At 37.2% G+C, this 72,089-nt stretch overlaps 2 protein-coding genes across 2 annotated transcripts; one reads left to right on the top strand and one right to left on the bottom strand.

Moving 5' to 3' along the window:
- Nucleotides 1-49,469: 49,469 nt before the first annotated feature.
- Nucleotides 49,470-50,977, top strand: LOC113314030 (E3 ubiquitin-protein ligase PUB23-like). Its single transcript, XM_026562807.1, has one exon. It carries the CDS (start codon nt 49,503-49,505, stop codon nt 50,748-50,750), a length of 1,248 nt encoding a protein of 415 aa, XP_026418592.1. The 5' UTR covers nt 49,470-49,502; the 3' UTR covers nt 50,751-50,977.
- Nucleotides 50,978-52,579: 1,602 nt separating this feature from the next.
- LOC113313930 (nuclear pore complex protein NUP1-like) lies at nt 52,580-59,922 on the bottom strand. The gene is made up of 9 exons (XM_026562700.1): nt 59,470-59,922; nt 58,792-58,838; nt 57,955-58,088; nt 57,373-57,580; nt 56,928-57,233; nt 56,739-56,816; nt 55,930-56,655; nt 55,250-55,683; nt 52,580-54,592 (listed from the first exon to the last, which is right to left on the bottom strand). The coding sequence occupies exons 1-9, from the start codon at nt 59,732-59,734 to the stop codon at nt 53,074-53,076; spliced, it is 3,717 nt and encodes a 1,238-aa protein (XP_026418485.1). The 5' UTR covers nt 59,735-59,922; the 3' UTR covers nt 52,580-53,073.
- Between the last annotated feature and the right edge of the window lie 12,167 nt (nt 59,923-72,089).

The following is a 72,089-nucleotide window of genomic DNA, read 5'->3' as shown; positions in this document are numbered from 1 at the left end:
CGAGCACTTGCCTGCTCCACCACTTTTACCAAACAAAAAAACCCTGCAAACAGCACCTACAAATCAAACTTTCACATTATCTCCTATCATCTCCTAATAACCAATGAATAAGTTTTTATCAATGACATATAAAAAGAAGAACCTGTCTGGCAAAGAGTGTTAGAAACCTAAGAAACTAATACCTAACCATAGTATAGGTAGGTTTCAGTTACCACCAACGCCATCGTGTGTTGGGGGGTGGGTGTAGGGGCATGTGTTCTTGTAGGATTTGTTTGAAGGAAAGAAGAGTTGAGACTGGATATGAGAGTTGGAGGTACTCACTGTTCACATGAAGAAGGTTGGTCGGTACCAATAAAATCAGACAATATTCCATTTTAAGTTTTTGTTATGGAATTCGAAGTTTCTTACTAAGATCATGGTTTCAATTTGAATATTTCTTAAGATTGTGGTTTCAATTCGAATCTTATTTGTTTTTTATTAGATCTGGATATGTTCGAATCTGAATTTACTATATGTTTTTGAGTAATATTTCCCTAAATCCAAGGATGTTTGTGATGAGGAAAAAAAACTCTAAGAATTGATCATTATTCTGAAAAATTGCACTTGCAAAAGAGAATTCTCTTATAATTTGGGAAAATAAACATCACAGATATAACTAACCAATATTAGCAAAGATCTAAACTGAAAAGTAACAAATAATTTACAAATGGTAAGTTCTAGATTACAAGTAAACGTGTACAGAATATCTGACACCTATATATAGGGTTAAATCCCTTTGGTTGATATTTATTAAATCTTATGTATAAACCGACTTACCTATGATATATTCTGAAAAGACGAGGGTACCCAAATACACCAGAATCTTTTACATATCAACCTATAAGTTCGGTATCTTAAGTGATCGCCTATGGACAAAGTCGAGATAATACAACTTAAATCTTATACCTTGTGTGATTGTCTACGAACGAGGTCGAGACAATACGACAACAAGATATGTACTTGAAAATAGTTATGGTAAAAAGCGGTTGACTATTATGATAAATGTCAAGTAATTCGGATTAGTCAAGTAATTCGGATTAACATACAAGTGTAATTTACTTTAAATTATAATAAACAAATTATAATTGCAAAATAATAAAGTAAATGACATAGCAAGATTTTGTTAACGAGGAAACCGCAAATGCAGAAAAAACCCGGGACCTAGTCCAGTTTTGAATACTCTCAGATTTAAGCCGATATACAAAATCTAATGCCAACTTCGTATAGTTGAGACCAAGTATACTACCCTTAGATACTTAGTTTCCTCAGTATCCCTGCGCCTTCGACTTCTAGAGTCATGCACGTGAAATAACTACTCCTTTGGATCGTATTCCAAACAACAAAGGAATTGATTTGTTTAGTAACCAATCTGATCAATCTTTGGTAAAAGATATTTTGAGTTGTTAACAAAGGCTCTTCGGTATAAACTAATAAACTCTTTTGTCTGGTTAGATCCATCCAAAACTTGATTACCGAAATAACCAATTTCCAGATTCGCAATCAATCAATATAGAACTAAAAGAGTAACTATAAAGTGATGTCTATCTTACACAACTAGACAATCAAGTCTATCAAAGATAAACATGATTCTAGTTGGATCCCAGCCGATCAAGGTTTGTGTACAAAATTCACAAGATATGAAAACTAATAAGAAAATCTTTTTCATCTTTAAATCATCAATTACCTTCTGAATAACCTGCACAACACAAACTTGAATCCTATTGTGATCAAGCACACACAGAGCGGAGTCCATTAACAATGGATTATCACACACAGAACAGAGTCTGTTAAAAATGGATTATCACAAGATGTCTTTAGATCCGAAAATGGTTCTAAAGATCATGTCGATACTTTGATCTAGTTTGAGTGACCCTTATGTCAGAAGAGATGGTTCTCAAGAATAAATTAAGTGCAAACAAAGTTTCAACAACCGTTAGTCAATCAAATCAATAATCTAAAACTAAAATAACAATGAAATTATCTAGTTTTCCATCAATGATACTCGTAAACCTTCTTGATCCCACAGAAGTCTTTAAAATAGCGGTCGTAAGGGATTTTTCCTAATTAGGGTACTTTGCTTTCTGGATAGACGACTCCACCAGAAACAACATGAATGAAGTTTGCATGGCTCTTAAGATAGTTTGCAAGTGCAAACTCAAGTATTTATAGACCAAGGTTGTTTGGACAACAAGGAAATTCCAAAACCGAAAATATTCTCAAGATATTCATTAAAGTACCTAATTTTGGTTTTCTTATTTCCAATTAAATGCCAAACCATTTTTCCGAAATCTCTCTTAGAAAACTTCTATTATTAACTAATAACCTTTTCCATAGGATATGCTTTAATTGGTAATTAAAACATATATATTTGAGAATCATAATTAAATGCTTTTCAATATTTAGGTTTGAGATCACCTTGAGCATCGAGGAATACCTTTGAACAATTAATGATAAGAGTTATGTACATGTTCAAATAATGTCAACATTTAGAAGTTCTCTCAGTAAACCCTAATTCCAAAATCACAGAAAACATAAAGAGATATGTGAATATTGGAAACTCTGTTTTGGTCCTTGGGATCTATTATACAATGACTCACAATTGAAGTTGTGACCGGTTATACCATGCTGCCCAAAATAGGTTGTGTTTGGTTACACCATGCTTCTCAAAGTAGTTTGTGATCGGTTACACCTTACTTCCCAAATTAGCTTGTGATTGGTTACATCTTGCTTCCCAAAGTAGCTTGTGACTGATTACAACTAACTTCCCAATGTAGCTTGTGACTGGTTACACCTTGTGACTGATTACAACATGCTACACATTATAGGTTATGACCATACGTCAATTCTCAACATAAGTTAAGATATAGTATCTACCTTCTCATCTTGTATTGGTCATCCAAAAGATATTCAATAAAGAACCATACCAATCATGATTTCCCTTTCGATTATGAATCAAGTTCATACATCTTCTTCCTTAAACCAATGTAATAATACATAGTTTTCTAAAATGAAATCACACCTATATCTTACACACTATCAAGTATTAAATACATAGATTATGTTGATATCATATTTACGAAGTTCAAAAGATAAGCGTTATACTTCGTAATTCAACAAATTCCTTGACACTTTGATCATAATGATATGACTAAGTCTAATCACTAGAGTATTATACATATACAGCTTCGCATGTTATATTTTCAATATAATGCGACTTGAAAGATACGTTAGGAATGGAAACAAGTCAAGTTAGTATTACTAACCTCAAGTGGAATGACGATGTCTTCGTTGGAGTCGTTACTTCTTCTCATTCTCCAGGCTTTCAGAGTGTATGTCTCAACATTCCTAGACTTTCTAGTCTAACCCAAACGAATTTGACTCTAGTATTTAATCAAGCGACTTTAGATGATTTTTGATACTAAAATATGACAACCAAACTTTACATGCAAATGCTTGGTGGGGGTTCAACCGATCTATGCTCTAACATATTCTTTCAAAAAAATTGGATATTTTATCCTGTCCGGATATGCTTTACAGAATTACCCACATGTATTCAAAATATTATTTTTTTTATTTTCAGACACGAGATAAACAGTGAAAAAAGTAGTTAGTAGTTTTTTATCTGAAAACTTTGATAACTTAGCTATGGGGGATTTAGTTTCTCAAACAGATAACTCACAAAGAAACTTCTCTTTTCATGATCTCTTACTGAAGTAAATAACCTAACATGTAAAGCAAAGAAATCTACTGGAAGCAAATGAAAGAAAAGATCGAAATGCTGAATGAAAAAGAAATGAAGACTTTCAATACTTAAGACGAAAGATGAAGAGCTTAAAGGCAACAAAAAAACAACAACTTAAAAACGATTAACAAATAACTTTTTCCGGATTGCATAAGATTGAGTCGACTTTCCCCTTAGTCGACCCAAAATATCGTTCCCAAAAGTCTAACAACCGCACCAAATAGACATAAACTACTACTAAGATAAAATATAAGTAAAGAGACACGTGACAATGAATTTGCACTTCATTGATAAAATATTCAAGTTGGGGTCCGGACCTAGGGGTCCGATTAGAAACACTTGGACTCGATCTTGGATTTGAGCCAAAATTATATATTTACAGACTTGAGGAGGCACCTCCCCAGTTATCCATCATTCTTCTATTCTTAAGTTACATACATTATACAGTACTCGTAGACTTGGACTTGGGCTTGACAAATACCTAATTATTAGTCTTTTGGTTTGGAGAAAACATATTGAATTGATATCCATAATGATTCTTCCACAAGTTTATGATGTCACAGACCCCTTAAAGTTCCTTTGGAACTATTTTTAATTATATGATCTAGCAAAGAAATTATTGAAAAGACGAGGGTACCCAAATACACCACAATATTTTTGTTTTCAACCTATAAGTCCTCTTACCAAGTGTGATCGTCTATGGACAAAGTCGAGACAAAACAATGACTTCGGTATTCACACTTTGTGTTATTGTCTATGGATACGAGATCGGGACAATACGACAAACAAAGTATGATTACTTGATAATAGGTTCGGGCTTAACCAAACTCTATAGGATCACTATCAAGTAATGCAGAGTTAATGTTAAGTGAAATTTAATTTAATTTAATTTAATTATAATAAAACAATTATAATGCGAAAAGATAAAGTAAATGGCACAACAAGATTTTGTTTACGAGGAAACTGCAAATGCAGAAAAACCCCGGGACCTAGTCCAGAATTGAATACTCTCAGAATTAAGCCGCTATACAAAATCTACACCAATTTCGTATAGTTGAGACCAAGCAACTACCCCTAGTTCACTTAGTTTCCTCAGTATTCATGCGCTTCGGACTTCGAAGGTCACGTACTAGTACAATTCCTTTGGAACGTATTAGCAACGAATCTGTTTGGTAACAACTCTATTGATTCTTTTCAAGATAAAGATATCTCAAGTCATACGCAAAGGCTCTTCCGTTTAATCTAATAAACTCCTTTTCCTGGTTATATCAATCTATCCAATAACTACAAAAGTAGTTAAGTTTAAATTCACAATCAATCATTATAGATCTCAAAGAGAAACTATAAAGCGATGTCGATCTCACGCAATTAATCAATCGAATAAATCTGATTCTAGTTGGATCTCAGCCGATCAAGGTTTGTGCCCACAATAAGATACGAAAACCAATAAGAAATCTTATTCGTATTCAAATCTTATTTAATCTTCAAATAACCTGCACAACACCACTTGAATCTCTTGTGAAAAATCACACACACAACGAAATTTGTTAACAATATATTATCGCAAGATGTCTTTAGATCTACAAACATTTCTAAAGATCCCGTCGATACTTCGATCTAGTTTGAGTGAATCTTATATCAGAAGAGAATATTTTCAAGAATAAACAAACTAGGTGCAATCAAAGTTTCAAAAACCATTAGTCAATCAAATCAATCGAAAACTAATAACACTGCAATTATCTAGTTTCCCACCAACGGTATTCGTAGAGCTTCTTGATCCCACAGAAGTATTTAAACGAGCGGTCGTAAGATATTTCACCTAATTATGATACTTTTCTCTCCGAATAGACGGCTCCACCAGAAACAACAAGAATTGAAGTTTTCTTGGCTCTTAGGATAGTTTGCTAGAAATTCAAACTTAGGTATTTGTAGACCAAGGATGTTTGGACATCAAGGAATTTCCAAAACCGAAAATATTCTCAAGATTTGCAATGAATGGAAAAATTCAGTTATCCTAATTCCAATAAATGCTTGTCAAATATTTTCGAAATCTCTTAATAGAAAATCTCCAATTAAAATGCACATTACTAATTTTTATTCTCTAGAGATGTGCATTTAATTGGTGGTAATTAAAGCATATAAAACCAAAAACCTTAATTAAAAGATTCTCAATTTATTTCGGCACAGGATCTCCTTGAGTACTAAGGAATATCTTTGAACAATAAATGATAAGAGTTATTGTATGTGTTCAAAGTATATTGACATCTTTTCACTGTAAATCCTTATTTCATATTTACATGGATTTACATTCTTGGAATCGGTCATACCACACTTCCAAGCAAGTTTAGAATTGGTTTCCCTGTATTCCAAAACAACTATGTGATTGATCAAATACCAAATCACATACATAGGTTCAATCGGTTCTACCAATCACTAGGATCGGTTATACCTCAATATGGAAATACTTGTGATCGGTCACACAAGTTACCAGAACCGATTACACCAGTTACCAGGATCTATTCCATCTACACATGGTAATTCTTGTGATCGGTCGTACCAGTTACCAGGACCGGTGTTTGTGGGTGAAAACTGCTTCTGCCGATTTTGGTAATCTTGTGTGTGTGGGGGAGACACAAATCTAAACCCAAAATAATGTACTGCACGGGAGTACTTTTGATTCGAGAGATCAATCTGTACAATCCTGGCCTAAACCAAGAAATGGTCGTTCCAGGCTTGCTTCGGTCACAAAGTGAAGGATAAAGGTTGATCTTAGGGAGGGAAGCGAAGAACGTGTTGAGACCAAAATAGTTGATTCTGGAAGTGTGGGTGTTTCGTGACTTGTATCAGAAAGTTGAACTTGCTAGCTGGATGAAAAGTTGTCAGATGATTTTTGGATGTTGTATTGTTCTCCTGACTAAAACTTGTTGTTTGGTGGAAATAGGTGAGACCTATATATACAAGTCGTAACAAAACGTACCTTGGTCTCGTAGGAAGTGGAAACATTTGAGTGGTGGAAGAAAAGAGTAACGTGTAACCGTAAGGCGTTATGCTTCCATGATGAGGGAAGTGAATTCGTGTAACCGTCAGTCATTATGCTTCCATGATGAAGGAAATGAATTGGTTACACCGTTAGTTTTACCACAACTATTTCCCTACTTCATGACACTTTCTTGTAACGGGCGCATTGCATGCCGCATGCTGTAAACCGCCATACCAATACCCTGATGAGTATCCCCCAGTTTGTGAGATGTTTTGATGCTCGAGTGTTTTTGTGGAAAACGTGTAGCAGGTTGCTATGTGTGGCATGGTGGCATGCCAGTGGCTGTTGCATAGTGACGTGCTAGTAGTTGTGGCATGGTGGCATGCCAGTAGCCATGGCATAGCGACGTGCTAGTGGCTGTGGCATGGTGGCATTCCAGTAGACGTGGCATAGCGACGTGCTAGTAGTTATGGTATGGTGGCATGCCAGTAGCCGTGGCATAGCGACGTGCTAGTAGCTGTGGCGTGCCAGTATCCGTGGCATGCGCGTCTGCCATGCGCGTGCAGCATGCGCGTGTGGCATGTGCGTGCAGCATGCGCGTGTGGCATGCGCGTGTGGCATGCGCGTGTGGCATGCGCGTGCGGCATGTTGGCGCGTTTTGGGAAGTTGGCGCTTTTTGGGAAGTTGGCGCTTTTGGGAAGCCGACTTAGTATGGCGACCTCTTTTGAGGCTGCGGCAGGTTTGGAGCAACCTAATTGGTCAATGAAAGTAGGGGGACGACAAGCTAGGGCGCGGCCACTCTTCTAGTGCGCTGTGGCGGATTTAAAGTGACCTGATTGGTCGAGAGAAATAGGGTCGGGGTGTGGCCAATGGCGCTAGCTGGCCTAAGGCATGGCCACACCTATATTTGCTGCTGCAGATCCCTATTTTTCTTATTCTGGGCGAGGTTTTTGCACCTGCTAATCCATGGCGGATTAATTACCTAGTTTGCCTAGGCTTAATTTTGACATGCAAGGTCTGGTATATTGCGCGAGGCGCGAAACCCTAACTTCTGCAGGTTAGTAAGGCCTGGTATAATGCGCGAGGCGCGAAACCCTAACTTCTACAAGTTAGTTAGGACAATTGATTGAATTCTATGTGTTGACACATGATTCTTTTAAGTTCATTGCCAGAGAGCAGCATGCTTTTATGATTTGAATACCTCATGCAAAGACCTTATCCTTGATACTTGGAGATTCGTGCTACTCTACTGCGAGTGAACATAAATCGTCATGCCATATCAACATTAAGAGTTCAGCCAGAGAACATAGCATAGAAGGCATTCAAAGGAACTTATATTAAGTGAATATACGCGAGGCACCGAAATTTACAGAACATCTGGGATGGTTGCTACATTCGCCAGTCTGGATAAATTTCATGTAAATACATTGAATGGCTCAATAAATATGTCGGTGGAGAGGTTATCACTCACGGTACTGTTTCCTTGCAGAGTGACGTCACATCAGATGCAAGGTTTTACGATTTTAACCCTAAACTAAAAACCACCATCAACATTAAGTCCCCTGCTTAGCACGTAACAAAGGCGTTGTTGCGGGGTAAGCATGAGATGGTGACAGACAAGAGTAAAATCGAAATGGCAGGACATGAAGAGATCGCTAGTGAGATTCAACTAACCTTTGTCAGGAGGCATGAAGAATCTGGGACCCTTGCATTGGCGGCTTTGCATAAATCCGGCTTGGCCATAGGGTGTCAGCATCAGCGCTGCAACTTTGGCTACTGATCGGCAGAGGTGGCACTGCAACTTAGTTCGCGGAACGGGCGTTGGCTGGCTGCGGAAAGGTGGATGACGCTGCTTTGGCTGGCTGTGGAGTGGAGAAGATGGCGCTTCTTGGGCTAGCTAGGTCAATGGCGTTGGAAGGGTGGATGTCGCTGCTTTGGGCTAGCTATTGAGCGGGAAGACGGCGCTGCTTTGGAAAGATGAATGGCGTTGGTTTGGCCGCGGACTGATGACTGGCTTGGGACGCAGACTGTTGGCGCCGGCTTGGCCGCAGACTGATTTCTGGCTTGGGAAGCAGACTGTTGGCGCCGGCTTGGGCACTGACTGTTGGCTGACACACGGACTGTTGGCGCTGGTTGGGATTCAGACTGTTGGCGCTGGCTTGGGACGCAGACTGTTGGCGCTGGCCATGGAGCAAAGAAGATGGCGCTGCTTTGGCTAGCTGTAGAGCGGAGAAGATGGCGCTGCTTTGGATAGCTGTGGAGCGGAGAAGATGGCGCTGCTTTGCTGGCTAGGTTAATGGCGTTGGAAAGATGGATGACGCTGCTTGGCTGCGGAATGATGGCGCTAGCTTGGCCACGACCTGTTGGCGCCATAGAGCTTTGCCAGCGCGAGTATGGTTTCCTCTTTCCGTGTATAGTCCAAAATAAGAAACCTTCATCCATTCGAACTCCAAAAGGTGTTATGCCTATTAAATGCGTCACATATCCTCTTTGTCTCGTATTATTGGCTTTGTTTCCAAGTCTTGGTGCCAGCGGCAGAGTGGTAGCAATAAAGCAGGCGAGCATATTCAGGTATGTATCCCAGTGTTTCTTCTTTTGCTTGCTCTTCTGTGTTGGTGTAAACTAGCTTCAGTCCGCGGAATGGTGGAAACTGGCTTCAGTACGTGGAATGGTGGAAACTGGCTTCAGTCCGTGGAATGGTGGAAACTGGCTTCAGTCAGCGGAGTGATGGAAATATGGCTCTGGAACTTTGGCTACCAAACGGTGATGATGGTGCTGGAACTTTGACTACCAAACAGTGATGATGGCTCTACTTACTTGACCACGGAGTGGGCGGAGATGGCGCTGCTATCAAATCTTCAAGGTCTTCGTTCCAAGCGACATCCTTTGAACCATCTTATGAATCTTGAACTGTTGTATGGAATGGGATGCGGTGAGCAGTCCCCAGTTATACTTCTGTTAGATCCAATGGCGTGGCCGGATATGTGAATGTATCTCTGCGGCCTGTTTTTGGAGTCTTTGATGCACGTGTACGGCTTTATGTTGAGGAATTCCTGCGGCTCGTAAAACTTCGACAATGATGATGTTGAAATCAAAAATAACCTGGTTGAGGAGAGTGAAAGCATCCCATGCTGGTAGTCCCCATGTGTAATTATCCTGAGCCTATTTTCTCGTGGAAGATGTGCTTCTACTGCATTCACTGGTAAGGTGGTGACTGCGTTCAAACTTCTAAACTTAAAGAAGGTTTCAGCCCCCAAGTGTAGCCCACTTTAATTGCATCGCCTTGAACTCACGCCCATGGGATTTGATACAAGCTTATTGTACTCTCCTGGATGCGATGCTGGGATGTTTGGAATATCACATGGACGAGATATTCTGGATAACAAAGAGGTAGAAATGAGAGAGTTAAGTTGTTAAGCGTGGATCCCTCTGTATCTTCAAGAAAACTTTTCTGTCGCGTCTTTGGAGTTATCTCATGAATCTTTGATGGTTGTCGGAATGGACTGCAATGAGCAGTGCCCAGTCGCACTTCTCTTTAGTTTCTGAAGTTGTTTTCTCTGAGCAGGCTTGGGATCCCTGCGGCCTCGTAAAGTGTTGCAGGCGCCTTCTAGATAGAGAGGTGGTGATATTCTTACGCTACACCTTTGAAGGGTGGATGACCTTGTCGTGGCTATGACTTTTGGTTGACCGTGTCTTCTGAGCTTTGACAGTGAAGGGATCCCGTGTAGAGCCTCAGTCCCCAAGTGTGGTTTACATGTTTATATCCGGTATGGTCGGTGAGTTGACCATGATAAGGATATCACCATCTTGCATCCGTACTGGCGACTCTATTACTTCTTCCATGTGAAACTAAAACATGGAGAAGTACGGATTACTCTTGTAGCGGTTGTTGCTATGGTGAATCTCTGGCTGGTATCGACAAACGAGCAGCAATAGTTCTTGGCAGAAGATGTGATCAGAAGAGAATACATCGCGTGGGAATCAAAATAGGTTGGCTGGAATTGCATGGGCGTCCATGGAAGTAAAGGGATCGGCTGGATGCGTAAGCGAGTAAACTTGGAAGGAAGGAGTGTGGCGGCTACGACACGATCTTTGGCAGGAAGAAGTGGCATTGAAGCGGCTTCGGCTCTTGGAGAGGACGTTGAAGATTATGGAGCAAAACGCTGAAGCTTAGGCTTCGGATCCAGGAGCAGATTATGGAGAGAAAGCTGAAGCGTAGCGGCTGCTGGAGAGAACGTTGAAGCGGAGCGACTTCTGGAGAGAACGTTGAAGCGGGGTCGTTGCTGGAGAACGCTGAAGTGGAGCCGCTGCTGGAGAACATTGAAGTGACTCCTGGAGAAAACTCCAGTGAGGACGCTATTAACCCTTCACTTCGAAAAACGACTTGATACGATATGGTATATGGGAAGACGTCACAAATAGTGTTGGTCGGCAAGTAGTGTTTTTCTCCTCATGGGAAAGAATACGCTTCTTCTGTTTGATTTTTCCTTACAATTCTCAGAGCCTTTACGGTTACAATGTTGAAGTCGGAGGCCGCGTCAATCAGTGTGCTGTCAAACTCGACATCCTTCAAGTGAACAGTGGTTAGGAGTCCCCAGTTTCATCTATCAATCGTGCTTTCCAGGAGAGGTTGGGGTTTGGGAACGGCTTCCCTGGCTGGAAATAGCTTCTTTCCTGATGCAGTGTGATTGAGGGCTGCAAATATGTCTTGACGCTGCGCCTTGGAGAAATACAGAATCTCACACAAATGTTTCATCATAGACTGCACGATTTTGTGGGCGAAGTCCCCAAAAATCATGCAGCTCCTGACGGGAAGAGGATCTCTGTGAACTCATGAGGGTTGCTGATTTTCTTTGCCCCGATTTTGGAGAATTCGTTCCTGATCTTCACGTGTGATGAAATTGGATTGCTGATTCCTTTCTATTGGTTGTTCAAGAGCAACGCGATCCTCTTCATCTATAAACGCGCATCCTGCTGAAGTGCCTGCGCCGGATGTTAAAAGTATTCCCTGTCAGCTCCATCTGGGGTTGACGTGACTCTTGTGGTAGCCGCTCCGTTAGTTTCTTAAGGAAAATAGGTATTTATTTCTGAGTTGTAGCCATGTATGTCTGAGACTTACGAGAACCTTTTGTCTTTCCATCAAATCAACAGTGGTAAGAGGAGATCGGCCTCATTCGGATCGTCCAGTCTTTCGTCCTGATGGTGGAGTAGTAGCGGCTCTGGTGACGGTTGGAGCTGTCACATTTGAAGAAACGTTGGGAGTGGCGGCAGCGGCTCTGGCTCTGGTGATTGGCGGTGTAACACCTGAAGGAATGTTTTCTGCGCCGCTGGTGTTAGCAGGTGGCGTATTAATGCCACTGGAAAGAGCGTTAGTAACGAGGATGATTTCAACGCTGGTGTTCTCAGGGCTTGTTGTTGATCCGGACCTGAGTTCTACCATCTCGAGATCGGGGTTGAAGAATGAAATCGGGAATTGGAAATTGATATTGTAACCGAGAGATTAATCTCCCACTATGGTCGCCAATTGTTTGTGGGTGAAAACGGCTTCTGCCGATTTTGGTAATCTTGTGTGTGGGCGAGAAACAAATCTAAACCCAAAACAATGTACTGCACGGGAATACTTTTGATTCGAGAGATCAATTTGTACAATCCTGGCCTAAACCAAGATGGTTGTTCCAGGCTTGCTTCGGTCACAAAGTGAAGGAGAAGGGTTGGTCTTAGGGAGGGAAGCGAAGAAAGTGTTGAGACCAGAATAGTTGATTCTGGAAGTGTGGGTGTTTCCTGACTTGTATCAGAAAGTTGAACTGGCTAGCTGGACAAAAATCTATCAGATGATTTCTGGATGTTGTATTTTTCTCCTGACCAAAACTTGTTGTTTGGTGGAAATAGGTGAGACCTATTTATACAAGTCGTAACAAAACGTACCCTAGTCTCGTATGAAGTGGAAACATTTGAGTGGTGGAAGAAAAGAGTAACGTGTAACCGTAAGGCGTTATGCTTCTATGATGAGGTAAGTGAATTCGTGTAACCGTCAGTCATTATGCTTCCATGATGAAGGAAATGAATTGGTTACACCGTTACTTTTACCACCACTAATTTCCCTACTTCATGACACTTTCTTGTAATAGACGCATTGCACGCCGCATTGCTGTAAACCGCCAGACCAATACCCTGATGAGTATCCACCAGTTTGTGACATGTTTTGATATCTCGAGTGTTTTTGTGGAAAACATGTAGAAGGTTGCTATGTGTGGCATGGTGTAGCCGTGGCATGGTGGCATGCCAGTAGACGTGGCATAGCGACGTGCTAGTGGTTGTGGCATGGTGGCATGCCAGTAGCCATGGAATTGCGACGTGCTAGTAGTTGTGGCATGATGGCATGCTAGTAGTCGTGGCACAGCGACGTCCTAGTAGCTGTGGCATGGTGGCGTTCCAGTAGCCGTAGAATAGCGAGTTTTAGTAGTTGTGTCATGGTGGTGTGCCAGTAGTCGTGGCGTAGCGACGTGCTAGTGGTTGTGGCATGGTGGCATACCAGTATCCGTGGCATAGCGACGTGCTAGTAGCTGTGGCATGGTGGCATGCCAGTAGCCGTGGCATAGTGACGTGCTAGTTTAGGGTTTGACGTCATGGTCGCTCAAAAGTTGCCACAAGCCATGTTAGTTTGGTAGCGAACTTGGATGGCTGAGATTGCATCTCAGGAGGAAAGGTAGTCATCGATCATGGCTATCTTTAATTGGCAGTGGCGCGTTTGGCATGCGCGTCTGGCGTGCGCGTCTGGCATGCGCGTGTGGCATGCGTGTGTGGCATGCGTGTGTAGCATGCGCGTGTGGCATGCGTGTGTGGCATGTGCGGCATGTTGGCGCGTTTTCGGAAGTTGGCGCGTTTTCGGAAGTTGGCTCTTTTGGGAAGCCGACTTAGTATGGCGACCTCTTTTGAGGCTGCGGCAGGTTTGGAGCAACTTAATTGGTCAATGAAAGTAGGGGGCCGGCAAGCTAGGGCGCGGCTACTCTTCTAGTGCGCTGTGGAGGATTTTAAGCGACCTAATTGGTCGAGGTAAATAGGGTCGGGGTGTGGCCAATGGCGCTAGATGGCCTAAGGCATGGCCACGCCTCTCTTTGCTGCTGCAGATCCCTATTTTTCTTATTCTGGGTGAGGTTTTCGCACCTGCTAATCCATGGTGGATTAATTACCTAGTTTGCGTAGGCTTAATTTTGAAAAGAAAGGTCTGGTATATTGCGCGAGGCGCGAAACCCTAACTTCTGCAAGTTAGTAAGGCCTGGTATAATGCGCGAGGCGCGAAACCCTAACTTGTGCAAGTTAGTTAGGACAATTGATTGAATTCTATGTGTTGACACAGGATTCTTTTAAGTTCATTGCCAGAGAGCAGCATGCTTTTCTGATTTGAATACCTTATGCAAAGACCTTATCCTTGATACTTGGAGATTCTTGCTACTCTGCTGCGAGTGAACACAAATCGTCATGCCATATCAACATTAAGAGTTCCGCCAGAGAACATAGCATAGAAGGCATTCAGAGGAACTTATATTAAGTGAATATACGCGAGGCGCCGAAATTTACATAACATCTGGGATGGTTGCTACATTCGCCAGTCTGGACAAAATTCATGTAAATACATTGAATGGCTCAATAAATATGTCGGTGGAGAGGTTAGCACTCACTGCATCGTTTTCTTGCAGAGTGACATCACATCAGATGCAAGGTTTTACGATTTTAATCCTAAGCTAAAAACCACCATCAACAACCGGTTACACCAATTACAAGGATCGATTACACAATACTCGTGATAGGTCACACCAATTACTAGGATCAGTCACACCAATTACAAGGATCGATCATACCAGACATGATGATTACTTAGGATCGGTTACATGATGATCATACCAAATCATAGGTTAGGCATTGTGATTAGTTATACCAAGATACATAATATAGTTATGATCGGTTCTACCATCTCACACATATTGTTCATCCAAAGATTTGCAATGAATAGACGGACCAATAAGCCTAATGATTTCCCTTTAGATTAATAAAACAAGTTAATAATTGTACTTCCTTTAAACGAATGTACAACATTGTTTCCTAGGATGAAATCTTCACCATAACCCGTACACATAATCATAACAATATGTACAAGATTATGTCAATGCCATATCTACAAAGTTCAAAAGATAAGCGTTATACTTCCTAGTATAATTCCCTAATACTATGATCATACTATTATGATCACGTCACATCACTAGAGTATTATACAATATGTACAGTATATACAGCTTCGCAGTTATGTTTTTCAATATAGCACGACTTGAAAGATACGTTATGAATGAAACATTTCAATTCAATATTACTAACCTCAAGTGGAAGGATGATGTCGTCGCTGTAGTTCGCTACTTCTTCACATTCTTAAGGTCTTTGGAGTAATACTTGTATGTCTCAACATTCCTAGACTTTCTAGTCTAACCTAAACGAACTTGATTCTAGTATTTAATCAAGCGAATTTAGATGAGTTTTGACACACTAAAATATGACGACCAAATTTGACATACCAACGCTTGGTGAGTTCAACCGAGATATTCTCTAACAATCTCCCCCCTTTTCAATTTTAGTGACAAAACTCTTATTACATATGGATAAACAAATTACAAAAGAATTCATTTTACATACGCTTGATTCTAAGTTTCAACAACACAATAACCTGCATATATTCAATCAATAAATGTTGTTGTTGACATTTGAATAACAAAATCTTTTACTCCCCCTAAAGGTAAGCTAGGTAAATATTCAATCTGAACATCTTTGTTATTCCCCTTTTTGTAGTCAGAATACTACAACAACAACAATATGATATGTCCCCCCCCAGTCAATGCTTTACTCTTTCTTTAGATATAAAATTTAAGCACAAATTTCCTTTCCGTAGTGATTGCAAATCACTTGTTTACTCCATATATTTCTCCCCCTTTTTGTCACAAAATGACAAGGTTCGAGCAAATAAAGGACAAACCGAAAGAATCTTACAAATATAAAGACTTGTAAACAACCTATAAGAGTTAAGCACGAAGGTTTCACATACCACTTTAGATAACCAATATTAAAACCGGAACTACAAGTAATTTAGTTTTAATATGTTATCAAGGAAACAATTGCCTGAAGCAATTTTCCCTAATAGTTTAATAAATCGGCTAAGAATTCCCTTGTTAAACTGATTGCATATGTGCAATCATTTATTTCGATAAGACCAAAACAAAGATCAGAATTAACTTTATTTCTCTCACCAGGCTCTAATTATTCAGACAATAACTTAGACCTTTACCTTTAGACAAGGCAAACACTAGGTTAGTGAAAAAGCAGGGGTCTAACAACCACACCCAATAATTCGTTCGGCAATTTGTATGGACTAAACTCAAATATAATTTCAAGAGAATCAACTAGATAGTCAGACTCAATCAAGAAAATATATCCAAGAGTTATATCTCTTTCTCAAATCAATCAACAACTCAACAGGATAAAATCCGTGAACTGATTAATTATGAGAATAACTTGAAAGGTACCAAATACCAAAGTTCAAGTGCCATTTAATTTCTATCCAACAAACAAGGTCGGATTTCTCAATTTATTGAACTATGCACAACCTATGATATTTCAATTATATAAACAAATATAATGCGGGAAAGAAATAACACAGACACCAGAAATTTTGTTAACGAGGAAACCGCAAATGCAGAAAAACCCCGGGACCTAGTCCAGAATAAACACACACTGATTATAAGTTGTTACACCAATTTCCTACTACCAATTCAGACTAGATGTAATACCTGCTTCAGTTGTATTACTAGTGAGTTTTGACACACTAAAATATGACAACCAAACTTGACATACCAACGCTTGGTGAGTTCAACCGAGTTATGCTCTAACAATTTTAACAATATCTCCATCATTCATCACAATTATAAATTTTGATTTAAGTGATTTTCTCGCATGTTGTGCTCACTCATCCTTAAATTATTTCATTGTGTCTCCAAAATTTACAATTCTTCCCTTAGTTGTAAGTACTTTACCATCTTCCTTTAACTAAAAATAAAAACAATCCTCTTAGTTATTATATAGGCAACATCAACTAAACATATTATTATTAATTTTTGAAAGTCGACCATATTCACTTTGATTTAATTAGTTCTTTCATTCTTTTATTAGGATGTTTTGAATTAATCTGTTTTCCTTGTGTAAATTGGCGATCTTGAACCATTATAAGTATGTTGTTTTTGTTAAATTTGATTCTTAATTTACTTTATATCTATGGATTTTTCAGTTTTCTATAAGTAAAATTAGAGGTTTATATCTATAAATAAATTCTTATAATAATTTTTGACAGATTAGTTAAAGGGTGTTGGCGCTCAGCTTGTTGCTAGGCTGCCCACCTTCCTTGTAATCTTGATCTTATTCCTTAACAAAATACCCTTGGGGTGCCTTTGTTAAAAATAATTATAGTTATTAAAGTGAAAAAAAAATGTAAGATCAAGGGATATGAGAGAGTTTTTAACATACAATTCCTTTCAAAGTGGAGCATAGAGAAGGTCAACGAGCTTAATACCCACTACACTACGGGAAATAGAGAGTAATAGAGCGTAATTGGGTTTTTCTAAAAAAAAATTGAAAAAAATCGGGGGTAAGGGACACTTAAAGTTCCACACAAGTGGACATTTTTATTTAAATAACCCAAAAATAATAATTTAAATTTTTTACGGTTGAATGCCAAAAAAGAAAATAAAAAGACACTCCACCCCAAGCATCACTTTTTGTGACGCTTAAATAGGGTTAGAGGACTATCAGGTATGTGATTGAGTTTTGAGGAAAGCCGGAAAGGGATAAGTCAACTCGCATAACATGAGCAAATTTGGTCGTTTTGGCTACGCTACTCCATTTTGAAATAGTGTTTTATTTCCCATAGCAGTTGCTCTTAATGGTTTGTTTGGTTGGTGAGAATGAAATCACTTTTCTAGAAATACAACTTTATTCTCGTATTTGGTGAATAGGAATAAAGGGGGATAAGAATATGATTTCCCAAAAGCAAGGGAATTCGAAACCCATTCGGGTGGTGGTTAATTTGATTTCTGGAAATGAAATTCCCTTATCATCATCCAAACAATCGTAAAAGACACTCAACCAAAAACGAAAAACAAATCTTCAGGAAAAAAAAGTAACCACAAAGAATTACGTAGAAAAAATCTCAGTTCAATAAGTTTTTCTGTCCTTAATTTCAAAGACGAACTTCAAGTCTTCGACAAACAGTGGAGAATCCAAAAAAGTAGTTTAGTGGTGGAATAGCAGGAGAAGAATTCATACCTCGATATAAAACTAAGATAAAATATAACAGCGTTAAAGGAATAAGATAAACTACTACTCCTCAATTTAAGTTGAGGTGATTAGTTTTAGGGTCATAGGTTTTGGTACCATGTAATGTTTGGGTCTTAAATTTGTCCATCTATGGTCTTGGGTCGTCGATTAGTTAGTTGAACTGGTCAAATCGTCAAACTGTTAGTTAAAGCTAATGTTAGAGCATCGCTCGGTCGAACTCGCAAGTTTTGTTATCTTAATATTATTGTCAATATTAGGTGTACAAAACTATATATTGATCTATAGTCTACTAAAGTGAAGTATCGAATTAGGATTAACGTATGGTAGTTCGGTATCAGACATCACTGAATAACCATCGAAGATTGAAGACTGAAGAAAAAATAGAAACATCTGCAAGAACTTCATCAACAAAGAGGTATGTGAAGACAGGCCTATCCTATTTACTCATATCATTGACCATTATCTGTTATGAGACTATGTCGTTTATTTTTAGAAGATTTAATATTGTAAAGAAGAAATTTCGAGTTCAAGATTGTCTTGGTTAAACTCTCGAAATATGATTCAAGCAACGGATGCTCATAGATCCTTAGCAATCTTACTTAGAGCAACTTATTGTTCACAAATTATTTTTGTTTCAATTTGATCATTTGGAAATTGCCCAAGAAACAGTGCATATTGTCTATGGCTTTTGGGAATGTTTCAAATTTATTATGAGAGACTTTGAACTACTTGTTGCAGGGTACACGTACTTGTCTGTAAAACCAATGTCAGTCTGAATCCATAGAACGTAGAGGTTTGTAAACCCGGTTTGCGAACCCTTTACATCTGAGTTAAATAATTTGTGGTAGGTTGTCCAAGCAAGTTTGTAAATCCCTTAAATATGACTTTGCTAACTGCCAAGGTTAGCAAGCCCGGTTTGCAAACCCCTTGGGCCTGACTTCGCGAACTTCCAGTGGTTTGCAAACTTATATTTTTCCAGTATTATCAAAAGTACACGAACTATTCTATATGACTATATTCACTTTTGCTAAAACTCTCATAGACACTTATAAGACAACTTTATTCAAAATCATTTTGGGCTTGTGGATTATTGTTTAGTCTTGAGTATTACTGAACACCTTTAGCGCTTATAAGTTCAAGGGCTACTTAGCCGCTATGAACTATCATTATGCACGGTTTCAGAACCACGGACCATAATGCATATTCTTCTATGTAATTTTAAGGCGAAATTTTCACATGCTTACATGAATTCCTTGTAAGAATTTCATCTAAACTGGGAAATTGTTTGTTCTGATCTCAAACTATCTTAGAGCTTCTCCAATGATTTTTTTACGTGTTTCCTAGGTGGCAACACAAACAATACATAGACATCCTCATTCCAAATTTTCCTAAATTTTAGGAAAAAAAATAATTCATCTCCAATGGTGTTGTTTGTGATTCTTTTTTGATTAAATATAAATTTAATTTAGTAATTTTAAGATTTTAGTAGAGCTAAAAATGGTCATATAATATATTGGAATTAGTTTTAGTTAACAAAAAGCTTATTGGGACAATTTGACATCCTCAAGGTGAATGTCTAAAACTAGATATTCACCTTGAGGACGTATGACAAAAATTGTGATATATCATCTTCACATTGATTTATGAAGTTGTGGTTGCAGAAGAATTTTAGGGAAAATGAATGTCTATCCTATGTGGATTTAGACATTTATCTTCACATACATTCAATTGGAGAAGCTCTTAGTTTGAACTCATAGATGCACAGAACCTTGAAAATTTGTAAATAGCGAGACTCTTGCAACAAGATTTTTTAATTTCCCTAACACTCTTGTGTGCTAGTAGCAAAGCTAGAGTCATCCTCTATAACCTAGGATCTTCATAGAACTGTATTCTAAGTTACGACTTTGAAGACTTTACTTAGCGATTCGTGAAGCCCGCTCAGGGTATCTTTTCCTGATAATTCTTGAATCCGGATTTTGTTTTTATTGATCTTTGAGGTTTTCATAATCTTGGATCAGGAATGATATAAATAGAAATCACAAAGTTCTCTTCATCTCAGACTTTGGGATTCCTCAAGATAGATATCTAAACTCTTCTTATATTTGTTTGATTGTTCTTGAGAGGTGGTTAGTAATCCAGGCTTCTCAGCTAACTGAGTGTAAGTTTTTCAAAGTCATGAGGTTTTCTGGACTTTGTCTGCTGCAAACATATTTCTAAACCTATGTTGAAACATATCACAATGGAAATAAAATAGGCTTATTTATTAGAGACAGATAGGTACCAAAAGTCTTCACTGAGGTTGAAACAACTCTTAGGCTGTAAAGAACGTTAGCTAAGGAAATCAAATGTGTAAAATCTAGCGAGGTTCAAGAGACATAAGGAACACGGATGCAGCTGAATTGCTTGAAGGATTAATTCGGTCTCAACTATATTCCATTTTGAAGTCTTGATAGTAGGCTAGTGTTTGTAGCAGTTTAATACAGTATAATGTTCATGGTGGACGAGATCCTGTGGTTTTTCTACAGGTGTAGTTTTCCTTGTTAACAAACTTTTTGGTGTCTTTTGTTTTTCCTTTTCCACATTATATTGTTTATCTTTATAATAAGAATAACACAAATCATAAATGAATCAATCTAGATAGTTTAAGTCTTATAGTTAGATTTTTTTTATGGTTAAGAAGCAAATTATAGGTAGTTTGATTAAACATGATTAGTTTAATTTTAATCAAGTGTGTGTTTAAGGTTTAAATCATGGACTAAAGGCATGACTTTTCTGTTTTGTGGGTATTTTGTACATAAGGCCAAGTACATAAAAGTTAATGCACTAAGTGGTATACTAGTTTATTTATAAAATTAAAGGATGTGTCCACCTCATGATGGTTGAGTGGGTGACACATGTTTATGCAGTCGAAGGTGGACTCCCTTCTAGTCTTATTTAAAATATTTTTGTCGCTAGAAAAATAAGGATGATAGAAGTGGATGAAATTTCAGCTAAAGATCTTAAACTAGAATTTTTGTTGTAAGTGATTGTCTACATTAAAAAAAAAAAAAAAAAAAAAAAAAAAAAAAAAAAAAAAAAAAAAAAAAAAAAAACATGAATAAGACCTAGACTAAGGTATCAACATGCTATACTTTTAAATGAAGCGCCACACCAATAAATCCATGAGAAACTATTTGCAAAATGGTATCGTTGAGTCCTATGTCAGTTGTGGGGGATATTCCTATAATCTACTATTTCTAAAGGAACTCAAGGTATCTAGTATTGACTCTTGTATGGTTTTCAATAAGCTGAAGACAGGTACACGTAGACTATATTGTTCCTTGTTTATCATGTTTTGTTTGTATGAAACCTGATCTTAAATATGTTGCATGTATAAACATGTATTAGTTGTAGTGAAACATAATGATATTAGTGTAAAGCATGTTTTTTCTGTCTAATGATCATGTTGTTGCTTCTAGATGTAGAACATGTAATCCTAAATTCAAAATAAGTTATATATCAACATATTTTATAACTTGTAACTAATGTTATATAAAGCATGCTTAATAGCCAATAAGTGTATATCTTAAGCATGATTAAAAGATGATAAGCTAATTCTTATTATCTAAGACTAAAAAAAAAATAACAAGACTTGTTCTTGTTGAATTCATACTTGTTAGAAATCAGATACGACTATAATGATCTTGGATATTGACTTTTGAGAGCTTCCAAGAGCTATTCTACACAATCATGTAAATGGACATTTGATCTACACATATTGATTATGGAAGAAAGGGGGAAAAATTCTACATACAATCTTTCTCAAGGGTCTTTACTTTGACCTACTTGTGATTGTATTAGGTTTTTTCCATACATGTTGCCGAACGAAAAAGTTGGTGGTGTACTTGGTACAATCTCCTTTTCAATTAGTATCAGAGAAGGTAAACACGGTTAGACCTAATAAATATGTGTTTATAACGATCTAAACCAATCCTCATTGAGTAAATGCATGGTTTTTAATTTACTAAGGAAAAACTCATTGTACGTACTACCCATAATTAATAACACCTCTGGAAAAGAGATTTCTTTCTATGAAAACTCAACCTTTTTGGGAGTCCGATAGAGCATATCTCCAGGAAATCCCAGAAATCAGTCACACAACAAGTTCATTAACTTTTATGATAAAATTGTTTCAAAAGATATAAGTGCAATTGCTGATTCGTTCTATGAAAAATGATCTTCTACCTCTTCTGCTCTTCTGGAAAGAATCGGTTTTCTAGATGAATTGCTTCAATCGAAAGAACGAACTAATAATATTCTCAACAAAGGGATGAAGGAGATAATGATAATCAATGACAAGGGAGAAGATCTTATTCAATCACTTTCAAATATTGAAGAGATTAAGAAAAAGATATATATACTGAAACCATTTTGTGGTCGAGTGAAAGATACTTGTTCTTTCTATCACGTGTCTTGTGAGGAACACGAATCTTTATAATACTCAATCCACTGATAAGAAGAAAGATCCAATACCTTTTAGTAAAGCAGTCTCCGCATCACTCAACAAGTTTAAAACTGATCTTGTTACCTCCCAGTGTGGTAAGAAAGGTCATACTCTGAAACCGTGCATTAAACAATCGAAAAAGAACTATCCACATAGGAAAACTTCTTTCTATATTTACAACAATGGTAAAGGGTCCAGTCATTATTGTAGGATGAAATGACATTGTTTTAAGGATTATTTCTCACAACTTGGAAACAAGAGAATCATTAATTTACAAAGATCCTTGCATCAGATTCTCAGAGGTGTTGCAATTACCAAGTGTAGTGAGACAAATATGGATACTATTAAAAAAAAACTTGTTCTTCGAAAAACACCTCCTCAATGATTCATCAACACAATTGAACTATCTCACCCTTCACCGAAAACTCTAATAATATTATTAAAGAAATAGACAAAAAAAAATTGAATATAAATTTCTCATCAAAAGGTTGAGATGTAGCATCAAAAGGGCAAAAAGGGTGGCTATCTCAGGTAAGTATACTCTTTCTCTTAGTTGTAGTTCTTCCACAGAGTCAAACAAAATTAAGGTTGGTATAGTTAAACTTAAAAAAGAATTTAAGGCAAACGATATCATGATATATGATGATCTAAAACATGCTCATCACAACACAACTTGATTGTGTTATTTTGTGCATCCTCCTTCTCAACATCCTTGAGGAATGCACAAAATATACATGGAATATTTATCTTCCTTGTTGTGATATGATGAGATCTTATCTGTGCTCAGGTGATACTTTCGTTGGAAGGATGTTCAAATCCATGGCAAAAAGGATACATCAATTGTCGTCCTAACTGTTGATTATGCTTCACAGAGAGTGTCTACTATACAATCAGTTATTTGCGTGTTGGTGTAATAATTAAATCTTCTAACAATAATTATTGTCTTCCTTGCACCTTAAACTGTAACTCATTATTCCTTATCTTGGTGCTATCACATCACTAATAGTGAGTCCAAAAAGTAATGACTTCATGTGGATATCAACCCATTTTATGCTATTATGTGGAGTTTTACCTGCTTATCTGACTCTTAAGTAAAAGATGTGAACAAGACCCATGGGAATTTTCACCTAACAAGCTAATATGGAATTTTTGCTCTTAGAAATAACTATCTAACCACAATATTGATACTTAAATTTAATATGTTAGAACGAAAAATATCTTCTGACTACTTCTAAAATATTGTACCTGACCGAAGCCCCTCAAGTATTTATTTTTCTCTTTTTTTTTTTCAGTTCACCTACCTTCTTCTAATTACAGATTGTCCCTTAACCCAATGGGCCTTTTTGCATCTTAAAAAAGTCTTTGACATTGAGGGCAAGATTGACCTTCTTGGAAAGTTTCAGAACCAACATAGGAATCGTTTGGACTCCTATTTATGTTAAGTTCTTTCCTTTAGAAAGAACTCTATTTCATGTTTCTCCAACTTAAGAAACTAAAAAAATACATTTGGAGTATTCTTTTATGCAAGTGTGTGTGCAAGATTGTCTCCTGAAGCCTCATAAGACATGGATACTCTCTGTATCACCAATTGCACAAATGAAAGAAGAAAAAAAATAGAATAAGTTGTTGCTACTGATGACGTTATTGAGTTTTGTCAATATCCTATTATAAAATCTTGTTATTTTGCTTATGAACATGAAAAAGAAAATCATGTTGAGATGTCTTCTGAGTTGGTTGGAAACCTTATGAGAGATTTAAGTAGTGTTTGATCAATTGGTTGTTGCTAAGAAAGATCAAGAACTTATGTAATCGGAACTGAAAAGGGGCTTTTGAGGATGTCGCGTCTCTGAAATCTCTGATAGGTATCTATATTAATTAATATGTAGATTCTGGTTTGTTTCTAGTTAACTTATTTCCGAATTTATTCTTATTGTTTTAAGGAGGAAAAGTTATCTTTTGAAGTAGTCTATCAATGTGTTCGACATTAGCTACTTCAAATATTATCTCATATGTCCTCATGGGTTAATCTTTTAACTCTTTTTGTTATGAACTGGCTAAAAAAGGAGTAAACGATTTTGAGAATACATGATCTTCCGACGATTAAACTTTGAGAATATATTGCAAGCATTCCATAAAATGGTTTTTGAGTTGGCCAATGTGGAAAATGAACTTGGAGTTGTGCTCAAAAACATTAAGCAGGAAGATATATGATAGGTATATCAACTTCCTCATTGCCTCTCCAATTAGGTGGTAGGATAAAAGAACCTGATATCCCTATTGCTAATACCATCACTACTACATTGATCGACCTCTATGGAACATTTCCACCAGACCAATTCAAATATGGCACCACCATCTGAGAATCTACATTGAGATATCTTTTCGAATTTTTGTTTAGTAGCTAATAGTAATTTGCTTCACGTGGTAATGATGGGTATTGGGTAGATTTGGTGATAATAGTTTTATGGTATTCACGGTGTTTACTTCAGATGCTCTTCGATGTTAGAAATTGTAGTACTACTCGTGGTGGGAGTAGGGCTAGTGCTTTGGTAAACGGAAGCTTAATGCTGAATTAAGGCTCCATCGGGTTTTTTTTTTTTTTTTTGACTTTTGGATGTGGAATTGATTTCTTTGGTTTTTAGCTTCTTTCAGTTTTCTGATTTTTATTTAATTTATTTATGTATTTGTTAGTTTCAAAAAATAAATAAATCATATATCATCTTCCCCCTTCTCATGTAACCTCTCTCTTTTCTCGCCCCTTCTCAAAAGCGTAGAGAAAACTCATCATCTTCTTCCTCTTTTGCTCAGATCTAGTCCTTTTGGGGCTAGATCTGAGCAAAGATTGTTTGTTTTTAGGAGCCATTTAGTTATTTTTAATAAATTTCTTCGCTATTAGAGTGATTCTTTTCTTCGCTATTAGAGCGATTCTTTTCTTTGCTATTAGGGTGATTTTATATGCACTTTTGATAGCGTTTCATTCTATAGATTTGTTCGTGATTTGGTTTGTTGGATACAAGGACATCGGCGATTTGACGGAGGTAAGATCAAATTCTTCTTCAACAGAATAATAAATCTAGGGTTTATGGGCTTCTCGCTATACATGAGTTTTTGGGCAAATCACTCCTCTTTTATAGGAGTATCTCTTTTCAAGAAGAAAGTCAATCAAAATGGTCGAATTATGATTTCGGATACCATTCCTTCTCCAATCTCTACATACAAGATTTGGGTGCTACCGTTGTGGATCGCTCTTTCTCTTTGCAAATTATTTACGTTTTTTCTTAGAAACCATCATGTAAATGTTTCTTATTTGAAATAAAATACTAATGGTTTGATTATCAAAAAAAAAAATTGTATTTGTCAGGTATTTCCTGCAAATTCTTTGTGATCGAATAAAATCTATCCATGTTTTTAATTAAGGAAAAAATGAAAAGTAAATTAATTGGATCCCTGAATTTCACAAACAACACTAATAATAGGCCATTATCCAATCTAATCATAACCCCGTAACCACCAGTAACACTGTTAAAGGCTCTCTCCGGCAATGATTGCGTTTTGTAAATATCCGTACCCCAAACGTGTTTGACGAACAAAATAAAATGGTAACGACAAGACTCGCATCCAAGCAAAAGGAAGGGGCACCGTGCACATAATGCCATAGTGGGAGACAAAACGACATAAGAATTCCAAAAAGAACGACCAAGTATTTACACACAATGTTCCAAACTTCCAACCACAAAATCACCATTTTAACCCATCACTTCTCTTTTAACGACACAAAGTTTATTAATTGTCCTCATCCCGACCCAAAAGAAAAAAACAAAAAACAAAGAGACAAAGTAATGCTTGATGAGATGGTTGCACTCATTTGGCAAATGGGTCTATTTGCACAAGCGTAACATTGTGCCATGTGGCATCAAATATTTCGTAAGAAAAAGTGGCGGTAATTGATAATAATTACACTAACTAAAGAAACCCATAAGCACCTAAAACTAGGGCTATTTATTCTTGTGATCCTAAAAAATGTGGGTCTTACTCTTTTGGCTCCAGGATCATAGAAATAATCATATAATTTATTCTCACGATCCAGAAATAATTATTATTATGGGAAGACCAAAATAACCTTTTAATTGTGGATATTTCCCTAGAGATTCTAGGTGTGCATATTTCCTGCACATATTTTAATTGTGTATAATTTTTACACAACTTCATATTAATGTGTTTGTTCATCTTTAAAAACGATTTTCAAAACTCATTTTCTAGTTTTGACTGATTGTGCATATGTTTTTGCATATATATTTTTTAACTCCTATAGTAATATACATACTATAGTATAAACAATTATATGGATAATATATGCGCACTAAAAAACATTATAAATAATAGTTGTACACTAAAAAATTATGTGGATAATATCTGCATACTAAAAATTAAGAGAAAAAACTTAAACAAATTTTAAAGAGCAAAAAATTTTAAAAAACGAATATTTGATACTTGTATTTACGCTCATTGCGTAGGTATTTCAAAATCCTTTCCAAATATATAAAATTTGTCAAATTCATATGTATGATTTTTGAGATATGTAATATTTAAGTTAGTTTGACAATTACGCCCTTAAAGAATAGAGTTTATGTCAATTTAGTATGTTTTACACATTAGGTTATTCTTGTCGTTAATTTTTTAGTGACATCTTTATGCATATGACCCTCCTTTTTTAGGGATCATTTTTAAATGAATTTCAAGCCCAAAGCTATTAGAGTAAGAAAGAGTGAGGAGAGGGCCAAACACTCAATTCCCACCTAAAACTATTGCTTCAAAAGAAAGAAAAAAAATCAAAAACTTTTACCGAATCCTCACAAAACTCTCTAAAGCTAAGAACATTTGCAGTGGTTGTGGTGTATTTCCTATGCGAATAATTTGTTATGGCATCCTCCGGAAACTTAGACTTCCATATTATCGTACTTTTAGGATTATGAAAAAGACAAACTCCAACTACTAATGTTTTAATAACAAAATACCTCTAAGTTGCATTTGTCAAAATGATTGGAGTTTTACTTTTATGTTTTTCTTTTTCTTTTTTTCGGTTTGTTTTTACAGTAAAATGATCGAATCCTTATACATTTTCTAACGAAACCTCTGATAGAACTAGAGGATGGGTTAGAGAATGTGAGAATATCTAAATGGCCAACTCATCCAACGGGCAGTGGACATTATTGGACTATTCACAACAGTAAAGTATCTACATTATAGCTCACTCCTAAATGATTAAACATATCGACTTACTACTCAGAGCTTCCCATAACACAATGCTGAAATGAGTAGCAATTGGGAATCTCTGATCTTAAAAACACCTGAATGTTACAGGCTTCAGGTGGCAGAAGATTTTTGATAGTCGCCACAGACTACTTTTGAAAGTGGGTTGGAGCAAAAGTTGTAGTCATAATCACAGAAAAAGATGTTCAGAGATTTATCTGCTAGGAACATATAATCTGCAGGTTTGGAATGCCAATGGAACTAGTAGTAGACAGCGGTCCACAATTCAAATCAGTCGATCTGGAATCGTTCTGCGGAAGAGAGAACATCTAGCAAAAAGTAAAATCCAAATCTCAAAATCTTTCCCTTTTTATTTTATTTTTTTTTGAAAAAAAAAAGGGAGAAGAGGTTACAACTCCATGGACCTCGAATTCTCATCTTATAACTAACAGCTCATACCTCCTATCTCTAAGCATTATCTGATAACTACATATTTATATCCAAAAGTCTCTGGACTAAAATCTGAAAGACTTATATCTAGATGTCTCCGACTATGATCGAAAAGATTTATATTTAAAGTTCTCCGAACTGTGATTTGAGATGCAAGTTCAGTACACCATATTATCCCCAGGGTAATGGTCGAGCAGATATCTCCAACGAAACTCTGTTGGCAAATATAAAGAAGAAGTTGGGTGCTGCAAAAGGCATGTAGGCTGATATTGTCCATGAAGTGTTATCGGATCACAGATCGACAAATAGAATCTCTACATTTGAATCGCCCTTTTCGTTAGCATTCAGAATGGAGGCAATAATTATCCATCGAGCTGAAAATTCCCACTGCAAGGATGTTAGCAGTCAATTCTGAAGTAAACAATGAGTTCATCTTCAGAAGCCTAGAAGAGGTCGATATGAAAAGAGAAAAAACTTTGATTCAGCTAGAAAGCATCAGAGAACCATGAGTAAAAAATAGAAAGTTGTAAAACTCATACAGTTTCATACTGGAGATCTAGTGCTCAGAGAAGTACTGCTTTTTAGAGCATTACTCGGTCGAACTCGCATGCATGGCTATCTCAAGCATGTTTGTCAATGTTAGTGATCAAAACTATAAGTCTTGATTTGTAGTCTATTATAGCTAAGTCTCGGACTAGGATAGAAAGTGTAGTTGAGCTCAAGGACTTCATGACGATTCATCATACAAGTAGAAGAACTACTCAAGGAACCGTGAAACTTCTCGACAAAAAGGTATGCGAAGACTTGAACTTATCTGTTACTCAAAAGTCTATCTACTTTATCTCCTACTTCTTGAGACAAAAAGTCGTATGCTATATATATAGACTTAGATTATACACATTTGGTATTTCGAGCCGAGTATACCTCGCCTATCTATATCTCGAAATATGTGTTGGTAAGCTTTTCGCTTTGACCAAGTTTATCTTTACCTAGTGACGAAAGTCATGATATGTTTCAATCATCTTGAAATTTGCTTTGACGAGAAATGGTGTAACAACTGTATAACGTCCTCTAAGAATGTTTCAATGATTGAAATGAGAGTTTAGATTACATAACCAATGATGGACATAAGCATTGTAGTGGAAACACATTTATGTATAAGTCATATTACTTGAACCAAATTTTGCGAACTTTGTTGATCAAGAGAAACCGGAAGAATGGCTTGTTGCCAAGTACGCGAACTCAGTACGCGAACCGGCAGAAGGTCTCTTGTCGAGATTTTCTACTGGAGTTTGTAAACTTTGCCGGTTGCTTAAGTCCGCGAACCTAGTGTGCGAACTTGAGAAGGTTATACATCTGAAGATGATTTATGAACTTAAACTTTAAAAAGTCTAAGGAATGCAGTTTGAAAACCGTGGCTATAAAAGTACATGAACCGATTCAAGTGAATCAAATCATCTTTGCTTCAATTGTATCTTGTGTAGTTACATAAGATTTCCTTGCAGTTGAACAACTCTCTAACTAGTTATGGTGAAGAAGAACATGGTTGATATGGAATGCTCATATGGCTAACCTTTTGGTTAACTATTGTTGAACCAACAATATACACATTTGGATACGGTTAACAAACCTAGAAGCGTGCAGTTCATTTGAGTATAACAAGCTAAGTTTTCGATCTAACGGTTGAGAAATATTAGCTTGAATCTAAATCAGGTTTTCATCTAACGGTGAATATTGATTTCTTTGTTACCAAGACAAAACCCTGATTTGAAAGACTATTTAAAGGAGACATCTAGTATTGTGCAAAACTAACCCCACACCTTACATGTGATACTAGTTTGCGTACTAGAGTCGGTTCTCCTCTAACCTTTGGTTTTCTTCTTCTAAAACCGGGTTAACGACTTAAATACTTCATTGGAATTGTGAAGCCAGACCGATACTACTTTTATCATAGTTGTGTGATCTGATCTTGCATCTTCTGTCGTACGAGTACAATCAGATTGATTGGCTTGAGATTTGATATCTCCGATAGGCAAGATATAAAAAGTAGTCACAAACATCTTCGTCTCATTGTTTGTGATTCCACAACATCTTGCTTCGCTACCGTACGATTAAGATTGTTGTGAGGTGATTGATTAATCTAGGTTGTTCTTCGGGAATAAAAGACCGGATTATCAATTGGTTCCTGTTCACCTTGATTATTATTAAAAGACGGAACAAAAACTTTAGGGTTTTTTTGTGGGAGACAGATTGATCCTTTGATAGACTTATCTGTGTAAGACAGATTTGTTTATTGTCAAAGCCTGCAATTTTGGGTCGTAGCAACTCTTAGTTGTGGGTGAGATCAGCTAAGGGAATCAAGTGCGCAGTATCCTGCTGGGATCAGAGGCGTAGGGAGTACAACTGTACCTTGGATCAGTAGGAGACTGATTGGGGTTCAACTACAGTCCAGTCTGAAGTTAGCTTGGAGTAGGCTAGTGTCTGTAGCGGCTTAATACAGTGTGTGTTCAATCTGGACTAGGTCCCGGGGTTTTTCTGCATTTTCAGTTTCCTCGTTAGCAAAATTGTTGGTATCTGTGTTATTTCAATTTCCGCATTATATTGTTTTATCTTTATAATTGAAATAATACAGGTTGTGCGTTAGATCAATCAATTAGAGAATCCGACCTAACAGTTGTTGATTGATATTGATTGACACTTGGATATTGGTCTTTGGTACCATCCAAGTTATTCTTTGTATTTGATTAGTACTCGCAGTTTCTGTTTGAGGAAATCAAATCAAGAGAGAAATATAAACTCGTTGATATACTTTTAATTGATTGAGTCTTGTTGATTCTCTTAAAAGTATATTCGAGTTTGTCCATACAAATTTCTAAGCGAAATATTGAGTGGTGTTGTTAGTCCCCCGCTTTTTCAATTGGTATCAGAGAAGGCAAACATGTTAAAGACCTTATAAGTATGTGTTTGTAGCGATCTAATTATGGACGAGTCTATCTCTAATAACGTACCAGTTCAGAAATTACCAGATGATTCAAAAAGCTTGGATTCATCTGAGAGAACTGCCACATCTAAGTCAATATCTAAACATTCTCTTGATGTAAAAATTGTTGATTGGGAAACTCTCCTAGAAGAACAGTTGGATGAACTTTCTGATGAAGGTGATTCAGATATTGATAGAGATGTTGATGAGGAAGTCTCAGAGTATGTTAAGTTTTTGGATTCGTGGAATATGAAGAAGATTACAACTTCTCATGCCATACCTCTTCTGACTCCTCTCTGTCGAGAAAACAAGAAATTGAGAAGATGTTACGCATGTGTTTATTTTTCGAATCGTTGTACCGAATCGATCCTCAAGGATTCTGAGGAAAACCTACGTATTAAGTCACTTGAATGTGATAATTTTTATCAAAAGTACTTTTTGTGGGAAGAGAAACTTGCAGAATCTGAAGCAAGGTTTAACTCTCAACAAATTAGTTTTGATGACAGAGAAAGTGCTTGTCTCGTTCGAGAAAAACGCCTTGAGGCTGATTTAGCTGCTGCTCTTGATAAAGTCAAGATGTTGGAAGATGACTTGAAAAAGTTCAATACTAGTTCAAGCAAATTAACCACTATGCTAGGAGCAAGTAAAAATCATCGTGATACACGAGGATTGAGCTATAAGGGAATAGATGCTCCAAGTATTATCAAAGAGGTAAAATTTGTCAAGGCTAGTGATACTTCTCAATAAAAGGTTCTCACTGATGGAAAAACTGAAATACCTTCACTGACAGTTAAGGTTCGAAAGAGCAAAGTATATCAACCTCCAAAGTCAACACATACAGATCGAGGTAAGAACATTCCTTATGTTTGCCACTATTGCGGAAATAAAGGTCACCTGGAAATGAGATATCGTCTCTGTATAAGGAATGAGAAACTTCATGATGTTCTTGTTTGGGCATCACAAGAAGTTGTGAAACCTAGATCATACGTTAAGACTAATCCTCTTAACGTAATAGGTTGTAACTGTCCAACCCTTAGGCAAAGGAATCAGTGATGTGATAAACCTAGATTTACCTATAAACATTATACGAAGCCTTTTCACAATCGTAATGGTTATCAAAAGGATAACTTCGTAAAGACGAATACAAGATCTGATGCTCCCAATTGGAGAAAGACTAACTTGCAAAAGAATAGTCAATCCAATTCTCTTCCGAGAAATCTTGAAGAGAGTAATGGGAAGAAGGTTCCGGTTGTTCCTAAACGCACTCAGAAGTGGGTACCAAAGAAAATTAATGATGCTTTGAGTGTGAAAAGGAATGATCTTCCAGAAAATTCCATGACTATGGAGAAGGCAGTATCCATGATGTTGGAACTTAACAAGTTTTTTGGAAAAATGGAATTGGATGTGAAAGGCTCTAAAAGTGATCCCTTTCATGATAATCCAAAGGTCAATTATGGTGAACAAGACATTTTTCACCCCAACACAACTTGATTGTGTTGTAAGTGCATCCACACCAATAAATGCCATGCTATGTATACGGTGAGGGAAGTACGAAAATTGGGGCGCGCTGATTATGTCCGGTAAGGCTGTATAATTCAATTGGATTCATCTAAAAAGGTATTTCTATAAACTTAAGCAAGATTTGTGCTTTTATTTGTTTAGAGAACTTATAATGATTCACGTACCTTTCTTATCGTTCTTTTCTACCTAACTTGATCTGTGTTTAAGGTTCTTAAACGTTTAGGTTTGAAAATAGTAGTTAGGGATGTTTGGACTTCATGGTACACCTACCAGGTATCCATAACATCTTTTAAAATCAAAATCCAGGGGTTAAGTTCGCGGACATGAAAATTCGTTTGCAAACCCGTATGCATACTTGACGTCGATATTCGGTAAACTTTTTTTGGCCGTAACTTCTTCGTCCGAACTCGGAATGACCTCATTCTTTTTACATTCTCTTCTTATTTGAATTCTCTTCAAAATGGATATGAGAATTACTGTATTTGGATGAGTTAAGATTGGTATTTGTCCTGTCTCTTGTTTTTGAGTGTTTGCTCAGTTTTGTTGCACTTGTTCCACTTCTCTTGGACTTGGCACTTGTATTCTTGGAGTACTATTCTTCTAAGATCATTGTATATTTTACAAGAATGTTGTTGGTGAATCACAAAGAAGGAAGTTCAAGAACAGGCAGTAGTATGCATTGCTATGGAATTCTTGAATGTTCACAATCATCCTATGTGAACTATGGTGCACGGTCGTTATTGACTTTGTATGTTCTTCTTTGTTAAGAAAATCTTTTTATACGCCTTTGGTAGCTATTCTTGGAATTAATCCGGGCGAAAAAGATTGATTCTACCCTCTAAGGACAAATCATCTTGTATGTGCATTACGAGTTTGTCTTGATGCCTAGGAAACTTCTTATGAGAATTTATTCTTATTTTTGAGAAGGATTTCTAGAGTTTGGAATAGCAATTATTGTGATTACACATAGCTATGTCCAACGTTTTCGTCTTCATGTTTTTAGATTTATTGGTTTAAACTCTAAACTTTTTTTGAAGATAATTTTTGCAGTATTAATCTTTATGGTTTTATATATTGCAATTGTTTATGGGACATGTGTGTTTGCGTCCGTGAACTATGATTATCCCATATCTTGTCAAAAGTAAAGTCTTTCGTATGTCGATATGCATGTATTGATAAAAGGAATGAATGGACTTTTGGCAAATACAAAAGTTAAGCCTATATTGTCAATTATTGATGGAAAATAGGTTAAAATCTTTTGTTTTCAAGGATTATGTCTATTAAATGTTTTTATGTGAATAGTGATGGAAAATAGAATGAATCCTTTTGTATTCTACAATATTGATCTTCCCTAATCCATTTTTTATGTATTATTGTGAGGCTCCATAAAGTGTCTAATGTTGAGCATTAAACGACCAAGTTGATTATTCTTATGATTATCTATGTTGTTGTTCCGTGAGGTACTTTATGTCGAGCATATTCAACTAAATTAATTATCTTGTTTGGTTATTTAGTTGTTGCTCCGTAAGTTTTCTTATGTCGAGCATGACCAATTAAATTTATTACTTTTGTGATTAGTTTGGTTGTGTATTTCGATTAGATTAATTATGGGCTCTCTTGTGATTAATCTAATTGTATGTTTTTTTAGTCTCCATAAGTTCACTTATGTTGAGCATTTTCGATTAAATTAATCATGGGTTCTCTTGTGGTTAATTTAATTGAGTATTTAGGATTCAAATTCATACTTGTATGTGATTTGTTATGTCCAAAGAAATCCTTCTTTTTCAAAATTAAGGTCGCTCTTGTTGTTCTTTCGGGAATGACATATAATGGGGAAGAGTTCTTTTGAACTTGTGCTTAATGGTCATATCTTGAGGGGTGTGCGTCTGTGGAATTTTAGAGGGGTTATCTTGTATCTTTAAACTCCTTGATGATGCATTTAGCTTCGGCTTTATGATTGCATCTAAATTAGTTGGTATGTATTTTTTCTTTTAGTCATGAAATGTCTCTTACGGAAATTTCATTATGATCCCGTTCTTGTACCTTTGCCAATTTTATTGACAAAAAGGGGGAGAATTAATATGTAGTTCACACTACAAATACATATGGTTTTCGGATCATTGTGTAAGGGGGAGTGGTTTCCATGTGAGATGGAGTATTGACTAAGGGGGAGTGATACGTATCACCATAGTATTATTGTTGAAGTTGTGATACAATTGAACTTTTACACTGTGTAATAATACTATGACTTAACAATGATCGAGAATTATGTTTTCTCATTGTTATAGCTACGGATCTTCAACAACGGTGATGCTAAACTTACAACCTTTGGGATCATTGGAGTACTTGGAAGTGACGAATATTTCGAGGAATGTTGAAGATTAGACATGTGGAATAGGAGCTACTTAAGTTTCTTTATCTTTTTTGTATTACATATGTATTGATAGTTTTGTCACTAAAATTGACAAAGGGGGAGATTGTTAGAGCATTGCTCGGTCGAACTCGCATGTGTTTCTATCTCAAGCATGTTTTTCAATGTTAGTGATCAAATCTATAAGTCTTGATTTCTATTCTATTATAGCTAAGTCTCGGATTAGGATAGAAAGTGTAGTTGAGCTCAAGGACTTCATGGCGATTCATCATACAAGTAGAAGAACTACTCAAGGAACCGGTGGAACTTCTCGACAAAAAGGTATGTGAAGACTTGAACTTATCTGTCACTCAAAAGTCTATCAACTTTATATCCTACTTCTTGAGACAAAAAGTCGTATGCTATATATATAGACTTAGATTATACATATTTGGTATTTCGAGCCGAGTATACCTCGCCTATCTATATCTCGAAATATGTGTTGGTAATCTTTTCGCTTCGACCAAGTTTATCTTTACCTAGTGACGAAAGTCATGATATGTTTCAATCATCTTGAAAATTGCTTTGACTAGAAATGGTGTAACAACTATATAACGTCCTCTAAGAATGTTTCAATGATTGAAATGAGAGTTTAGATTACATAACCAATGATGGACATAAGCATTGTTGTGGAAACACATTTATATATAAGTCGTATTCCTTGAACCAAAGTTTGCGAACTTTGTTGATCAAGAGAAACCGGAAGAATGGCTTGTTACCAAGTCAGCGAACTGCCGAACTTCTCATCCCGAGAAATTATGCTGGAGTTGACAAACTAGTTGCGTGAGTACCAGTCCGCGAACCAAGTCCGCGAACCGGCAGAAGGTCTCTTGCCGAGATTTTCTACTGGAGTTTGTAAACTCTGTCGGTTGCTTAAGTCCGCGAACCTAGTGTGCGAACTTGAGAAGGTTATATATCTGAAGATGATTTCTGAACTTAAACTTTAAAAACACTAAGGAATACAGTTTGCAAACTGTGGCTATAAAAGTTCATGAACCGATTCAAGTGAATCAAATCATCTTTGCTTCAATTTTGTCTTGTGTAGTTACATAAGATTTCCTTGCAATTGAACAACTCTCTAACTAGTTCGTTTGAGTCATTTGAACTAGTTATGGTGAAGAAGAACATGGTTGATATGGAATGCTCATATGGCTAACCTTTTGGTTAACTATTTTTGAACCAACAATATACACGTTTGGATACGGTTAACAAACCTAGAAGCGTGCAGTTCATTTGTGTATAACAAGATAAGTTTTCGATCTGACGGTTGAGAAATATTAGCTTGAATCTAAATCAGGTTTTCATCTAACGGTGAATATTGATTTCTTTGTTACCAAGACAAAACCCTGATTTGAAAGACTATTTAAAGGAGACATCTAGTATTGTGCAAAACTAATCCCCACACCTTACATGTGATACTAGTTTGCGTACTAGAGTCGGTTCTCCTCTAACCTTTGGTTTTCTTCTTCTAAAACCGGGTTAACGACTTAAATACTTCATTGGGATTGTGAAGCCAGACCGATACTACTTTTATCGTAGTTGTGTGATCTGATCTTGCATCTTCTGTCGTACGAGTACAATCAGATTGATTGGCTTGAGATTTGATATCTCCGATAGGCAAGATATAAAAAGTAGTCACAAACATCTTCGTCTCATTGTTTGTGATTCCACAACATCTTGCTTCGCTACCGTACGATTAAGATTGTTGTGAGGTGATTGATTAATCTAGGCTGTTCTTCGGGAATATAAGACCGGATTATCAATTGGTTCCTGTTCACCTTGATTATTATCAAAAGACAGAACAAAAACTTTAGGGTTTTTCTATGGGAGACAGATTGACCCTTTGATAGGCTTATCTGTGTGAGACAGATTTGTTTATTGTCAAAGCCTGCGATTTTGGGTCGTAGCAACTCTTAGTTGTGGGTGAGATCAGCTAAGGAAATCAAGTGCGCAATATCCTGCTGGGATCAGAGGCGTAGGGAGTACAACTGTACCTTGGATCAGTGGGATACTGATTGGGCTTCAACTACAGTCCAGTCCGAAGTTAGCTTGGAGTAGGCTAGTGTCTGTAGCGGCTTAATACAATGTGTGTTCAATCTGTATTAGGTCCCGAGGTTTTTCTGCATTTGCGGTTTCCTCGTTAACAAAATTTCTGGTGTTTGTGTTATTTCAATTTCCGCATTATATTGTTTTATCTTTATAATTGAAATAATACAGGTTGTGTGTTAGATCAATCAATTGGAGAATCCGACCTAATAGTTGTTGATTGATATTGATTGACACTTGGATATTGGTCTTTGGTACCATCCAAGTTATTCCTTGTATTTGATTAGTACTCGCAGTTTCTATTTGAGGAAATCAAATCAAGAGAGAAATATAAACTCGTTGATATACTTTTAATTGATTGAGTCTTGTTGATTCTCTTAAAAGTATATTCGAGTTTGTCCATACAGATTGCTAAGCGAAATATTGGGTGTTTTTGTTAGACCCCCGCTTTTTCACTTCCAAGAAGCCCAGAGTACAAGCTTGGAAAACTTCCAGTGATCTGGGAAGGCCCGTATGTCATATCTAAAAAAAAAAGATAGGTCGGGGCGCCAACAGGTTGAACAATTTTTTATAGGAAGAGCTAAGTTACCCATACAATATCTATCACTTAAAGAAATATTACTAATAGTTGTAACTACCAGCACCAGGATTTTTTTTAACTAAAGATCTAAAACAGGTCGATTTCACTACCGGAAAAAAATGGTTGTAGCCCAACGGGCGGATGCTAGATTGAAATATATTATCTACCACTTTTACAGAAAAACGTATTATTTTGCATTACAATTTTATTTTTAAATTTATAGATAGGTAATTTACTACCTGGAGTTCTTGAGCTGAACAGGTGCTCTGAAACTCACACAGAGAAACAGAGAAGTGCATGAGTACTTGTAGAGAAACCGCTGAAGCACAAGATGCTCACAGAAATAAAATCCAAGATAGAGTGAAGAATAGTCATACTCGCTGAGTCGTAGGAAAAAAAATGAAATACTGGATACCTATTTAAAAGAATTGAAGCACTTGATACTCGTTTAGCTCAAAGTGAAGGCAGAAGATGCCCACTCTATCATCAAAATGAAGTAGGAAAATACTCATTAAAAGCGAAGTGAAGTATTAAAATACTCACCAAAGAACTGGTGAAACACAAGATGTTACCAGAAAAATTATAAGTGAAAAATTAATTAAATTTTTTGAAAAGGTTAGTTGAATAACTTCAAAAGGAAATATCTGGTCCGCATAGTCGTATGAGTTCAACTAAATCAAAGATACGCTATAAAGAGATAAAGAGAAAAAGGACCCATCCTGGTGAGAGAGCAGTAGAAAATAAGACTAATTGCCCTAAGCTCCGAATCAGCAGCTGACAACACAGAACAGACATTGGACAGGTACCCCGAAGTAATAATCGTCCATCATACGTTATAGTTCGATGTTGCTTCCACCACTAGCTTCGCGGGAAAAATCGCCCACAAAGATAAAAATAGCTTGAATAACAACCAAATAGATAAAATATAAGATAAGAAATCAACTGAATTGTGCATGCGAGGAAAATTCAGATATAAATGTGACACACGTGGTCTATAAACCTTACTAGACCAAGACGAAGGAATAAATTTGAGAAGGCCATAGGCATAAAACGATATGAGAAACGGAACCCATATCATCAGAGGTCCACGATAGAAAGAAGGGACTACAAAACAAAAGTTGGTTTAAACGACCTACTAACATATCGGTTACTCCAGAAAATAATCAAGGATTAAAAGAATTGAAGGCACATATCGAAAATCAGAAATGACCTACCGACAGGTCGATCACTCTAAAAGATGGCCAAAGGTCGATCCATACCCCGAATGATTATAAGACCAAAGTCAGGTCGGTGACACAATAGATGAGACGCAAATCGAAGAAATGATAACAAGTCAAACTTCGACATAAAGAGTAAATTCTGGTCAATCCATATTTATACATTGTGGTTAAGGGTAATACATCAAATCCTGGACACACCCACAAAAGATCACATGAAAAATACAGTTCGGTCTGAGGACATAACTCAGGTCGATAAGAATCCTAAAGCCCCATAAACAAAAGGGGTATAGACAAAAAGAACATATCACCTAGCCACAAAGGTCAACATAAGCTTAATTTACAGATCGACATGTAAAAAACCAGATCGATACAACATGAACTTGGAATCAAAATAAAGAATAATTCCTCAGAAGACTACAGTATAAAGTCCATAAACCATGACAGGTCGAGAAACTCGAAGAGTCAATAAGAAAATATTGGTCAAAAGATTAACTCAATCCCACTATCTAACTCTAATCAAAAATAAGATCTTAGAATCTAAAAGGAAGGGTCAAAACTCTTGAAGTCTGATTGATCAAAGCTTGGATGATCTAAAAATCTTTAAAAACATATCAATCAGAACAATTGAATTTTCAAAAGACAATGGTCAACAAGGATCACTGATAAATAAATTCAGAATCCAGATGAAAATTTTATCCCAAAAAGGGGGGAGTAGCCAAAAGAGCGCAAATGTAAACAAAATAATCACATTAACTAATCCAAAATCCAGAGATAATATGTTTCACAAAATTTATAATGTCATTAAGAAACTGATGATATAGGAAAAAGGATGACCTTGGTCATCAAGGATAAAATCCCTAAGTGCGAGAAGTTACAGAAATTGAGCTCTCTAACAAGCTAAAGGCTTCACGATCTAAATCAAAAGAAATATGAAGAGACAATTTCAAATCGCAGGAGGGATCATTAAACTTTCTCATACTCCTTAGTTCACAACCAACAGTGGGCTGAAGCCACCCAGCTTCCAATCCAACGATCTGTTTTTGGCCTTCATAAATCCAGCCTGAAGATGTCTCATAATGAGAACCCTGTTCATAAATTCACACAATAGCTGAAAGTGAAAAATAAAAACGAGGAATCTCAAAGGGGTGAAAGAGGCAAGTCAATAAATAAAAAGATAAAAATAAAACTCACTTAGCCTAACCGCAAACCGTACTTATCCTCAGCTCCTGAAGATTGTTCATAGACAACAAGCTCGAGAAGAACAGTTCGAAGTACGTAAGTAGAGATAAACAGAGAAAAGACTCTTTCTCTTCCCATAGATAAACCTTGGAAACAATGACTAACCCAATAGCGGTAGTCAAGAACACGAATACGAATAAGGGTAGATAAGGACAAGATACAAATAGTTGAGTCCCCCGATCTTTCAATTGATCGAGAAGAGGAATCAATATTTGAAATCTCTCGTCTACCTGAAGTATCTTTTCCCCGACCTGAAAAGGAGAGGAAAGAACAAAGATGCGATCAGATTTTATATAAAAATGATGATAATGGAAATAAATGAATAATCTTTCAAAAAGAGGTGAGCTTTTCAAATTGCCAAAACTCTCAAAAATCTCACAACTATAAAAACTAGGAAAATTTAGTGAACATCTTCCAAAAAATGCACAACCGATAACACAGAACATAACAAAGATGTTATGAGATGGATCAACAAGAGCTAAATCGCTCGATACAAAAAAGAAACATACATCAACATCAATAAAAGGTGTAAAGTTACGCCAAAGGGATGACCTAGGAGTGGGTAGGTCATGTTTCATATGATGCTTAATAAGAAAATCATTGTTACTAGGAAAATCACACCAGCATATTTCAATCTCAAAACGATGTGGAACAATAAAGAGATCCAGAATAACCTCAATAGAAGCATAAACTGGGTCTATCATTGAAAAACGAAGTATTTCTTCGAAACCCGCGAGCCTAAGAAAATCATGATTGGAAGGCTAAGGGATGAAACTATAAACAAGAGTAGACTAAAGAAAACTAAAGTTTGAAATCTCTGAAAAACTCTAAAAGATAAAGATATTGTAAAAAGAAATTTACAGATCTGATTTCCTTATAAAGGAAAAAACTAGATGAGAGAGAGGAAAAAGATAACCGCTTCAACTGGTACGCCTTCCCCTAACCGTGATTATGACACGTGGAACAAAAACCTACTATCTCAAGTCATAACTACCACAATCTCAAAAGGGTTAATAATACCTACATTAAACTCTTCAAATATCGAAAAAGTTAAAATCACCTCCGTGAACTTTCAAATTCTGGCAAAGGTTGCATTAATATAGGAAACATAAAATATTGTGCTCATTATGAAACAACAGTAACTCTTATAAATTACCAAATATTGGCGGCTAATATTCCCCAGAGGCCCAGAGGAATTGAATAAATTCCCAAAAATTGACGTGTGCCAAACAACCTTCATAGGTGCATTAAATGCAAACATGACAGCTATCGACAAACCAACATCTTTACAAAAAGATACTCCCCTTTTCTGAGGGAGAGAGAAAGAGGCAAATCAGATCAGAAAAGAGATCGCAAGGATCCCAAATCTAGATAATACCGCCCAAATAAAACTAGTTTTTATCTTTTATCCGAGTTGAGTTGTAAATATAATATTTACACCTAAATGAAAACCACATCTCCTCCGGCTGTAAAAAAAACGATCCGAGCTGCTACAAGCAGAAAACAATAATCAAAATTTACGTAAATACAGTCAAAGACTAAACTTTAAGTAAACTAGAGGAAAATATGTAGATGACAAAATATAGCATCTACCGAATGCTGACAGTTGTACTGGTCATACGAGCTAGAGTGCTGAGAGAGAACATAGGTCGAGGTCGGGAAAACGAGTCTTTAGTGCGTATAAGACTCAAAGGACATCATATTCTCATAATCACGACTTAAAGACGAAGACTAAACCACGTGCACGATCTGAGTTCTGGATCCCACAGCAAAGATAGAGACCGAAGACATAACTACAAGTTAGAACAAAGAGTTTACGACCTAGAAAAGCTGCCTAGGTCGAAGAGGTCATTCGAGAAAGAAGTAATGTTTGAATGGATAATGAAGGACTTATTAAATTACACGTGAGTGGAGTCTAACGATCCTAAAATCCACCACGCTGCAGAAAAATTCACGCAAAATAAAGATACGAAGCGTTACCTAAGCCTCATGTCATTCAGTTTTCAGTTTCCACCGAGCACCGAGTTCGTGAAAGTATACAGTTACCTAATTTTCCTGCATTACGCCAACTCTTTTATCTCCTAAGCCTAAGTTCTCGAAAGAAAGAAACCCTTGACCAAGCCTCATATCATCCTCTAGAAGATTAGAAGTTAGAACCGTGGATGAAGTTAGAGAACTCTCATACTCTTGAACAGATAAAAGAGTAAAATGAGAAAAACATACACGTGATGCTCCAGAGTCCAGCATTTCCACCCCTGATTAAGCTATATGTTAACCCCATTCTTCTTTTTATCTCCGTCTTTCTTTATCTTTGGTTGCTGTAAAGCTGATTTTGATTCCTCTAGAAAATCTTGGTCAAAAAGTATTATAATGATGCTGGTCCATAAATAACATCACCATATGTCCCAAGGCTTGGCTGGATTCATGTACCCGTCTTCAAAAAAGTTAAAATAAAATAAATAAATAGAGTAAATAAACAACATCGTCGTTTGATGATTCCAATTTTCAGCAATTCTATTGTATTTTTGTGCCTATGTCCTGCGTAGATGGTCCAGGTCGAAATGGCATGGCATAACACTTCATTTTGAGCGCAATAGCCCAGTTGTCCCGGAATTTGACTCTCATGAATCTCATAAGTGAGATCAACAGATCGAGTTTATATTCTAGAATCATTCTTGACAGGAGCCGCAGTAGACTTAATTTCCTGGCCATGTGTTTGCTCAAGGAACTCTTAAAGCTAGAAAACCTGAAGTCTTCGATTAACCAAAATAGTCCGGCGTGTTTATCATTGACATGGTAACATACTAAATTACTAACTCCACCATTCAAATTGGAAAGCACCAAGCTGCAAATAGTTCAGGTAGGACCTCATGTTACTGAAGCTGTTATGAAAACCTACTAGAAGAGAAAAAGGTTGAGATTTTATTTGAACCCTTAAAAAGGTCATGGTGATGATGATTCGTTTCATGCCCAAGGTCAAGGATAGAAGACAACCCTAAAAAGAAACTACATCTCATCACAAACTGGACGCATCCAATCCTGTTGCTTGACAATTAAGGTTTCCATGTGTTCCGTGGTCATCAGTTATTTCTCACCATTGTCTAACAAGGCCAACAAATCAATGATGCAAAGCACAAACAAGGGCTGGTATTGCATGCGTACACAATCACTCCACTCCATTTTTAGAGAAAATTAGAAATGCCACCACCAGAGATTGACATATAACAATGAAACATTGTGTGTGCATGATTTGAACAGAAAGCACGATAGGAAGGTGCACAATTGCACTTTAGTAAAAGACAAAATACCGGTAAAAAAAAAGATCATGTCCACTCAATATGGCCATCAGGACTGAGCTGAGATGACTAGCAGTCTAGCACACCTGTTACCAAAGAATGCAGTAATATTTCCCATCTCCCTTGTTGATTTTTTTGAAAGAGCGATAGCTGGGCCTTTGTCCCTGAGTTCTGAGCGAGTATAACCCGAACAGTCATACTGGGCTCACTACCAGGCCCGACACTGCCAGCCCCATCACCATGCAACACATTAAATCCCCACACCTTATCGGGGTGAGCAAAAAGTTCGGAATCGCGGATTTTATCCGTACCCGTCCATAAAACTACGGGTGAAATCCAATCCGCAAGATTTATGGGCCCGATACGGGTGAAATTTCCAAAACCGCATTTTTATCGATTTGGTTGCCTTTGGATTTTCAAATCCGCGGATTCATCCGCATCCGCACCTATTGTGTCATCTTCTATAAAAGACGCCAACTTGCTCCAACCTCTTGTGCTAATCGCTCACTGATTCTTTTTTCTTCCTTGTATCCTTCTTCATCCATGTTCTTTTCTGTTCGTTAGGATTTGTTTCCAGAGTTCCAACAGTTCAATGGAGCAGAACACAGAGTCATTATCTAATACTCACAACCGTCAAGCCTACAATATGATGAATATTATACTTTGGAATGAAACTCTTCAAGTTCCACAACAGCGCTGTGTATTTTTTATGCTTTTTCTTAACCATGGACTCATATATGAATTTGTAATTGCTAGGTACAATCCCTCTTGACTTCTAAGTATGTCCATAAAGCTGTCTTCACTCTATGATCCAATTCCCTTCAAAACGAAAACGAAAAAAACAACAACTATGGAACCCAACAACAAATAGCAAGAAATATAGCAGTCAATTCCACTTACCAGGAAGAGGGTGCTTCCGAAGCAGCTATATGATTATCTGAGCCATAAATAAATCTATCTACTGATGCAACCATAATATCGAATTCCAAAGTTATTCCACTTTCTTTTGAAATACTTACATCCATATCAACATAATCAGCAGGGAGACGTGCGAACTCTGACTATAATCTTCTCACATGGTAATTGCAAACAGGTGATCGCAAACATGTGATTTTGGAAATAATAGCTACGTTCCTGTAAGTTATTTTTTTTTTGGACCCCTAATCCGCGGTTAATCCGCATCCGCCCTGCATCATCCGTTGATCCGCGGATGTCAAATCCGCTGGTGATTGGGACGGACACGGTTGGATTTTCTAAATCCGCACCTTTAACGGATTGGACGCGGATGATCCCTAATCCGTAACCGTCCGTCCATTGCACACCCACAATAGCGAAAGGTGATAGGGATCCATTGTACTAGACAGTGGTTCTTCTACCATTCCTAGTTTCCTACGGAATTGTAGCTGCGCCTGTTAGCTACTTTATTGCAAAAGTATATTTTTCAAAAGGATTTTAGGAAAAGCAAGGGTACAAAAAAATAAAAATAAAAATAGGTGTCCTTTACTTGTAACTTAAAAAAAAAATAGGTGTCCTTTACCACTAGCTGGTAAGTTAATACTGTTGTTTCACAAATTGCTTCAGCTTCAAGTTTGTCATGTGTGGACGTCCTAACTTCCTCCTACTCAATTTGAGTCGTACTGCAACTCCACCAAGTTGCACTTAAATGTACAAAACCAAGTTGGGTAAACGTAGTTGGAAGCACTAGTTGGGAAGAAGCCATCTGACAAGCTCAATTCAGCAGCGCTTACTTTATTATTAGCTCATCGTATGACCACCACAAAGCATTTACATACAAGTAGACAAATGATCAGGTGAAATGATAAACTAAAGAGTACTTTTCTCTCAACTGCCTGAAGCTTAATTACATAAGCCAATTTCTTGCTGTGTTACACAAGAAACTAAACGTACATGTGTCCCAGAATGTTCCAAGGACAAATAAGAAGAAGGGTTGCTGATGAAGATACGGGAGAGAAAATGACATTTTCTGACCGCTTCGACATCCCGTGAGCCTCGTGATTTCGTTACTTATCCCCAAAGCGGCATGCTCTGCCGCCCTAACAGTCACAGCAACTGTGCTACTGTACTGCGGGACAAATTCAAAGGAAGTTAAATAACAAAATCAATCAAGGTAAGTAATTCAACGTCAAAATAAACTGAAGAACGGAAATGTTGCAAGTGTGATGTCATATTGCATGATCGCAAGAGATTATGGACTGCCAATTGCCAAACCTACAAGCATTAATAATCATTCAATAATGTAAACCTTTGGGCCAGGAAGAGTCAACTGATGATACAAACGAAGAAGTAACGAGCTATAAGTTACAATATAGATATGTAGAGGTTCTCCATGAAGGGTACCTTTAGTCTTTGTTGTTCGAACAACCATGCACATCAAAAGAAGTACACAGATAAATATAGGTAAACTGCAACCATGTTTGTTAAGTAAGTACAACGTTTTTCTGTCTTGCAACTTCTGAAGTGAATATACAACCATGGGACACTCTTTTTAATCCTCCCATGTCCTCATACGTTCAGTTCAGCCATAACATGTACGGAATTCATTATCAATTATTCGAGCAAACATAAATGAGAAAATTAAAGTACTCAAAGTATGGTTCCAACTTCCAAGGGAATCTGATCTTCGCCAGATCCCAAATATATGCATACTTAAATGATTCACGACCTTAAGAAATTCAAAATCCACCAGCTAGCACTTTAAAATTCACAGTTAGATGGGCAGAATAAATTATGCAAATGGAAGAATATATGGAAAGAGCTATGTGATTTTGAAAGTATTATAATAATCCTAACAAAGTGAAGCTGATCACCTGCTTGGTACGTCTCTATCTTCTTTTTGTTAACGCCTGGATTCAACTGGGTGAACTCTGGTTACTATAAGCTTTTAGAGGCAGAGTTTAATAAAAATGCAGTTCGTCCAAATATCTAAATTCTAAAATGGTAGTTGTTGATTGTGAGATGGTTCATTGTGAAGATCGAAAAGACGCCGTGGTGATTGTAGACTAAACTTTAGAGATATGTATCATTTTTGTCGTTGAACGAGCACTCTTTTGCCAACCAACAAAAGAATGTTATCCTTTGGCTCTCATATGTGTTGTCAGACGATGACCATGCATGTTGAACTTTGAGGATTCGGATTTTGGACGATCTTCTATTGTGTTATTTAAGAACGTGAAATTGGGATAAAAAAAACTAATTGGGATATAGATTACTTCCCCCAACCCATGGTGTGTGTTAAGGGGTGATTTTTGGGTATGAAAATACTAAAATACCCTTTGTTCAAAATAAAAATCAAAAAACTTAAAATCAAAAAACAAAATCATATCCTCATTTATCCCACTCCCTTTCAAATTAGAGTTTACCCCACTCCCTTTCAAACTCTAAATTTTCCCACTCCCTTTAAAATTCTCTTCCCTTTTAAAATTTTCCCCATTTCCCCACTCCTTTGAAAACGATTTTTTTTTTATCATTCGGAAGCGACGAGGGTCATGCCGGTATTAATGAAGACCATGCCGGTATTGATGAAGACCATGCCAGAAGTGATGAAGACATGCTGGAAGTGATGAAGACCAATGCCGGCATAGATGAAGACCATGCCGGTAGTGATGAAGACCATGCCAGCATAGATGAAGAGCATGCCGGTAGTGATGAAGACAATGTCGGAAATAAAAAAATATTACATCGTCGGAAGTGATGAATATCATGCCGGAATTGATGAAGACCATGCCGGGAAATTATGTCGGCATACTTGGTAACTAACATTCAATGCCGGAACTGTGTGGCGGCATGCTCGATAGAAATCCATCAATGCCGGTAGTCAAGTGAAAAAAATTTGAAGTTTCCTGGATACTTTTCATCATGTGCCGGCATAGAAATTTAAGCAACATATTATACCGGCATAGGTACCGGCATGCTCGAGAATTAATTGACTGTGCCGGAAGTGGACTGATTAAAACCAAAAAATTTAGGCTTTGAAGATCAAAACCAGAAAATTTTGTAACGAGCCCCTGACCCCCCGGATAGTGGCAAACATTTATAAAAATTTCCAACAAATGCCGGCATGGTTTTTTCGGTTGAATACAATGCCGGCATCGAGCTATTTCAGCTGCAACAATGGTGGATTCAAAGAAAAAAAAAAAATCAACCTCTTATCAGCAGTTCTCTTTTCACAATCGTCCTCCACTTTCACCAAAAAAAATTCCCTCTCAAAAAAAAAATACATCTTTCTACTCTCATCTCATTCACCCAAATATAAATAGAAATACACACTAATCATTTAACAAATACTTAAAATTTTTACTAATTTTTATTAACCACTAAACCTGATTAGTGAGGGATAGATTAGGATTTAGAAAAATACTTAGATAAGGGGCGACCCTAATTTGATCTTTGGATCCAGTTTTTATCTTTTTCCTCTATCCCAATTAATTTTTTATCCCCAATTTCGCATTCTTATTTAAGTTAACAAAGTTTCTTTTCCTGGACAAACACTCATGCTATTCATCAAGAAAACTTGATATTCATTCAAAAACTATGTGTGTATCTGAACGGATATATAGATGTTATACCAAACTGCAATTCTTTCTTTTTTTTTGTAGTGAATATCAAAAAGGTCAAACTCAAAACATAACGTGATTCTCTCTAATTGTCTAATTAAAAGTAAAACAAGTTGGGGACTAGAAAAATATCAGCAGTCAGCACAATCATCGGCTTATTAAGACGAAGTTAGTCGACAGTTTGCAGAGGAAATAAGTTAATTGAACCTTTGCTTTAATAGCTTTATAATATGTTGATTAAATCTTCTGCGAATGTTTCTTTGAGTTCCAACGTACACACAATCCCGCATTAGTTGCCTGCAGGTGGCGTATATATTATACTAACTTTATATTATGTTATTTCAGGTTAAACTGGATAAATTCGTGAACCCCAATAAACCTAGCTATAATTACTGGAATCCCTGCCAATGCCATTGGAAAATTGGAAGGAGTTAGTTATCTGCCTCGTTTAGCGGATGTACACCATGATACCAAATCAAAAAACTAGGTAAAAAGATAATGAATATTCCCGCATGCAAGAGCTTGAACTTGAACCATCAGCAAGTTGCAAAGCAGCAAATACATACAATATATTAACAGCATGTTCTCATCTAACCACTAAATCTTTTCAATAAAATCTTCTCAATGACAACTACAGAATATACAAACTAATATATACAATCCCACGTCTAAACAAACATCTATTAGTATAGAATTACACGATTTTTCTGTCTTTACCATTGAGAGATAGATGAGTTACCAAAAGTGAGATTATTAATTAGTTATCCCGTCATGCAGCTGGATTTGTACCTTGTAGGCTCTTTTGAGCTCATCCTGCTTACTTCTGGTTAGCCATTTATAATATTTCCCAAGTTTGCAGATCAAAAAAAAATTAAATTTTTTTCTTTTAAAAGTAGTTATCCCAGCAACGGATGAGTTTAGTCAAATATACAGGGTCATAAGCCCGCACATATACCAAATGGTGCAGTAAAACTCAAATGAAAGAAAGAAAAATCCTAAGTAACCGGATACCAAAAAACGTCAACTTTTGAACTTGAATCGGTCAGGTGTGTAGGGAACACTAAATAACTTTATCTAAGAAGTCAAACCTATAATGTTCTACGCGGGAAATTAAGACCGAATCGACAGACAACTTAGAAAATTCCAATTACAGAGATACACACAGCGCTGAGCTTGCAATTAATTATGCAGGCATCTTTCAAATTTTGACTTTCAGCTTTCTATCTACGTATATCTATAGCCTATATATGAATGCGTTGATTAGTACTAGTACTTGGATCTAAATAAATTCCTGGTCTTGTTTTTCTTTTTTTCATCAATAAATGGAGAAAAAACCAGATCCAGAAATGGAGATTCCATTATATTTTAGATGTCCAATATCAATGGAAGTCATGAAGAATCCAGTTACAATATCGACGGGTTTATCATACGAAAAGAAAAACATCGAAAACTGGTTCAACGTATATAAGAAGAAAACATGTCCAGCTACCATGCAAATTCTGCAGAATTTTGATGTAACTCCGAACTATACACTTGAACGATTAATACTCGTGTGGCAGGAACGAGAATCTAAAGCGATCGATAATCACCCGTCGTCGTCTATATCGATTAAACATGATGAGTTGGTATCATTACTGACTACCATTGAATCCACGCCGTTTAAGGTAAGCTCCTTAAAGAAGCTTCGGTCTTGTATTGAATTAGGATTAGAGGTTAGATTAGATTTTGTTCACCTAGGTGGTATCGAAGTGCTTAGTCGAATAATCACCCAAGTTCTCATCGACAGATCAGATTTCATTACATTCCGAGCTTGTGAAGAAGCTTTAGGTGTTGTATATCAACTTCCTATATCAGATGACGCATCTATGGATTTGTTATCAAAACCCGAATGCATGAAGGCCATGGCAACCATGCTGCAACATGGAAGTGCCGAGGCACGGTATCATACCGTAACGATCTTTCGAAACATGTCTAAAGTTGAGTATAATTGGAATTTGGTTGTTCAGGATCAAGGAATGGATTTATTTAAATCCTTGTTGGAATTAGTATCCGATGAGATCTATACAAAAGCAAGTTCTTGTGCTCTTGACGTGTTGATAGATATCTTAAGCTCGTCGAAGCAAACTAGGCTAAAAGCGATCGAAGCCGGTGCAATTTGCGTATTAATTGAACTACTGCCCGACTCCAACAAATCGATTTGTGAGAGAATGTTGCTTATTATCAAATTACTTTGTGAATGCGCTGAAGGGAGATTAGCTTTTGTTGATCATAAGTTAGGGATTGCTGCATTATCAAAGAAGATACTTCGAGTTTCAATCTGTGCAACAAAGTTAGGGGTCAAAATATTGTGGCTGCTAAGTAGTTTTCATCCGAAAGAAAAAGTTATTGAAGATATGTTAGTGTTTGGATCGGTGAAAAAAATACTTGGATTGTTACATATCGAAGGTCAATCATCGACCAAAGATAATGCTGTGAAGATCATCAAAATGCATGGGAATTCATGGAAAAAGTATCCTTGTTTTCCTAGCGAGTTGAAGGATTATTTGAGATTAGCTCAGGATTCAAATTAAGCAAAAGCATTAGCTTATAATCTCAGATATGTACATGTGATAAGACAAAATCAAAACAATTTTTTGTGCACCAACTTCTTGTTAGTGCATTTGTGTGTAATTTTGGGATTGATCTATTTATTGATTTGTTTTAGGTAATAATCAATAATGGGGTTGTTTGTGTTTTTTTATCCGGCTTTTTTAAGTGTAAACAAATATGATCCAGATGAATAAAGATTTGTTAGGAACTTTGTGTGTTTATTATGGTCCTTGGCGAAAAACAAATCTTAAATTGTGTTCACTTGCATATGGAGGATCCATGGACATGCTTATTATCTTCATATTTTGTCTTTAATTTTGTTTGCATGAGACATTGCTTTTCAAGTGCACGAATCGGAATCGTAAACTTGACATTTGGAATTCAGGTAGGATTGAATGGTAGTAGTATTTCTTGTTGTTTGTTTCCTACTTCGACTTATGGTTGGAGCAACATCAATGGTCCTCACCCTCCCGTAGCCTGCTCACTGCACAAACAGTCTGTTGGGTACTACTGCCCGAGTCCTGACTGAAAAGCAATGGCAGAAAGGAGTCCGGCATGCCATGATGATTCCCACTCAGGGAAATCTATTAGCACCGTAATGGAATCGCAAACCTGTTATATGAAAGCTTAATTGGTCAGGTTTTCCTAGATGCAAGCTCGGTATTGTGTTGTGTCGCAATTAGCTGAGAAGTATCCTTTCCTGTGACCATCAGAATGAGCTATGCTTGAGGGTGAACAACAACGGGTCAGACACACTATGCGGTGTTTTTGGTAGTTCATGAACCTATGTAAATGTTTACTGCGTATGATACAAAAGCCCGAGTTTTATTTGAATCACGGCCTGCCATGTATCCAGAGGATGATTTTTCTTTCACTTCGTAATAGTTCTTTGAGCGGTTCTGTGCCTTCTACATCCCACGAAATATAAATTTCAGCTCTGTTGCAAAATTTACGCTTCTAGAACATAATCAGTCCTTTTTTAAGGAAAATGGTGAGTAGATAAAGTTCTCACCACCAGGAGGTGCTAAGCGTTCAGATAAGAAACGGAAATTTACTTCCACATCACAATCCAAATGGTTCCTCCTATGCAATTGTGATCCAGTGATGGTCCCAGAACTTGGGAATGTCTGACTCGTTTATTATCATGGAATGAAGTTTCTGGATCACATAATCACTGTGATTGATTTCCTGCTTTCGGTAGACTTTCGAACCCAGCGATCTCTCTGTTGTAAGGTTTCCGTGTATTTGGTAAGTCAACAATGACAACGAATCAATGATGCAAAGCACAAAGAAGGTGTGGTCATCTCCACCCAATAAGGCCAGTAGGAAATAATCCTGGAGGAAGCCGTCAATGTTTTACCAGATTATTAACATTATATTCCTAGTTTCGGTCGGCTTATATACACCACGCTCCATGATTCTAAAAATGTATACTAACCCTCTTAACCACAAGTTCCGTGTGCCGTTTTTACAGTTTTGGTTCATCTCATAAAAGTTTGGCATTTCTAGCGCTGGCCTTCCGAACCGAGCGCAGCCTTCTGTTTGACCCTGACCGTGCCCTACCAACAAGGTGTCCTTCACTTGTAACAAGTTCAACCACTAGCTCGAAGGTAAAATACTTTTCTCTCACCAACTTCCTACGTGATAACTGCATAATTTTTCATCACTAAACAGTCCCTAATGAGGTGCAAACAAAAAATAAGGTGGGTTAATTAAGTCTGAAGCTCTAGTTTGGCAAGCCATCTGAAATTTTCTGTTATGACCACCACAGCGCATGAATTCAACGTTTACATACAAGAAAAACAATTGCTCAGGACGCAGTAATATAGAGTATTTTTTTCTTAACTGCCTGAAAATTACATAAACCAATTTCGTACTATGTTACATAAGAAACTAAACGTACATTAAAACATGAACGACAACCTGACCAAGGATACAGAGAGACCCTACAAGAACATACCAAGATGGTCCAAGAATGTTCTGCAGAAACACTAACCAAAACTGGAACACGTCAAGGCAAGCAGATCATATTCAATCTGAGAAAGAAGAAACAGAGGCAGATGCATAGAGAAGAAAATCCTAATGCAGATGCATTCAGGCAATCAGGCTTACCAGATTTCCGAGGACCATGGGGGGAAAGGCAATTTACTCAATTTCCCGTGTACAAAGGAATCTAATAGACACCAACTAGACTGCACATTCAGTTGCAGACATCTTTCTCTCACATTAACATAAAATTGGCCCATCAATTACAAGCACTATTCATGATCACTAGATTCGGTGCAAGAGAATCATGTGAGAGCCCTACCGTTTCCGCAACTTATCTCTCCTAACTTTAATTATTTTGCGACCAGATTTATCACCACCCCCTGTGCTACCAAGTGAGAAGCTTCCTGCACCTCCTCCAAGTCCAAATTCACCCTGTGGTTGGAATGGATTTGGCATTTGTGGAGTCACGGGATTTTGTTGACCACCGAACATGAATGGGGACCCCCCTGATGGAGGCGGAGAACTAAACATGTATGGTGAGGTTGAACTTGTTGGCTGACCAAATGCAGGAACCACAGGAGCTGATGCTTGTAAAACATCCTCAGCCATGCTGTCCTCCATATTCATCTGATCGTTATTTGTGGATGTACCAAACATAACAGAGCTTGCGGTTCCAAAACCAGGAACAGCCGGGGAGAGAGAGTTCGACGAGGCGGTGCCACCAGCCACAGAGGTGAATGAGAAAGGAGACGACCCTGGCAATGGTGCAGAGCTGACAACAGGAGTTGTTACTGATCCAAATGAAAACCCTGTTGATGCAGCAGGTGTAGAACCAGCATCGGATTTTGAAGCCCCGAAAGAAAACCCTCCAGTTGGGAAGACAGGAGATGGACTAGACTGAGAACTCGAACTGAATAAACCACTTGCAGTAGTCCCAGAACTGAAAGTACCAGCAGTCATAGAGAAGGATGTTGAAGAACTTTGACCAAACCCAGTACTTACACCAAATGGATTAGCTGAAGGGGCTGAATTAACAAATGAAGAACTAATAGAGCTCACTGGCGTTGAGCTGGCAAAGCCGAAGGATGGAGCAGAAGACACAAAAGGACCCGGCGTGCTATTAGTAGATGGTGCAGTCCCACTTACAGATTCATCAGTGGCTGCTTTTGTACTGAATACAGATGATCCAGTTGCAGAGGTAAAAGGATTAGGAGTCTGAGATTTGTTATTGGCGAAGGGATTCACTGCACCAGCATTGAAACCAAAAATGCCGTTTCCAGTAATTGTACCAAAAGGATTAGATGGTGTGTCCCCGGTAGAGGTTAGACTACCAAAAGGTGATGGTTGCTTTGTTTTACCCTCCAAATGTTTATCATCTGAGCCAGACGATGGCAATGGCAGTGTACTTGAGCTAGATGTAACAACTGCTGTGCTAGAGCTTATACCAAACTGGAACGGTGCTGCAGGGGTTGCTGGTAAGGTAGATATACAGCTGCTAGTACTAGCAACGTTGGATGGGTTGGTGATGCCATTGGCAGCAACAACGGTGGTTGTCTCAGTGGTATCTGAACTTGTATCAATACCTTTGGAAGCATCTGAAGCTATGGTAGTAGGATCAGAGAACAAAGAAGTAGTGGAAGCAGATAAGCAGTTTGAGCTTGAATTAGTGGGGACTCCAAATGTGAATACGGGTGTCGATGATGGTACAGGAGAGGAAGTGACATTTTCTGACTGCTTGGACAACTCGTCAGCCTTACGAGTACTTTCGCTACTTTTACCCAAATCCGCAGCTTTTGACACATGCTCTGTCACACCAACAGCCAAAGCGGCAGTACTGCAGGAGAGAATCAAAGTAGGTTTATATAGGTAAATCAATAAAATCAACATAGGTAATTACTTCAACATCAAAATATACTGAAGAACGGGAAAAAAAATGCTCCACAGCGATATTGAATCAGCAGAATGCAGTTACCAAACCTACAAGCATTAGTAAATCTAGTTCCCTACTGACTTGTAGTTCAAATACTAAATCCATGTGGGTACTGCTTTTCTACTGGATAAGGTTGTTACTTAGAGTCCAGTTCTTTTAATATTACTATACATCCATCTATTTAAACCTAATATTTTTTATTCTAACAGTTTAAGCATTTGTACAGCGTTCTGTCTTACAACTTCTGAAGTCAAAACATGGATAGAACAATGGGACACACTTTCTAATCCTCCCATGTCCTCCTTCATTCGTTCAGCCATAACTTGTACAGAATTCATTACCATTTATTTGAAAAAAATTAAATTATCAAAGTATGGTTCAAAGGGAATCTGATCTCGCCAGATCCCGAAATATGTATACATAAAAGATTCACCTTGAGAAATTCGGAAACCACTAGCAGAAGTAAACAGTTATATGCAAAATAAATTATGCAAGTGGAGGAATATATGGAAAGAGTTATTTGGTATTGAAACTGTTACATGATAACAAAGTGAAGCTGACCTGCTAATTGGCTCTATCTTTTTCATAGATGGAGCACCAAATACAACGCCTGGTGATTCAACTGCTTTAGTGGCAAAGTTGAATGTGAATGCAGATTGTCCTTTCGGTTCTGAGTTTTCAACTGATGAAACGGGCTGAGAAGCAGGCGCACTTTCCACCACTGCGGCACTAGGTGAAGGTGTGACAGAAAGAGCAGATGATGAATCCTTTTTTGAATCTATGACGTCCCCGTCAGAAGCTCCAAAATCAGCCTTGGAAATTGCATCTCCAGGGAGCGCTTCAGAAGAAGAAGTAAAAGGCTTCACTACAGGAACTATTTCAGCAGCATTGGATGGGCTCTGCACCGTAGATGTGCCCAGTTTTTCACTCTCAGCAACCGCTGGGGTTATATTAACCCTGTCACCGTAAGAATCATCGTCCATATCCAGATAGGCCTTCAAAAGATAATGTTAGTTTAATTATATGACATTAAAAGAGCATCCACAAATTAGACTACTGATGGATAGAAGACTTATTAGGGATGAAGATCACATAAAAAAAGGTAAGAAGTAAAGGAATCTGAAGTCCAGCTGACTTTAGCATTATTTTTTCAAAAACGCAATCTTATACACTTAAATCAAGTCTAAATACAAATAAAAATAGACCAACAACTAAAAGAAGATGAGAGGGTGGGCACATACCTCGTGAGCACTCATTTGGAAGGCACGTTTTTGAGGAGGCATCTCTGAGGCCTTGCCACTAGGGACAGTATCCTCAGCAGAAGATTTAGTTTCTACACCGTTTGCTTTAGCAGCCTTTTCATCTCTAAAGGTAAGAACTTCTGCAGGGCCGTTGTCCTTAACCTTGCCTTGCTTTCGCGAAGTTGATGCCTCGGCACCTGAACCAGAGTTACCGCCTGCCCCATCCAGAGCACCCGAGCTTTGTGCAGTAACCAAAAACCTTGATGAATCTACATCTTCGACACTTCTAAGAGCTTGTCCTTGTAACATACCAAGTGTTAACTTAGCAGGTGACTTGCCCCTGGCGGAGGCTAGCCTGAGCTCAGATGATTTTTCTTTTGGAGAAGGGACTAACTTATCAAGCTGCTGCAATATTTTCTGGGCCATCTGAGTTGACTGAGAAGGAACTGAAGCTAACCTTGTAGCAGGCACGCTAGTATATCCATTTTCTGAAGGCCTCAAATGTGAGTTGTTATTTTGCTTGGACTCATCCAGAAGTAATTTCTGTGCCGAAAAAGTGGAGGCTTGAGCAGCATAAGAACCATCAGCAGATAACGTATAAGAGGCAGAAGGTGATATCATAGCTTTTGATGGTGACATTAACATGTTGGTTTTCTGACGAATCCTACGTATAGGACCCACCGTTCCTATATCACTATCTAGAACTGAGATTCTCCTTTTAGAAGGCTGCATATAAAAAATATGCATAATAAGATCAATGTGAAACTCCAATAAGTATTCACAAGTTTCCAGATTTCATGTACGCTGACCTGTTTACAACCAGAAAATGTGCTATTTTCCCAAGGCCGCTGAGATGAGGCGGATGGGGTCATCACCTGTGCATCAATCTATAACACAAAACACGACAGACGAGAATCGTAAGGTGTAAATATCTTGAAAATGAAAACAAGGCAATTACGTAACACGGCAAACGATAAATCAAGCATCTATATATGCACCTTCAGGACACCGCTGTTGTGAACTCGAGAGTACGGGGTACGAGACATATTATATATCGCGGATCTGCCGCGAGGTCTTGGCGTCATAAAACCATTCTCAGAGACAGTAGGAAAGCGGACAGCAGATCTTGGTACAAGGGACATACTATGCGACTTTGGCGTGAATGGTGCATTAGTTAACAGTGACACGTCTTCCCTGAGTGATTGACTACGCAAACCTAATGCTGAAGGAGAAACTTTGGAAGACCGATTGCCCATATAAGCTTTTGCAAGTTCAGTGGGTGATGCAACATCCTGCTCAATTTCCTACAAAAGCAGCATTGTGACAGGACTTAGTAAGCATTGAGTGGAAAATCAAGAATTCAAATCCAATGTCACATTTTAGTAACATCTGTCTGTTGTTCAAATGTGAAAAAAATAAGGAGCGTGAATTTGGATTTCATACATTTGATCTGAAAGTAGGAGCTAAAACGCCTCCATGCAAGTTCTGGCTGACAATTCCATTTTCTTGAACCACCATATGTAAGGGTTCTTGTCTTTCTTGAGTCGGTGCCTTCTGTGAAGTACTTAGCCCAGAAGCTTTCTTTCCATTTCCTGTAGATTCACCAACAGCTCTTGAATGCATCACTTCAGTCAAACGGTCGATTTCGGCTCTGTAAGGGAAGACATTATCAGAATTATTAAGCCATTAATTATGAGATAGCGATGAAACCTATGTTACATTCACGAAGGATCAACAGCACACATCTATGAATAGTCTTGTATTTTGAATATAAAGAACATGAACGCTATGGATCTACATTTACATCAGAGAATATTCAAACATTGCACATTCAGGGATTGGGGATTATAAATGTTAAAATATTCAAAGACACAGCCAAAAAAAGGGAAGCTTTTTTAATATTTGGAGAATGAAAATCGCAAGGGTACTGGACGGAAAGTATTTACGGTATGAACTCAATAAATATATAAATAAAAAATCCCTTGATCAGATATCATTATAAACTGCCATACAAGAGTCACTTACTTTGTAAAGGTTTTTTCCTTGAATAATTTCTCCCAAACATCTATTCCATTGTCCCCCAGGCTATTATTCAAGCGCTCACCTTCATTCCCATTCCCATTCCCATTGCCGCGTTCACGTGATTTCGATGATGGAACCTGCGGGACACAGTAAAAGCAGAACACTTGAATACTGAATGATGAAAGTTCCAGGACACTGAAAGACATGAAATATGAGAAAGTAAAATCTTCAGGACAAGTAAACATGCCAACAGGGCTAGGGGAAAACATATTCTACTAGTAAGTTGCAACTGTCATTCAATGACATCAGATGTATTACAGAAAAGTGATATCCAGTGATCGTAATTTATGCCATGAGAATAAAAGATCTAGGCCTGTATTCAGAGTCTCCCTAGGATACTGAGAGAAATTAAAGAATAAGAGCAGAGTACCGCAAGTTAAATTTCCAAACACTACTAAATATATGATACTGAGCGATAAAAAAATTAGCGAGAGAAAATCTAACACTAGGAGGAATCTCAGCTAAGCATTTGTTTTGCACCTCAATAAGGTAAACTCTCAACAAATCAAGAGATGCCTTGGTCAGTCAGCAGCGTAGATAAAGTGAATGGCAAATCCTGTAACATATCAAACTAGACTAATGTTCTCATCATGACACAAGAGATACCAAAAATCCATGCATTAACATGTAAGGGATTGGAAAATATAAAAAGGTTATCGCAGGCTCTTCATAAATACAAAAGGAAAACCAATCAATCAGAAATAAAACACACATGTATTTCAGTGCAACAGCTGATCACAATTTTCAGCAAAACAACTTCCTGAATCTAGATAAACTTACAGATGGACCAGCTTCCCGAAATTGAACCCTCTGCCCATGATTTGTATCTGCAGAAAAGATTATTTAGCAATGTTGATCAGAACTCATGAACATTATTACTTTGCATTATACATAGACTATGATCGTAACAAAAAAAAAATGACATTCAAAAGATAGGAATAACGAATGACTTCTTACGAATTAAAAACCAACCGAAAAATACCCTAATGTTGTTATTATTATGTTCACAATATAAAACTTGGGATTTTCTTTCCATTGTTAATAATCTATGCAACCTGTTCTTTAAGTAGGCATTTCAGACTTCACAATTTCTTAAAATCTCGAATACAATCTTAATAAACAACTAACCAAGTAACCCTAAATCGAACAGGTTAATCTTCAAAGGCCCTAAAAATCTATTAGGTTTGATAATCTCAGCTACACCTTCAGTAACTCCGAATTTACCATTAAATAGACAAATTAACGAATTTTTTCTAACAAAAATAACTAGCCTTACAAGCCCTAAAAACAAATCAATAAAACCCTAAAAAAATATAAAAGTACCCAATAAAAACCCTAAAAAAATATAAAAGTACCCAATAAAAACCCTAAAAATAACAAAAAAAAACAATTAAAACCTCTACCACGCATCAATACGCAAGAAAAACAAAACAAATTCAAGATACGAAATAATCATACCTGTGACCGGAGGTGGTGGAGCAGTGAGACTCTTCGTAAAGAGAGATTTATAAAAATTTTGGGCAGTTCTAGATATTAATCCGTAAGCTGGATCAACAATTCTGGAAATCCAACCATTCCTAGTTCCTGCTTCAATAGGGTTACGAATTGCTGTAATAGGTCTTTCATAGGGTTTAGTGGTTCTATTTCTTAACGGCCTCTTCTGAAACTTCCCTCCAGCTCCTCCTTCATAAGATCCTGTCGCCGCCGCCGCCCTTGTTGCCATTAACGCTCTGCTTCAAGTTCTTTAGAAAGAGAAAGATGTGAAAGAAAAAAACGGTCACCGTCGCGCGCAGTCCCTAGAATAGGGTTTTTATTCGAAAGCGAAGAAGAAGAAGAAAGAAAGAAAGAAAGAAAGAAAATCTCGAGTCTCAGAGGAGAGAGAAAGTGGAGTATGAGAGGGAGATTTTCTACACCGACCATGTGGTCTTTTCGCTTGTGTTTAATTAAATTGATAAGGTGTTGCGGAGTATGTAGCATTTAATGTACGCCGATTTTTTATTCTTGGGATTATAACACGTGGCACGTCTAATCCTATTTTAAGCGGGATGATGTGTTTTGTTTGAATTTTTCGGAGGGTTTTGGTGGGAATGGAAATTTTCATCTTTCGGCACTCACTGTGATCTGGACGAGGGGCTGATCTACCCAGTGTAGTCAATCTCGGCCGTCTCGGCCGAGATCTCGCCGATATTCTCGGTACCGTCCTTAGGGCGAGACGATACTGTAATCTCGCTGATACGATATTTTAACGATAAAATCGGACGGAATTTGTTAACTCGTATGGAACCGACCGGAATTTCGCCGAGATTTTAGACGTGGTGTGTGTAAAACAAGTCTAAAAATGGTAGAGTTTCCCCTTTTTCATCTGATTGAATTCAAACAAGTGATTCAAGATAATGCTAGCACAATTAGAGAACAAGGAAATAAGGATGCTAATGCTTGGATTCATCCATGACATAATAACTAAATGAAACGAAAATCAAAACTACTAAGTAAATGAAATAACAAGTAAACTCTCAATTTATACAAAATGAAACTCTGAACAGCTGATTGATCATCACCCATACAAATAAAAGCAATATCAGATCTTTTAGGTGAAAACCTGAAAAATGGAGACGAGTACAAAAGATATGGTAGATGTGCCGCCATTATAGGGAAGGGAAAAACAAGGGGGGGAAGATGAATAGAATGAAAGACACGATTTCAGATGAGGTGGAATGGTTTTGGCTTTTGACCAAAAACATATATATCCCTCTAAATGTTAACTTTATCCTTAAAAACCAAAATAAGTGCTGGTATAATATATGTACATGTGTATGAGGAGAAAGCAGAGGTTGCAACAGCGTGTAAACTGAAAAAATTACTAACCATATGTATAAAGTTTGGAAATAAGAATTTTAAAAAAAATTCCGAGATTTGGAACCGAAATCTGCCCGATACATAATCGTACCAGTGTACCGGTTGTTGTCCGAGATAAACCGATATCCGATATTGACTACATTGGATCTACCTTTGATTCCTTTCCTTTTGTTTCCTTGGTTATACGTTTGGATACCACAAAAAGAAGTGTTTTTATTTTTTTTGCTTCTCCAAATAGTTAAAAACAACAGCCATCCATAAGAAATTGAGTTTTTGTTTCTGAAAGGTTTTTAAAAAATTTCCACCCAAACTAATTTTGGCTTTTTGACTTCTTAGAATCAAAAACCTATTTCTGGATGTGCCAAACAAGCTAAAGCATTGCAACACTGGTTATAATCGATGTATGTAAAGCATCGCTTTCGAATAAGCAGCTGAAAATAATTGATGTGTTAGAAGCATCGCTGTTTTTGAGCTCGATCGAATCAGTCACGGATTGAGCATCTTAAAAGTAGCACGACCGACCATCTTTGGATGATCGTTTGAGGACCCTATGGGCGTGCTATGACTTGGTCGATCACTTCCTGTGGAGGAAGAGTGGCCAGCGATCACAACGCTGCTTTGTTAGTTTTCTGAAAATAGATCTACACCGTCCGACTAGGCTGGCGAAGTTGGACGGTCGTGATTGATTTCCGACAATTGTATATTGTCGTTGATGTAATTTAGGGTTTAAGGGCCGTGTGGCCCTCCCTATTTTGGCTAGTCGAATCAAAGCACTGGGCGTTTATTCGAACAATCCGCTTGGCCATGTGTGAAGATGAGCCGCTAGTGAGTGCGTTGACATCTCTTGGGTCATCTAAGATCGGATCTAAGCCACTCGATTCGGATGGAGAAGATGAGTGGTCACGATCGATTTGTGACAGTGGCATACTACCGCAAACATGAATTAAGGTTTAGAACAGCCGCGACTACTCTAGTTTAATCGAGCGATTCGATGCGTTATTTACTTCTCACAAGCAAGTCGATTGAATGGTAATGAAGTTGGACTGGCGGTGAACTCATGTGCACCTTCTTGATCGTTTGAAACGCAATCTAAGCCGTCCAACTAGGCTGGCTAAGTTGGAAGGACACGACCGATTTACGACAGTAGTGTGTTGCCGCAAAGCATTTTTTAGGGTTTTCAATCGGCGCGTTCTCCCTACTTTGGGCCGGCGATTTGATGTGTTATGGTCTTGTTATGAGCAAGTCGATCGACCAAGTGTAGAGTTGGGTCAATGGTGAACACGTTAGCACTTCTTTAATTATTCGAAGGAAAATCTAAGCCGTCCAACTAGGCTAGCTAAGTTGGGCGGTCGTGATGTTTTGAGACCGTTTTGGCCGGTCTTAGCTCGTTTGAGCTATTTTTCAACAACGGGATCATCCTACTTTGGGAAATCGTTTTGATGCGCCCACGGATTGTCGGGTGAGGTTCGATCGGTTAAAGATGAAGGTGAGTTGCAGGTGAACACAACGGTGCCTCTTTGATCACCCAACATACGATCTACGCCGTCCAACTTGGCTGGCTAAGTTGGGCGGATGTGATGCTTCTAAGACCGTCATGGTCGGTCTAGCTCGTTTGAGCCTTCTTTTTAATAGCGTGAACGTCCATGTTCAGGCCATCGTTTGAGTGTGCAGCGGATGAGCTAAGGAGTTTCGACCGGCAGGGATGCTAGTGGGCCCGCCAGTGTTTATCGTGACGGTCTCCTAGTCCTGTTAGGAGTAGGCTGGACCTATTAAATTGTGTGGCCAAATCATGTGCCGAGATCGTTTCTTAAGACTGATATGGACAGTCTGGATTTTCCTTAAGGAATTTAAACGCGTTCGATCCGCTAAATTTTAATTAAAAGGTGTATAAACACGCTAATCTCTTTGTCAGAGGATGATGCAGCCTATGTGAGTGTTTTCATGCAGATCTCAATACTGACACTTCGGGAGACTCATGCTACTCTGCTGAGGGTGAACATTTAATCGTGATGGCATGTCAATATTGAGAGTTCAGCTGGGAACATAGTATAGGAAAATACCAGGCAAGTCATGCATTAGTGGATAATGCTGGAGAAAGATAAAATTCACAGAATATTTTGGGATTGCTGTTGCACGCACCATTCTGAGTAAATTTCATATATACAGATATATTGAATTTCTCAATACATATGTGAGGGAAGAGGCTTAAGCACTCATTGATTTTAAATGGCTTATGTTCCTTTGCAGGATGGCAGCGCATTAAATACAGGGTTTACCATTTTATCCCTTGAACTAAAAACCACCATCAACAGGTATCAGAGCAGGCAAACACATTAAAGACCTTACAATTCTGTGTTTGTAGCGATCTGATATGGACAGAGGTGTTATCTATATAAACGTACAACCAGTCTTCGATGGATCAAATTACTTGTGGTGGAAAATTGATATGCGTGCCTTTCTTCAAGCGCGTGATTTTCAATCATGGGTTTATGTAGTTAATGTTTATGATGCTCTCATTGTGGCAGTAGGGAATGCAACCGTTCCTAAGGATATTGGTGCATATGACGTTGCTGAGGTACTTGCTGCAAAGCAAAACTTCGACGGTTTGAATGCCATCATACATGCCATTACCCCAAATCTTCAGCACCATGTTGTCTAAAGATGCTTGGGATATCTTAGAAACCGTATTCGAAGGAAATACCAGTGAAAAGGAAGCTAGGCTTCAAAACCTTAATTCCGATTGGGAAAACCTTCGTATGGCAGATGAAGATTCATTTGACGAGTTTAATCACAAAATGTCTGAAATTGTTAATGCATCTTTTTCATTGGGTAAGACTATTCCTAAAAAGGACATTGTGATGAAAATTCTCAGACCGCTGCCATCTAGATACGATTCTAAGAAGCATGCCATCACTGAAGGAAATAACCTTGATGCTCTCTCCAGAAATACGTTGGTTGGGAAGCTAAAGATCTTTGATCATGAGCATACATCCAAAACTGGAAAGGATGTTGCCTTCAAATCACAAAGGAACACTAAATTACTTGACAAAAGTAAAAGTGTTTATGTCTCTGAGGATGATCTTTCTGAGACTGATTCATCATATGAAGATCTTGACAAATCAGTCTCTATGATCACAAGAAAGTTTAGGGATCTTCTATTGAAGAGAAGTAAACGGTTTTCCAGAGACAAACCTAGGTCGTCAGTTAAACCTCACAATCGCATTCCTCCTAAAAACAGGGATACTGACAAGGCTGATGACGAGGATATGCCACATTGCTTTAAGTGTAAAGGTTTTGGTCATTTTGCGAATGAGTGTCCGATCGTAAAAAAATACACTGGAAACAAAGGTCTTGTTGCAACCCTTGATAAAATGTCTAATCACTATGATTCTAACGAAGACGAAAAATCAAGTGTTGCACTTCTTTGTGAAGATATTGATTTTGATAATTGTAGCAATACATACATCAATCTTGATATCCTTCCAAAAGAATACTCAACCAATTTGGAAGAAGAAATTAACCTTTATGTTGGAAACTCTATGTTTGATTTTTCAGGTTCCACTCTGTGCCTAGCAGATTGCACATCTCGGGCGTCTGAATCATCTTATCCAATGACATGTTCTTATTGTTCACTCAAGGGTCATGAACTTTCAAAGTGTTTCAAGTACAAACACAAGATGAGACATGTCAAGAGACTTCAAAGAAGAGAAAATCGTCTAGCAAAACAAGCTCAAACTTGTTCAAAAAACTGCTGAGGTATGTAAGATTTTATCCTCTTCAAAGAAGTTGGTTTTCAAAGATAGGTCAAGACCACTAGAGAAAAGAGTATGGTCTAACCAATTTGATAGACAGGGTTCTATGAATTCCTTTCAAAAGGGGGATGGAGGACAAATTGTTGTTCACCGCAGCACAACTTGATTGTGTTATTTTCGTGCATCTTGTCTCATGTGCCTGATCAAGAAGAGATAAGATTGTGCACACCTCAGGCTTTAAGAAAATAAAAGTAGTTTTTCTTTTTAGTTTGTTTTTGCTTTGGGTTGGAAATTTGGAATTCGTCCTTTTCAATTGATATTGGAAGAGACTTCCCTGTGTATTCAATAAAAGAGCGTTATTCTCGACAATTCTACTCTCTCTAGGGTTGTGAATTGTGCGTGCGTGAACCTGTGATGTTTAAGGTTCTGTGACCCTACATCTTTTTCCTTCTCTGAAACTCTTTTCATCTTAAGACTGCCTGTTGAGTTTAAATTGTGATTTCCTCTCACAAACTCGTACATGTATGGAGACTCCAAGCATCATATGTTCTGATGGAAAAGATGTTAATATGATTGTTAAGCCATCAACTATGAAGGAAAAAGAAAAATCTCCGTTACCTCCAACTTTGAAGAGAAAAAGAAGGAATGTGAGGAAGCCAAGAGTTGTTCCTTCAAATTCTCAGAAGTTTTCTGATGTTCTTGAAGAGTTGAAGGAAGCAAGGAAGGAGATTCAACAAATAAAGGCTTTTGTTATGAGAACTCTCGAAATTCATAAGGCCCTGGTTCGACATCATCAGCCTAGAAGGTTTGTTGGAATTGACTCCTTACTCCATGAACCTTATGTTCCCATGGCTGTTGACAACAAGGAATTCGGGGACGATAAAGAATTCTTCAGAGGTCTCAATGTCTAGTAAATCTTCTTTTTATGTGTTTAGAATAATAACTAGGGTCTGAAATAGCCATTATTATGAGTACACATAGCTATGTCTAACGATTTTCATCTTTAATGTTTTTAGATTTATTTATTAAGTTCTAAGTTATTTGGAAGATGATTTTTGCAATTTTAATCTTTATGATTTCATATATTGCAAATTGTTATGCGAAATGTTGTTTACGTCCGTGAACCTGTGACTGTCCCATACTTGTTCAAAAGTTATATATATTATGTCGGTATGAAAGTATTGATAGAAGATAGAATGAACTTTTGACATTACAAAAGTTAAAGCCTTTTATCTCATTGTTTTGATGGAATAAAGGATAAAACTATTGTTTACAAGGATTAAGTCTATTGTATGCCATTGTGCAAATAGTGATGGAAAATATAATGAATCCTTGTCTATTTTGCAGTATTGGTCGATCTCCGATCCACATTTTTGTGCATATACTGGGTTGCTCCATAAGTTTTCTTATGTTTGATAATGACCAATTGAATTGATCATTCTCTTGTGGTCAGTTTAGTTGTTGCTCCGTAAATTTTCTTATGACAAGCATAACCAATTGAATTGATCGCTTTCTTCTGGTTAATTTAGTTGTGTATTTCGATTGGATTAATCATGAATTCTTTTGTGAATATTTCAATTGAATACTTTGGACTCAAATTCATGTTTTCATGTGATTTGGTTATGTCCAAAGAAATCCTTTTTTTCTTGTGAAAGTAAGGTCGCCTTTGTTGTTCTTTCGAGAATGACATTCCATGGGGGAGAGTTCTTTTTGAACTTGTGCTTAACTGCCAAATCTTTGTGGGGAGTGTGGTTGTTGAATATTATAGGGGTTATCTTATATCTTTATAAACTCCTTGATGAATGCATTTAGCTTCGGCTTTATGATGGCATCTAAATAAGTTGATATGGTATTCTCTTTTGGTCATGAAGTATCTCTATGAAAATTTCATGAGGATCCCACTACTTTTCGTACCTTTGCCAATTTATATTGACAAAAATAGGGAGAATTAATGTGTAGTGTGATACTACAAATACATATGGTTTACGGATCATTATGTAAGGGGGAGTGGTTTCATGTCGAGATGAAGTATTGACTAAGGGGGAGTGATACATATCACCATAGTATTGTTGTCAAAGTTGCGATACAATTGAACTTTGATGATGTGTAATAATACTATGACACTGTATAACAATGATTGACAGCATTTGTTTTCTCATTATTATCGCTAGGGATCTTCAACAACTATGATGCTGAACATACAACCTTCAGGATCGTGGAGTACTTGGAAGTGACGAAGATTTTGAGTCGCGTTGAAGATGCCAAGGAGATCAAGCATTTGGATGAGAAGCTACAATTTTTATTTATTTTGTAATTCATATGTATTGATAATTTTGTCACTAAAATTGAAAAAGGGGGAGATTGTTAGAGCATTGCTCGGTCGAACTCACATGCGTTGCTATCTCAAGCATGTTTGTCAATGTTAGTGATCAAAACTATAAGTCTTGATTTCTAGCCTATTTATAGATGTCTCGGACTAGGACATAGTTTGTATAGTTGAGCTTTGACTTCACGACGTTTATCACTTGAAGACGAAGAACTAATAAGGAGATCTTGTGTAACTTCATCTACAAAAGGTATGTGGAGACTTAAACTCATCTTTGGAAAGTCTATTTCTACTCTATCTCTTATATCGAGACATAAGTCGTGTTACGATATAGTTTTCTTGATACGCATTTGAGATTTCGAGCTGAGTATATCTCGCTTACATATTTCTCGAAATATGTGTTGGTAAGCTTTCAATTCGACCAAGTTCATCTTATATCATGAGAAAATTGTCGAGTAAAATCTTACATGGTTTGTGTGATACAATCATTTGGTGCAAGACTTGGAATGTTTCGATAATGATTATTTCAATATCTTGAAAATTGCTTTGATGCTAATAGTGTGTGAAAACGACTATTGTCATTATAGAAGAATGTTTCGATAATTGAAATAAAGAGTTTAAAATCTTGTAACCATCTTTGGATATAAGCATAGTGTGTTCGCACATTAGTGTATAAGTCCAAAACCAGGAACCTAAAGTATGCATACTTGTGTGTATACAAAAAGGTTGTAGGAGACTGGGTAAGTATGCGTATCCGTATGCATACTGGCGGAAGTTCACGTCCGTGAATTTCTGCTGAGTTTGAAAACCAAAACCAAACTCATCTGGTTACCTAAAGTACGCGTACCCGTACGCATACTGGTGGAAAGTTCACGTCCGTGAATTTCTGCTGAATTTGAAAACTAAAACAAACTCAAATCCGGTACTTAAGTATGCATACCCGTACGCATACTTAAGAGGTTACTTTCTAAAATCGGTTGTACATGAACCTAAAACATTTATCAATAAGGAATGCAATCTTTGCAAACCGTGGCTATAATGTTCATGTATCGATTCGAGTGAATTAAACCGATTTTGCTTCAATTGTGTTCTTGTATAAATCCATGAGAATATAACAATTGAATAACTCTTTAACTAGTTTCATTTGAACTAGTTATAGTTAGATAAATAAGGTTGATATGAGAGTAATCATATGGATAACCTCGGTTAACTATTTATGAACCAACATGGTGTGCACGTTTGGGTACGGTTACATAAACCTAAATGAGGGTACATTTCATTTCTGTGTAGCAATCTAAGTTCGATCTAACGGTTGAAAGATACTATCTTGGTTGAATCAGGTTTTTCATCTAAGGGTGAATATTGAATGCTTTGTTACCAAGGTAACTTGGATTGAAAACCCTGATTTGAAAACTATATAAAGGAGATCTCTATCAACTGGGAAACCTAATCCCCACACCACCTCTGTGCTACTAGTTGAATAACTAGAGTCGATTCTCCTTTAACCGTAGGTTTCTTCTCGAGACCCTGTAGGTTAATGACTTGAAGACTTCATTGGGATTGTGAAGCCAGACCCAACTATTCTCTTTATAGTTGCGTGATCTGATCTTGTTGTTTCTATCGTGTTGAGTGCAATTGAAATAATTGGTTCGAGATTTTATATCTCAGATAGGCAAGATAGAAAAGTAATCACAAACAAACTTCGTTCATCGTTTGTGATTCCACAATAACCTGTTTCGCTAGTCGATTAAGTTTATTGTGAGGTGATTGATAATACTAGGTTGTTCTTCGGGAATATAATTTCGGTTTATTAATTGGTTCATGTTCACCTTGATTTATCAAAAGACGGAATAAAAACTCTTGGGTATTTCTGTGGGAGACAGATTTATTCAATCCTATAGACTTTCTGTCTGAGACATATTTTTTATCAAGTCTTCGACTTTGGGTCGTAGCAACTCTTAGTTGTGGGTGAGATCAGCTAAGGGAATCAAGTGTGTAGTATCCTGCTGGGATCAGAGACGTAAGGAGCGCAACTCTACCTTGAATCAGTGTGAGATTGATTAGGGTTCAATTACAGTCCATTCCGAAGTTAATTAGTAGTAGGCTAGTATCTGTAGCGGCTTAATACAGTATGGTGTTCAATCTGGACTAGGCCCCGGGGATTTTTCTGCATTTGCGGTTTCCTCGTTAACAAAATTCTAGTATCTGTGTTATTTCTTTTCCGCATTATATTTTGTTATATAATTGAAATATCACAGGTTGTGCTTTAAGATCAATCAATTAGAATATCCAACCTTGGGGTGTTGATTTACATTGATTGACACTTGAACATTGGTCTTTGGTACCGTTCAAGTAACATCTTATATTCAATTGGGCTAGCATATTTTTCTGCATTTGCGGTTTCCTCGTTAACAAAATTCTAGTATCTGTGTTATTTCTTTTCCGCATTATATTTTGTTATATAATTGAAATAGCAGAGTTAGAGATACCAAACTCTTTGATATACTTTAATCTAGATTGAGTCTGACTGTTTAGTTGATTCTCTAGAAAGTGTATTGGAGTAAGTCCTCTCAGATTGCCAAACGAATTGTTGGGTGTGGTTGTTAGACCCCCGTATTTTCATAAAGATTTGATCTTGTTACTCTAAAGAACCTGAAGATATATCGGCATTAATGAATACATCATCTTTCTGTTCGAGGTTAGTAACACATATTTGACTTGTTCCGTTTTCTATTCAAGTTTTTTCAAGTCGGTTTATATTAAAATCATAAAGAAGTTTTTTTACATGTCTTTAGTGAAAGACGAGGATACCAAGTACACCACGATATTTTTGATATCAACCTATAAGGTTGATACCTTGTGTGATCTAATATAGACAGAGACTGTCAAGATAATGAGGACAACAAGGTATACACTTGGTATATAATATAATTTTGAAATCGAACCATAAGTTATAGGGATCAACCCAAGTGTTTGGATTAATGCCCATTGTATTTACTTTTAATTATAACTGAAACGATAAATTGCGGAAACTAAAAGCAAAGACACAACCATAATTAGTTAACGAGGAAATCGCAAATGCAGAAAAACTTCTGGGACCCAAGTCCTGGTCCCGTTTTGAATACTCTCAGAATTAAGTCGTTATACAAAGACTACTACCACCTTCATTTAGTTGATCCCAAGTAAACTACCCCTAGTTTCCTCAGTATCCCTGCGCCTACAACCAATCTGGTCAATGCATCTGAATCCTAAAATAGAGTCCACTATCTTAAGTTGCTTCAGCCGTTGTGAAGACTTCAAGCACTCAACTCCGTTGGATCGTCTTCCAAAATGGTAAAGGGCTAATATGTTCTCTAACCACTCTTTCAATATCAAGAAGTAAATCAGAGATCATAGTTTAGTTCAGCAAAGGATATTATTTTTTTAATCTATTAAACTCCTTTGTTGGGTACGATCTACCAAGATCTAGATTATCATGATAATCAGATCTAGGTATACAAACTATCAGATTCAAATACCAAAGAGTACCACCAAATGATAGATTGTCGATCTACTACGACTAGTCAATCAATTATCTATCAAGATAAACAAGATATATTTGAATCTCAGCCGATCAAGTTTGTGCACAAACTTAAATCACAAAGATAGGAAACCAATCAGAAATCTTCTTGTCTTCAAATCAATGGGCAGGAGGATATTAGTCGTCAAGTTTACTATATAGGCAGTAGTTAGTTTTTTTTTTATAGGTTGTAAGGTTCTGGGTTTTCCTTAAACCCTGTGGATTGTGTAAAAAAAAAGTATGTAGAAATGGAAACAAGTCAAGTCTTGTATTATTAACCTCAAGTAGAAGGAAGATGTCTTCGTTGATGTCGATGCGTCTTTAAAATCTTCGGTTCTTCTGAGTAATACTTGTATGTCTCAATATTTTTAGACTTCTTAGTCTAACCTAACGAAGTTGACTCTAGTAATCTAATCAAACGACTTTGAGTTTTGATGCTAAAATATGATAACCAATGCTTGGAGGGTTCAACCGATCAATACTCTAACATTTAATATTGATGACCTGGTCATTTTACTATGATGAAAGTTCCAAAGTAATGATATACTAGTTGTTTCATGCAACTATGGTGTATGAAGTATAGTTTATATATCTGGACTTCGTAGAAATCGACACAACATTATTTTTAATTCATTATTATTTATCTGTGATGGTGATGGGAGCTCTTAGTTTTTTTCTCAAGCAGCAAGTTAGTTCTGGCTCTTTTGGCGTCCACCCCAAGTGCAAATTTACTCAGCTGACACATCTCTGTTTTGCAGATGACATGTTAGTACTTTTTAAAGGAAATTTAAAAGCTCCTCAAGTTCTTGCTAAAATGTTGAGAGATTCCAGTAAATTCTCAGGTTTGGTTATTAATAACAAGAAGACTTCTATATTTTCTTCTACAGTGCAGGAGAACATTTTGACTTCTATTGTTGATTGTTTGCATTGTTCCAAAAGGAAGCTTCCTGTCAGGTACCTAAGTGTTAGAGCACTGCTCGGTTGAACCCACTAGCGCTGGTATGTCAAGTTAGTTGTCAATTTTAGTTGCCAAAATGCATTCTTGATTTAGCATACTAAAGATATTTTCAGACTAGATTAGGTCTAAGAAGTTGAATCGAAGATATCCTTAAAGGATGAAGATTGAAGATTGAAGACTACAAGAAGACATCAACAAGTACTTCATCAACAAAGGTATGTGATTGATTTCATTTGGATTCTTGTTCAATTCTACCTTTCTAATCTATCAAGATATATGCTCACTCTATGGAACAATTCCGATGACGGTAAATGTACATTTATGTATATATACTTGAGGTTGTTTGATTCATGAACTTGGAGACAATAACCTTTATCCTTATAAAGAATATCATGTTATAGTGAATGATCTTACAAATCCAACGAGCCAAGAATCACCCAATTCTGAGTTATAACGATGAAGTTGTGAGTGATTTATTAAAGTTCGTTAGTAGGAAACAATCCATGGGCTGTTTGTAGTAGTTCATGGACTTGGGCCCAATTCGTGACTAAAAGCTATTTTTGGTCAAGTTGGTGACGTTTCCTTGTCTAGGCAAGATGGATATTATTCCAAACATATTTGATTACC

Source organism: Papaver somniferum, chromosome 9 (assembly GCF_003573695.1).
Source record: "Papaver somniferum cultivar HN1 chromosome 9, ASM357369v1, whole genome shotgun sequence".
NCBI classification, from domain to species: Eukaryota; Viridiplantae; Streptophyta; class Magnoliopsida; order Ranunculales; family Papaveraceae; genus Papaver; species Papaver somniferum.
This window is presented reverse-complemented; position numbering and strand designations above follow the sequence as displayed.

Coding starts and splice junctions, on each gene's coding strand:
- LOC113313930 (XM_026562700.1), bottom strand. CDS start 59,734: ATGGCAACAAGGGCGGCGGCGGCGACAGGATCTTATGAAGGAGGAGCT. Junction 56,656..56,738: donor CATTTTCTGGTTGTAAACAG/GTCAGCGTACAT, acceptor TTTTATATGCAG/CCTTCTAAAAGGAGAATCTC. Junction 55,684..55,929: donor TCCAAATGAGTGCTCACGAG/GTATGTGCCCAC, acceptor TATCTTTTGAAG/GCCTATCTGGATATGGACGA.
- LOC113314030 (XM_026562807.1), top strand. CDS start 49,503: ATGGAGAAAAAACCAGATCCAGAAATGGAGATTCCATTATATTTTAGA.